Source organism: Ananas comosus, linkage group 1 (assembly GCF_001540865.1).
Source record: "Ananas comosus cultivar F153 linkage group 1, ASM154086v1, whole genome shotgun sequence".
Classification (NCBI taxonomy): Eukaryota; Viridiplantae; Streptophyta; class Magnoliopsida; order Poales; family Bromeliaceae; genus Ananas; species Ananas comosus.
The window spans coordinates 14,046,847-14,118,935 of record NC_033621.1 but is presented as its reverse complement, the minus strand read 5'-3'; the positions used below and the strand labels follow the sequence as shown (position 1 = coordinate 14,118,935).

Sequence of the window (72,089 nt, the reverse complement as noted above, 5' to 3'; positions counted from 1 at the left end):
ATATCTAATATATCCTTGATTGACCAAAATACCATTATTAATTTTTAAAATTCCTTTCAATACTCCCAAATCCCTAGGGTTACTAATAGGAATTGGGATCTACAAGGATATTTTGATAATTTTATGATATATTTGAAAATTTTGACTAGTAGTAGGAGATAAATAGGTAAAAGTATTTTTTAATTATTATATCGCTGTATGTGGCTACAATGGTGGTTGTATATTTTTTAGAATAATAAATATATATTTTTAACTATTATAAATTTTGTAATTTTGTTTTTAACTTATTATGTAATAAATATTGTGCTTTATGCCATTGATATGCATACGAATATCCATATTCGATTTAAACCCGATCCGCATTTGATCTGTATCTGATCTTAAGTGAATAGCATACGCAGTCACTATCTTGACCTGATAAGTACATTAATAATCTGAACCTGCCCAAGTTGAACAGGTAGGATTTTTTTTTTTCCTACCTATTTTTTTTTAGGGTATGAATATAATAAATTAACTATCCAGATCCGACTTGGCCCATGAATATTTTTAGGGAATGAATATTTTTAGGGAAAAAAATGCATGGTGTGTACGAAATTTTAAAAAGCTTACACCGTTTTTGTTAGCATGCAAATTTTATAAGGAATAATTGCCTAGATAATTTTCAAAACTTCAAAAATATCTCATTTATTCTTTTTCTTTTTTCTTTCGAATGTATCCCTCATATGTTCCTCCGTTATTCCAAAATACTCTTACAGTTACTATCCGTTAAATTAATTTGGGTTAAACGTAAGTTAAATATCTACTAGAGTTTTAAAAAAAAATCAAAATATTTTTTTTGCCCTTAACTTAAAGGCAAATAAGAAATATTGGTGATGATAGAAAGATATATTTGAAAAAATCAAAAATTAAAATACTTTTTGTATCCTTAACTTAAGAACAAATAAGAAAAGTCGGTGATGGTGAAAGAGTATTTGAAAGGATAAAATAGTAATTTTATACAGATAACAGCTAACAGTTCATTAACAAAATTTAACTCTATGAGTATATTTGAAATAAGTTGGAACGTAATATCCGATATTTTCAATATTAGCCTTCTAAGAGGGGTAAATCAAAAAATCGAAAACTTTCAGAGATATATAAGCAATTGCCCAAATTTTATATATATATATATAGTAATTCTTAGTTATCTGCATAGTATCAAACATTTATTGACTTTATATACATAGTAATTCTTAGTTATCTGCATAGTATCAAACATTATTTGATATATATTGTTGGTGCCGAAATTCTCCGACCCTGGACCTAGTCAACGATCCTCCTCTGGGAGCGCGTCGGGATGTGAAACGGCTGCAAATAGTGACCCTCGAAGTTTGCGCCCTTCGACAGATCAAGTGATTCGGCTGACGAGGGATCGGGTCAACCGGGTTCGAAAACTCTTTTTACTCTCCGGTTCGGCTGGATGAGCCGAATATGCGAGGAAAGTCGGAAGTTAAGCTGGGAGATGAGCCGAATGGCTAGCACAACACGAAATCTGGTCGGCCTGAATAGCCGAACGTGACTTTCTATTGAATGAAAAATGAAAAAAAATACAATAATAGAGGAGTGATGCCCGTGGGGCAGACAGACTCCAAGTGTATTCTACAAAGGAGTGATGCCCAGAGGGCAGACAGACTCCAAATATCTAAGTTATAAGAACTACTCCTACGAAAAAGCGGTAAATGCGAGGAAGAAAGATTGCAGGAAAATAAATATGGTCTTTTGTGCGCAGGGGCGAAGACCTTTTTTTCAAAGTATCATTGATCTATTTATAGAATCGCCCCTGATTCAGTTATTACATGATCGGCCACTACCTCCTAAAATCTCGGACCACCTTCAGCCGATCGAACCGCTCGCAACTGCTTGCGGTTGCTGTAACTTCCTATTGGCGCGACGGTTTTCTTCTTTACTTTTTTGGTGCTCCTAGTGCACGGTCAGATTAATGCCTTTGAAAGCGATTCCGGTCTACCACATGTCTGCGCCTAATTGGCTCAACATATATAAAGTCCTTGGATTTTAATGAGTGGTGATTACTATGTGACGTGAATCACATGATCAAATAATGTGTATGTACATACATATATATGTTTCACGTTTCGCTTTCGATTCAAAAGCTTGGTCTTTTTGGCTTTATTGTTATTTTTTAATTGACTAAATAAAATTCATCCATATAAAAATAAATTATAATATCCCTTCTTGCCAACTTAGCACCACAGCAGTCAACACTACAGAAGACGGTACTAAGTTTTAAAAATTCCTTCAAATATAGTCCTAATCCTAGATTTTACCAATAAAATTTAAAATTTAGAAGGACATTTTGAAGATGGAGGTGTAAATTTAAAAATTTTGAATAGTAGCGAGGGGTATTTAAGCAAAAGCCCTCTAAAAATAAGTGCTAAATAAAATGAAAGTGTTCTCAAAAGGCATTCTCTCAAATCCATCCACATAACAACAAAATGAAATTACCGACTGTCCCTAGAGCAAGTGGCAAAGGGCTTAGAGGTTTGTACCCGAGACCCAAGTTCGAATCCTAGTTGATTCACATTTCCAGCTAAGTTTATTTCTAAATGAAATAAACGAAGCGGGTAGCGTGCTACCTATTTCTCTCAAAAAAAAAAAAAAAAAAAAAAAAACAACAACAACAACAACAAAATGAAATTGGTATTCTCATAGGGCATCCTCTCAAATTAATGATTAATTACTAAGCAATTCATAAAAAAAGCTATATGTTAATTGGAAAAAAAATGATGGACTTTTTTAAAATTATAATTTGTTAAATAATTCTATCACGATTTTAATTGGCAAATTAATCCTATTTTATCAAACTCAGTACTAAAACAGAGAGAAGTGAAAAACCGTGTTCATTGAAAACCGTGAATCATTTACTATTTTATCCGTTTTTAGAAAACAATGAATTTTTCCTATTATTTGTGGACCTTTTTATGGATTATTAGGATTTTTATAGAGTTGTTAAAATTGTATATAGGTTGCAGAGATTTTTGTATAATTGTTAGGATTGTATGTACGGGATAATTATTATAGAAAATTCTTACTAAGAAAGAAGCTGTGAATGATTCACCGTTTTCTTTCTAAACGGTGAATCATTCATAGCTTGACGCCGAGTTAGACAAATAGAATTATTTTGCCAAATAAATTTTTAACAGAATTATTTGACAAATTATAATATTTTCGAAAAAAGTAATAACGAAAAAAAAAAACCCAAATTGATTGATGGCCAACATTAATTTCTGCACTGAGGGCCAACCAACTCTCTCTTTGAACTTCTTCTTAGCTTGATTAGGGTGGCATCATTGTCATTTATTTGATGCAAGATTAAAACGTTCTAAATTGAGCAAAGAGCAAAAGAATCAAGATCCCAATTAATCACCTTCTCAAATGAGCTTCTTCTCCTTCTTCTTCACAAAACAATATCCACCTAGCTAGCTAGCTAGGACATCAATTGTGACGCCCCGACTTCCCAGGAGATCATCCATTCTAGAACTACTTCCGTCCTAACACGCTTAACTCTTTTAATCTCTTGGGTCTAGCCACCACCCAAAATACTTAAGTCGGGTTAAGAGTTTAGCCCTATTATATCTTATATATAGGACTATCTGGGGTCTCACATCAATTATATCTTACTTTGAGTCTTTAGTACATGTTAGAGAACTCTTTAAATTAAATTAATTCGGCTATTTGCCATAGATAGACAATGTGTTGCCATTATATGACGCCTCAGGCTTGAGCGGAAGCACTCTCACTCTCAGTAGGGTGTCCAGATTCGTTGTGTACATAAAGCTTTTTCACACACGAAACAACAATCATCTGTGAAGGATGAGAAAAACTCTGAAAGAGAAAGCAACGTATATATTAAATGCTAATCTCTCCTGAGTATAGCTTGATACACCAATTTTCCAATGAAATTGTCAAGGAAATTGTTCATTCCCATTGATCGATCGATGACTCTACTTTTTCCGAATGATTTCCTGAATAAGAAGATGGTAAAATTAGATGTAACATTTACGAAGATATTTGCAGGGAACTATTAGATTAGCTAGCATTTTTATATATCTCAAAAACATATAGTAATGAAACAAGCTAACAAAAAAAAAAAAAAAAATCCACCAAAATTGGCTTGAAGACACAGAAAAGATTGGCTCTTTCATTTAAAAAAATGAACAAAAAGCTTCTCGTAATGCCTATTTTGTGATACCATTGTAATTCTATTTGGACATTAGTGATACGAACAACACTACCCAATGCATCATTAGTTAATTTTGTACTTAAAAGGAGAAACTTTTTTATTTTTAATTTCACACTACAACAGAATTAGGTTATAGAGACACATGTTTAGGACACTTTTGTCTAAGTATCTCATTTATGTCAAAATTTAAAAAAGTATCTACTAATGTCTAAATATAAAGCCGAATCCAACAAAAAATAAAAGATTTCTATACTCAACCCACCGAACCCAGCCTATTTGGCTCGATTCCAAACAAAAAGGAAAAAAAAAAAAGAAAAATCGATTAGCATCTCCCCTTCTCCCCTTACACAATCCACTAAAATCCTAGACGAAGGGCCCTTCCCTCTCGTCCTCCTTCGCCACCGCAGCCAACGAGATAGAGTTTCGGTGGTTACTAGATGCTTAAATAAGTGTTGCTAAATTAGCACCACGTTTTTAGGTTATAGCGACACTCTTTAACTGTCGCTATATACCTAGCAACCCCACATATAACAATATTTTTTAAAAGTGTCAGTAATTTAGCCAGCAACACTTTTTTTGATCTATACCAACATTTAAAAGTGTTGCTATAGACCGTTTTTGTTGTAGTGGATCATATATGTATATATATTTATTATTTGATTTTTAGCAAAAAAAAAAAAGCCGAGCTCAATTATAAAAAGACACATTTATATGTAAAGCTTCAACGATTAGATCAAAGTTTAATAGGTAAGATTTTATACATTTATTTTTTATATATATCCAATCTAATCTATTTAACTTATTGTTTGTTGTCCAGCTCGTGACCTAATTCGTGTTTAGGGATGCCAACAGGTCTAATTCGGGGCGGATTTTTCGAAACCCAAATTCGAACCCGACGCCAAACCCGAAACCTGAATCCGAACCTGAACCTGACGAATTTTAAAAATCTATATCCAAACCCGAACCCGAATCCGAAAATCCGAACCCGAAACAATTATTTCTCTTTTCAATATTTCAAAAAATATTACATTAAATTTAAATTTTTAAAATACATATTCAAATATAACATCAAATTTTTATATACATATTATATATAATGTAAAATAAATTCGGGTTTGCGTCGGGTTCGGATTCGGGTCGAGTGCAGTCAAAATCTATATCCGAATCCATATCCATCAAATTTTTATTTTTGATATCCATATCCGAAACCATATCTGTTTAGCATCGGATAAATCTGCTCCGTTCGGATTCGGGTTCGGATAAAATTTCGAATATCCGTATCCATTGACATCCCTACTTGTGTTCGGCTCATTTATTAACGTGTCGAACGCGAGCTGAATTTTTCGATTCAATACTTAACTAACCGGCTCATGTTTGATTTGTTTATTAAACGAGGCGAACACGAGCCGGCCCTAACTCGCTCGTGTTAAGCTCATTGACACCTCTAAGTAGTACGACATGGCAATTTGTCACATACTTTTTCATTTTGTGACATATATGAAAGGAGAAAGAAATAGAATCTTCTCCTATTTTTGCTTTTCTTTTTCTTATAGTGGCCAAACAGCTACATGCATGCCTAGACCAAGTATCTTATCTTCTTCATAATTTCTTCTTTGCTGCATGTCATCCTAAAGTATAAGGGATGATAAAGAGGGATCAAACACTGGCCACTGAAAAAGCATAATGAAGGATTCAAGAAAGGTGCATTATTTAAGGCTCTTTTTGGTTTTTGAAATAAACCAAAGACAACAAAAATTATTCTTGTTATTCCCCCAAATAGTGTAAAAAAAATAACAATAGCTATTCTGGTCAAACTGAATAATTCTAGACAATTCAAAAATAATTTAGAAACAACTATTCCATCTTCTAAGAGGAATAAAACTATTCTCATACTATACTATCTTAGTAATTGTTGTACAGTGATAAAAAAAATTATGTTTATACTATATATATTATTTTTAGATATATTAAAATATCTTATAATAACAATATAATAAGAATATAACATTAAAATATCTTCTTCTTCTTATTATTATTATGAGTACTGCAACAACTACTAGTGTTACTATTATGTTATATTATATTATATTATATTTATCTTTATTATTTTTATAAATTTATATTATATGTTATTCTATAATATATCATATTATATAAAATAAAATACTATATAATGTAATAAATAAATTATATATATAATGTTGTAAAATATATCATCTTTAATTATTTATTTATATTATTTTGAAGTATTTTTTATACATTACTATTGAAGTATTTTATAAAATAATACGATTATAATATTATTTTATATAATATTTTAATTTTTTATATTTTATAAATATATTATTTTTTATATACGTTATTGTATATATATTAAATATTCAAAAATCATAAAAGTGATTTTTTTTTTCTTCAAGTGATATTGTACAAATTTTACGTTGTAACGACCCAGCCCACTAGCAACAATAACTCGTTGGGCCCAACCACCGGCCCAAAATGCTTAAACACAGTTATTATTACTAGTGTCTAAGTCTCTTATAAACTCAATGACAACCACATTCCCATCCGATGTGAGACTATTGGGGTGTGACAGACTCCCCCCATTAAGGTCCTGACGTCCTCGTCAGTCCAATCACACACACAGCCCAAGATCACCAGGCGATGTAAGACTCGTCTCGCTAGCCCGTCATCCAGGCCCTGGCTCAGCCGAGACTCGTCCCACATGTCTAGCTAGTGAACCGGCTCTAATAGCAAATGTAACGACTCAGCCCACTAGCAACAATAACTCGTTGAGCCCAACCACCGGCCCAAAATGCTTAAGCTCAATTATTATTATTAGTGTCTAAGTCTCTTATAAACCCAATGACAACCCCATTCCCATCCGATGTGAGACTATTGGGGTGTCACATACGTTAACTTTTTTTTTTTGGACAATAAAATTGAGTATAAATTAAGAAGATTAAAGATTAAAGTATTAGAGTTTAAAGTTGTGCAGCTACCCAAACAAAAGTTTGTTAATAAGAACATACATTCAATTAGATTTCGTGTCAAAAATTCAGAGAATTTTAAGATAGTTGCTATATTTGTTATATTATGGTCTAATTTTTCTTCTTTCCATTCAATTTTATTAAACATTTGTCAACAATTTTCACTTTATATGGAAAGAAGTTTATTTCTAAATGAAATAAATAAAGCGGGTAGCATGCTACCTATCTCTCAAAAAAAAAAATAAAAAAATAGAAATGTATGAAAGATTCTTTTAGTTGTAGGTCACTTTGAAATGGCCCTCAACTTCATTTTTCTTATAAATGTTTTCTAAATTTATATTTACAATGCAATTTTAGTTAAAAAAATTTTAAAAAAATTACCGTAAATTTTATAAGTAAAATCCAATAGTTATGTCCTTAAATTTAATAACATTAATCAGTTATAGCCAATGAACTGAATTATCAAACTAATAAAAATAATTAATTAAAAAATAGAAATTTATGCAATCTTAATAATAATAAAAAAAAAAGTTACTTTAAAATGACCAAAAATTGAGCGATTGCCATCATATTTTTATCAAACCAAAAGGATCAAAATCATTTAGTTCCATATTACATTAAGCAATTTTAATCCCATAACAACGCGCAGGTATATCACTAGTATTTATATACATGAGTGATATCTATGTCGATCATTACTTTCGTTTGCTCAGAATCTCACTTTAACTTTCCATGGTAAAGAAATAGTTTTGATTTCTTAGTTTGCTTAATGCTATACTAGAAATTATAATAGTTATTAAAGTGAGTGACTTAAAGTGATCTTGTAACTACAATTTAAAATGTGTCAATCCATATTTTTCAATGTGACAATCTTTTATGGTGCACATGGTGCCTTAAAATTCTCTTTAGCTGAAACAAAAAAAAAAGCATCTTTAAACAAATGAAAATAACCCTTTGCCTACCACTCTTTCACCAAAAACATTCAAAAAAAAACAAAAGGCTTAAAATTACTTTTATAAATTTGTACTCACAAAACATCTAACCAAAAAAAAAAAAAAAAAATTGACGCTAAAAATTTGAAAAAGACTTTTACTTTCATGTGCTCAGAATCTCATTTTAACTTTCCATTATTAAAAAGAAGAGTTGTGAATTCTTAGTTTATTTAATTAATGCTATACTAAACATTAACAATAATTATTAAAAGAGATATTTGGCTATATACTCCTCATACGTTTGAAAATATCCGATTTACTCCTACTTTTTTTTTTCTTTCTAAAATACCCCTCATATGTTCTACCGTTATTCCAAAATAACCCCGCAGTTATCCCCTGTTAAACTAACTCGCATTAAACATGGGTTAAATGTATACCAGAGTTAAAACCTAATTAAAATACCTATTTTGCCCGTACCTTATTAAACTATTTTCTAAAGTTATCCTTTCTTTCTCTCCCAACTTGGCCTCATTACCCTCAAGCCCGGCACCGCCACCTCCGGCATCCAATTCTGGCAGCCCCAGCCATAGCTCCCTAGCGGACCCGCCGCCGCCATCTCCTACATGAGGAAGCCCGTCCCAATGTTCGACGCACCGGGCATCCTCAGCGGCACGAGGCTCGGGCTGGCGGGGTCGTCATCGTCGTCGTCGACTGCTCGATCCACGTGAAGAGCACGTGGGTCCCCGTCGCCCGCCGCCATAGCCCGCTGCCCGCCGCAATTCGCGAATGATTCGCCCAAAGAAAACGGCCCGCGAGTCACCACTCTCGTCGTTGTCCTCCTCCTCCTCCTCCTCCGCCACCTTGGCCGGTGCTGGGAGCAAGAAGGTCGCAGTGACGATCCCGTCTCGCCCGAGGCCGTCCGCGTGCCGTCCACCCGAGGCCGTCCGCTTGCCGGGAGCAAGAGGCGCGGAGGGGAGCAGCGGGTGTGCGCGGTCCACGATGCCAGTTTGGCCTCGTGGACCGGATGAGAGGGAGGTCCACGCTCTCATTATATATATAAAATATATATTCATATAGTATTTTATTTTTAATAAATTTGTAATATATATTCATATAGTATTTTATTTTTAATATATTCATATATTCATATATATATTCCCTCTCATTATATAATATTTTATTTATAAATTTGTAATTATTTATTAATATTTTTAAATATATAACTCTTATATATTATTAATATATGTTTATTATAATTTTAAATATATTTAATCTATATATAAAAATTATAATAATAATATATATAGTATATTAATTATTATATATTTATTAAATAGCCGAATTTTTGATCTCGAATTTTTAATTGGTGAACGTATAATATTTGTATAAATCATATATCCGAATAATTGCCGAATCCGTTTTTTAGCCGTATTTTTCAACGAATTTAAAAATTAAAAGATGAATTTTATTCGAATTATATCCGTACGGAATTTTTGCCGAATCCGAATTAACTAACTATACCTCCGGCCATCAAGGTTGGTTTAGCTACGATCGATCTCATCCATTCATCTGCTCGCTCCCGACTTGCTTAATTAATTAATTGATATTTGAAGGGCAAATAAGAAAAGTATTTGCTATATGAAGGGTATATAAGAAAAGCTAGTTACGGTACAAGGGTATATTGGAATGGGCAAAATGATAATTTTTCAGAGATAACGGCAACTGTTTACACCTCACTAACGAAATTTAACTCTAGGAATATATTAGAAAGAACAAGAAGGATATTTTCAATATTACCCTTCTAAGAGGGGTAAATAAGAAAATCGAAAACTTTTTAGGGGTATATAAGCAATTGCCCCTTATTAAAATGTGGGTGATTTAAGTGATCTTGTAACTACAATTTACAACCCATATTTTGGCAATTAATGTGACAATCCCTACCAACTTTTCACCAAAAACATTCCAAAAAAAAGCAAAAAACTCAAAATTGTTTTTATAAATTTGCACTCGCAAAATTCTAACAACAAAAAAACTGAGGCTAAAAATATCAAATAGATTTTTTTACTTTTATGTGCTCAAAATCTCATTTTAACTTTTCATTATTAAAAGAAAAGAGTTATAAATTCTTAGTTTACTTAATGCTATACTGAAAAATAAAAACAATAACTAAAATGTGAGTGACTTAAGTGATCTTGTAACTACGCTTATTTAAAAATGTGTTTGAGCCATATTTTTGCAATGTGACAATCTTTTATATTGCATATGGTACCTTAAAATCCTCCTTAATTAGCTACCAAAAAAAAGCACCTTTAAAGAAAATAAAAATAATACTTTACCTAACACTTTTTCACCACAAAAAAAACAAACAAAGACTCAAAATTGTTTATATATAAATTTGTACTTGCAAAGTATCTAACAACAGGAAAAAAAAGTGGCTAAAAATTTGACAATCTTTTATGGTGCACATGGTGCCTTAAAACTAAAAAGCACCTTTAAACAAATGAAAATAATGCATTGCCTACCACTTTTCATCCAAAAAATAAAAACAAAAACTCAAAAGGTGTAATATTATTTTGGGTTAATTTCATATAGCTCTCTACAAATATAGTAAATTATAAATATATCCCTATAAAGTACTTCAACTTTCATATGTTGTCTCCGCAAAAGTTCTGATATTTTCAAATATGTTACTGTCGTTAGAATTCGTTAGAAAAAATTAGTTACGTATAGATAAAATACTTAACCCTAGTTAGTTAATGAGATGAATTGACATTTTTATCTTTCTTTAATTAATAGTTGCAATTTTTGGAGGGAAATATTTGTGATATCAAAAAAGTTATTTCATTTATAAAATAAATAGTATTCTAACGGTAACAAATTAAAGGGACATATTTGAAAATATTAAAATTTTTATAGAAACAACATACGAAAGTTGAACTCGTAGAAAAAAATTTACAATTCACTATATTTATAGCAACCTGTATAAAATTAATCCTATTATTTTCTATTTCACATACTAAGATAAATGACCAACTTGTTTTCGTACAAATTTAAGCACCCACTTTTGTTCAAAAAAAAAAAAAAAAAGAAAAAATTAAAAAGGAAAAGGCCACTCAAATTGGGTCCATTCCCATGTTTTGCTGAATTGTAGATTGTTTCATGCACCCAGTCCATCGTGCACCACACCCCACCCAAATCTATGTTTATAAAGATCTCGAAGTTCTAATTTAATTTAGCTGTAAAAAAAACATGCAACTTAATTACCTCATTTTGGTCCAATACCTAACTTTTAAAATTGAATTTTTTGCTACCTAATCAATTTTTTTACTTAATTTAATTAACTCCTTTGATTTAATCTATTTAATGACTATTACACTTTAAATTTATTTATATGTCCTTCATTTTTACTAGCTTAATTAGCATATTTTACATAGTTTATACAATAGATAGTTTGAAAAGTAATGAGTCCAAATTTTATTTCAAAAAAAATATTAAATTGTTTAAATCAAATAAATAAAAAGAATAGTGCCAAAGTCAAAATTGTAGAAGGTTGGATATGTAAATTAAACAGTAAATTGCACGTTTGGTATTCAAACTATGAGACGGGTGACGCTTTGTTGCTCAAATTTTAATTTATTATAATATTTTTACTCGATTTTAAATTGCAATCAAGTTCCACCTTTAAATAATTTATTTATTTGCAAGCTCTGTGACATTGAAGAACTTTAATACGTATAAAAATTCTAAATTTTGGACATCTTAGTTTTATAAGAAAAAATAATAATATCTTATTGCATAGTGTTGATTTATATGACTACTTAATGTTGGCTGTTTATTATTGGGTTAAAATAGGTTTAACATCCTGCTCCATTATAATAAGCTCTCAGGAGACTAATAAGATGAGTTGGGTAAGCCTAGTAAGGCTTCATTTGGGATTGCGGGGGATTGCATTACGTGCGGTGAGAAAGCACGTTAGAAAAATATATATCATGTTTGTTTTCGTATGTAATATTGCGTTCCGCATATCGCGATGAGTCGGTTACGATATATTTTCTACGGTCCCAGAGGAGAACGCAGAAATATATCCCTATATGCTTTTTCCTCAACTCCATTTTATCTAATAGCATTTGATAGGCCTCAATACCAAACTAAGCCTAAGTTGAATAGAGGTGCGGTCTATAAAAGACCTAACGATAAGAGACCAAACAATAGACTCAACATTCAGATGAGTTGAGTCAGGTCGAAGCCCGCGAGCGCTGTAGCTAAGCCCTTAAGTGCGATGAGTACACCTTTTCTATCAGCAATTGCTTTTAAAATAGTTAGTTAGCTATTACGATCCACAAGAAACTTTCGCACAATAAACTTTCAATGATTTAAACTTTCGCACAATTTTAATATTTATTTTTACACACATTCGAGATTAAAATTATCATCTTAATTTTTATTTTCTAATATATATTTTATCATTAAATTTTGAATGTGGTTCATGAGACAAGATGTGTACACACGGTGCAGGAAATAAAACCTCCGAACCCTTTTCCGCAACGGGGCCAACCACGTGTACCCCGAAGCTCCGTGGAATCGCAACAGGTGACGCAGTGGAGCCGCCACGTGTCATCCATTCAACGCGTGCGTACGCCGCAGAAGCAGCCCCCCTCGTGAGCCGTGACCACCACCCCCAACAACAGGACAAGTTACTTCGTGCACCTGGTGTATCCTTACGTTCCATACACTTCAACTAAGCTTTTAAATTAGTATCTCAAAATCAAACTTAAAATATATATGATGTACAATTTCTAAAGAGTATATATATATATTGAGAATTAATTATCTGGTGTTAGTTTGCTTCAAAAATTAATAATACAAAAAGATCAACAATCAATTTATTAGAAAATTAGTATTAAATAGTTAGAATTTTTGTGATGTGCGAATCGTTTGTGTCGTAGCATTATTACCATTGCGTTTTACATATTTTCAATGTGTCATCTTTATAATGGCAAGTTTAATTAGTTTTCAAAAGAGATTCTCTTACAGGCGAATAACTTAAACAAAGCTAAAAAAAATGATCCCTCTTTTTTATAAAATGAGGATATATTCGATACCGATGTTAAATCTATTTTTCAAATATATACTTACATAATAATTTATAACTTCGTTATTTTCTAATGATCTCTATGGTAATTAAGGGGTTATCTGGTTCAACATAATTATAAATACAGTATAAATAGAAGTACGTACATACAGTTGAAAATATAGCAATTATAATTATATGCATTTTGTTTAGTTGAATGTAGTAGAAACCTTTATATTGTATGCAATTGAAAGTACAATTACAAATTTATACCATTTTATATAGGATGTGGTGAGATTACTCTTACGTTGGAAAGAAAAATTAATTATTTAACAAATTATGAGGAAGGTAAATTTATTTTTGTTTAAAGTTATCTTTTTCGGATGCTACAGTTAGAACTGTGCCCAATTTGAGCGTAGTTTTAATTTCTGCAGTTGAGACTCGTGCAGTTGCAAGTGTAGCAGTTAAATTCAAATGTATTAAAACAAACGTCGAATTTAGATATACATGCAGGTATAAATACGTGCAACCAAACAGACCCTAAAATATTATAAGAAAGGTGCACCTACACATACACCAAGTGCACGCAATAATTTTAACGAAAAAAACAAAACACTTGTTGCACCCCCTCGCCGCTTGTATTGCGCCAAGAAGAAGCTTCTCTCTTGTTTCTCTCTCTCTCTCTCTCTCTCTACCCATCTTTCTCTCTCTTGTTTCCCTCTCTACCCTTCTCTCTCTTTTTTTTTCTCTCTCTAAGGACTACACTGTCCCTTTCAAAACCCACCATGCAAGCGACTCGCTCCCCTCTCTCTCTCTCTCTCTCTCTCTCTCTCTCTCTCTCTCTCTCTCTAGCCCCCCTTGGTCTCCTATAAATAAGGCCCCTTGTTAATGCCTTAAGATTAACCGATCACGAGCTAAGTGAGGACACAAAACAATACAACCCCAAAACAGAGAAAACGAAACCAAAAAGAAAAACCCAAATTAAAGGGTTCTCTTGCTTCTCCTCCCTCCCTCTCTCCCTCTCTCTCTCACACACACATGCACACACACTAGATATTATTATTGCTTCTTGTTAATTTTTCCATTACCATTATCATTATTATTTGAGTACGTAGTAGAGATTAGAGATGTGGGGGGAGCATGAGGGGATGTGTGGGGTGGTGGAGGGGATGAAACCTGCGAGTGGGATGGTTGTGGTGCAGGTGGTGTTTGCGGGGGTGAATGTGTTCTACAAGCTGGCCATAAACGATGGCATGGATCTGAGGGTGCTTGTTGCCTTCAGATATCTCTTTGCTACTGCCTTTTTGGCCCCTCTTGCCTTCTTCTTCGAAAGGTATATATATATATATATATACTTTATATACTTTGTATACATATTTCTTTATCATTATTATTATTATTATTATTATTATGTTACTTAAAGATGTTGTTTCTTGTTTGTGTGTATATGTATATATATATATATATATGTAATACATAATAAGTGGTAATTGATATAATGAGAGAAGATTTTATGGGTTAAAATGCTTTGAGGGGTTTTCTCTCTCTCAGAAAATTTTTTTTAAAAAAAAGGAAGAAACAAAAAGAAGGTTTTGATATGATTGATATGATGAGAGAAGTCTTATGGGTTAAATTAATGTTTTGATGGGCTCTCTCTCTCTCTTTCTCTCTCTCAACAAAAAGAGATCGAAGGTTTTGATATAATGAGTAGTTTTGATATCATGAGAACTTTTAATTGATATAATTCGTATGATGAGAGAAGTTTAATGGGTTAATGCTTTTGTGGGTTCTCTTCCTCCCTCTCTCTCTCTCTTTCAAGAGGTTTTGACGGGCAGTGAATTTTTGTGAAAGAGTGAGATTCATGGGTGCCTCATATACAAAAAAAACAAAAAAATCTATAATGCTGGCGTCACCGGTCAATTAGATTATTTTTCTTAGATTTATCTGTTTTATCATTGTTATTAAAAAAATATTTTTATTATAATTTTATCTAAAACAGANAATGCTTTTGTGGGTTCTCTTCCTCCCTCTCTCTCAAAAAAACTATAATGCTGGCGTCACCAATCATTTTTGTGAAAGAGTGAGATTCATGGGTGTCTCATGTACAAAAGAAACAAAAAAATCTATAATGCTGGCGTCACCGGTCAATTAGATTATTTTTCTTAGATTTATCTGTTTTATCATTGTTATTAAAAAAATATTTTTATTATAATTTTATCTAAAACAGAAAAATATGTTTGGCTGGTTTTGTATGATGTGTTGTGATTACTATAAAGCGTAGAATAGAGAATGAGATATATGGCCCATGCATGTCCTAAATCTTTTGGTTTCCTTTAATTTTCGCTTCATGTAACATTTTTTTTTCTTTTTTATAAATCATCATCAACTTTTTGTATTGCTTTTCCTCCTTTTTTTTTTCCCTTTTTTCTTTTCTACATTTGTGTGTACTTGGTTTTCATTTTCTTTCACTCTCCACCTCATATATATATATATAGCTTTCACAAAAGAGTTGGAGGTGTTTCCTTTTAATTTCCTGTGTATAAGCTTTTTTCCTTTCTTTCTTTGTTTCTTCTTCTTTTTGCCTTTTGTTATGCTTAATTGGTGGAGCTAAAATGGCCTTAAAAAGGGTTCTTATCATTTTGAAGAAAAGTACCCATTTGTTATTTCGATCTTGTAGTTACTATTAAATGCTTTTCTTTTTTCAAAAGAGTAACTCTATATTATATATATAAGCATGTTTTATTTTGCATGCATGAAGGGGCTCTAATTAATATTTGCATGTATTAAAACTCCACACTTATTAACAACTTTGCCATTAATTAATATTATTATTATAATAATTGCAGGAAGAGCCGACCAAAGTTGACATGGAGGGTTTTGGTGCTATCTTTTCTATGCGGCCTATTTGGGTATGTTCTTTATTTAATACTATAAAGATCATCTTATAATTGTATAATTATTCTTATATATTTATTTTTTTTCTTTATAAATTAATATCTAGCACAATTGCTTATATACTCCTAAAACTTTTTTGACTTTTCTATTTACCTCTCTTAAAAGGCTAATATTAAAAATACATTTTTAATGTTTCAAATTATTTCAAATATGCTCTTAGACTTAAATTTTGTTAGTGAACTATTAGCAATAATTGTTATCTCTCTGAAATTACTATTTCGACCTTTCAAATATATATCCTTCTACCGTAACTAATTTTTCTCATTTGTCCTTAATTAATAAAAAAAAAGTATTTTGATTTTTTTTCAAATATAACCTTTTACCGTCACTAATTTTTCTTATTTATTTTTAAGTTAGGGACAAAAAAAGCATATTAACTTGGGTTTAACTCGAGATAACTTAACAGATACTAACAGTAAAATTATATTTGAAACAAAAAAAAAGTGAAGATATATAAGATATTTTAGAAATTTTGAAGAGTATAGTAGATATTATCTCTAATATCCAAGAATCTTATCTTGGAGAAATTGATGAGAGATAAAGAGTTTCACGAGAAACGAGCCAAAATAATTAATACTAGTTCCTTGCTCTACCAGAAACTAGTAGTAATAAATAATAACCATTGACCATAATATAGAGTCCTTTTCATCTTTAATTCATGTGTTGAAATTTGAACTGTTCCCTGTACGTAGTTGGTGTTTGGTTTTCTGAATTTTTTTTGTTGGAAAATAAATATTGTAAAAGAACATTTTTCATAAAAAAATAAATTAATTTTTTTCTTTTTTCTTTTTTGAGAAATTAAACAGCTCCTTTGAAGCCAAAAAGAACCTTTCAAATTCTCAACTGTTCAACTACAATTCCCCGTGATCATTGCCTATTCCCCAGGGTGGTAGAACTAATGCCATGTGTAGCCTTATTAGAAAAAAAAATTCCCAATCTAGCCTCCTTTTAAAAAAAATTCCTAACCTAGCCTTCTTTTGATAATTAGAAAATAAAAGATAAATTTAATAGTATTTATATGCTAATTAGGAGAGAGAAATTTTTTTCTCTCTCTCCTCCCACCCTACTAATATTTAAAAATAATTAATTTTTGTTATAATAATATTAATTAAAAATTAATATTTAATAATAATAAATATTATTGACTAGAATTTTTTCTCAGAAAGATAGCATGGTGCTACCTCTTCATTTATTTTTTTTAGAAATAAACTTAGCTGGGAATATGAATCAAAGAAAATGTGAATACAACTATGATTCAAACTCAAAACTTCAAGTACCAACCACCAAGCCCTTTACCACATATACTAAATACTAGTAATAATAATAATAAAATAATAAAATTATCATTCAGTAATAATAATATCATTGTTATTAAATATTAATTTTTAATTATTGTTTATATTATAAGAATTAATTGAGAGGAAAGAGAGAGAAAATTTTCTCTCTACAAATTTAACATATAAATGCTCTTAAGTCTTTTTTATTTTCTAATCCATCAAAAAAAGGCTAGGTGGGAATTTTTTTAAGAAGAAGGCGTAGATTGGAAAAATTTTTTCTCAAAAGGCTAGATGTGGCATTAGTTCAGGGTGTAGCTAATATATAGCTTTTTAGTTTGTTGCATCTTTTAATTTATATAGATGTGGTCCTCTCACTATTAATATATATATATATATATATATATATAATATAATATATATATATATATATATTAATATATATATATATATATAGTCCGGCTACTGTGCTATTAATAGCACGAAGCACTTGGTGCTACCAAGTTTTCTGCCGTTAGATCTATCCTTTAGATCATTTTCACCCGTTAGATCATACTATTCAACTAACCACCCACTCAACTCTAGGGGGCCCACATCATCCTAACCGCACATTTCCAAATCCAATGGCCAAAAACTTGGTAGCACCAATGACTTGGTGCTATAAATAGTATATTAGCCTAGTTCTATATATATATATATATATATATATATGGTATTAGAAACACTTTATTTGTCTTTTTTTAACTTAAATATTAACTCCAATTAATCGTAGTAATAATGTTTACTGAACATATTCAAGAACTATATCATTCTCTGAACTGGGATTATTTTATTTTTTTTTGGTTCCACGTAAATATTTCAAACACAAGAATGTTTTTTTTTTCTTTCCTCAGAATATTAGTTTTGATTAGGTGAAACCTAGTCGAATATTGTTATGTTATTTAATATTATTTTTATTGCAGGGGTACATTGGCGCAAAATTTGTACATCACAAGCTTAAAACTCACATCAGCAACCTTTGCCTCAGCTATGACCAATCTTATCCCAGCAATTACTTTTACCTTGGCTGTTTTATTCAGGTATACTTTATTCTAAACATTTTGTACATAAAATTTTTCACCGTTAGATCTATCCCTTTAATCATCTCCACTCGTTAGATCATACTATTCAACCAACCACCTACTCAACCCTAAGAGATCACTATCATCCTAACCGCACATCCCTTAATCCAAGCACCGAAAACTTACAAGTATCAATGACTTTAGATTTTTAAAAGCATACAAGCTAAATATATATATATATAGAATGAGATTACTATACTATCTTTAGTACCAGAGCTTTGGTGTTATAGTCTCATTTTTAATTTTAGAGTGTTCAAATCAACGATACACACTATTAAATATAGTCTAGAGTATATGAAGTTCTTAGAAATAAAATTTAAATTTTTTTCGACATCATTTACCTAGTAAGTAAATTGTGCCAAAATAAACGGTGAAAATTGAACAATTTTAAAAATTTGAGATAAAATTTTAAAATTCAAGATCAAAGATGCTAATCTTGATCCGGATAGTTTAAAGTATTTTCCATCAAAATTTGAATGAATTTAGATTCTTCTATACCGTTAAACTACAAAATCACTATAGTAGCCATTGAAATTTGACAAGTTTGAAATGGTTTGGTCATAAAGTAAATTATGTCCAAAAATATAAAGTTTTATTTCTAAAAATTTTAAATACCCTAAATCAGTTTTAACAACGTGAATTGTTGATTTGAACAAACTAAGATCGAAAACGAAATTATAGTACCAGAGATCCGGTACTATAGATAGTAGTAGGAGAGTCTTTCATATTTCCCAATAGAAGTTGATAGCATTTTGATTTTTTTTGACAGAATAATGTTTTTGTAAATTGAGAATATTTTGTCATTCAATTGAATATTTTATAAGCCTTCTAATGAAAATCATTAACACTAAATAGAATGCACTAACAATTCCCAGCATAAGCGGCAAAGGGTTTAGCTAAGTTCATTTCTGAAAATAATGGACGAAACGTAAAATATCCATCTAATGTTTTTCATCAAATATTTCTAGTAAACTTTTTTTTTTTGGTTTTTTACTCATAGATTGGAGAGTTTGGCTTTGCGGACATTGTCGGGGCAAGCGAAGGTTTTGGGGACACTTGTTGGGGTTGGTGGTGCAATGCTACTAACATTCTACAAAGGAGTAGCTATCAACTTGTGGTCTACACATCTCAACCTTGTAAAATCTCACCATGGAGGAGCTTCTAACCAAGAAGCCGGGAATCGCGGCATGGGCTCATTGTTGGCTGTTGCCAGTTGCTTCAGCTATGCATTATGGCTCATTATTCAGGTGATCATCAATGCATGGCCACAAACTTAATTTTTGCGTAACGATCTGACCCGCTAGCGGTAATAACTCGTGGGGCTTAAACCACGGACTATTAACGTTTATGCGCAGTTATTATTACTATGGTTCATGATCTCCTATATTCTCAATCATAATTCTATTCTCATCCGATATAGGACTTTTTACACCGTTTTATTTTACAAACAATATGAAGCTTCACTCTAACAAATAAACAATGCATCTATTAGTAGCTACTATTCTGATCATCATCAGATTCACAGTTTATTTATTTAATTTTCCAGGCGAAGATGAGCAAAGAGTATCCATGCCACTACTCGAGCACGGCGCTGATGTGCATAATGGCTACGATCCAAGCCGTGGTGTTCGCGATCGTGGTCGAAAGAGATTGGGCTCAGTGGAGAATGGGATTTGATATTAGACTCCTCTCTGCAGCTTACTCAGTATGGTTCTAATTAACATTCTTGATTATGCTCATGTATACCAGATATCTATATATATACTAAATATTATATTCTACTAATTAATGATCGATTAAGTAATGTTACATGCATGCATGCATGGATTAATTAATTGTTTTGTGTGTGTTTTGTGTGTGTGTAGGGCATTGTGGCATCAGGGTTAATACTAACAGTGTTGGCTTGGTGCATAAAGAGGAAGGGGCCCTTGTATGCTTCTATTTTCAACCCTCTCATGCTTGTGATTGTGGCTCTCCTGAGCTCCCTCCTGCTGAATGAGAAGCTGCATTTAGGAAGGTAATTATAATTAAATTAATGGTGAATTATCTACATCTATGCTATGTTTTTTCCTTCCTTGTCTTGTGCTCGTAGAATCTCTCTCTCTCTCTCTCTACACAAAAGCTATTAAATCTTTTTGCTAATATCCATATTTTTTAATTTTTTCTTCGCTGTCTTTCAAAGACCTATATTTTAGCTTTTTAAATTTTTAGAAATATTTTCAAAAGCTATGGTGTTAATGGGGAGGACAAATTGAACAAATTATCTTTACTTATTTTTATAAAAAAAATAATTTTTTAATATATTTTTATTATTTTTTTGGGGATAAATGACGAAACTCTGACTGAGGGGGGGAATAAATGCATCAATTTGAAAATTCTGAGGGGTTAAAAATAAATATTTATAGAAGAATTTTTTATATTTTAGATTATAAATATGGAAAGAGAAACTATGTATTGTGTGCTTTTGCTATAGTGAGCTGCCAAAATGTGTTTCCGTCAAATAAAATTCACCGTAGAGCTTCTATTTCTTGCTTTAAAGCCGTAAGAATTCTATATCGATGCTTTTTCGAGTAGTAGCACTTCTGCAGAAGCTCCTTCCGGATCAAATTAACACACTCGGGCTATAATCCTTTTACTTTTTACATTAAAGTTGATAACGATAGAAAGATTTACTGAACATGAGTCAAACTCAGCAGCAGCAGCGACTAGTGTGATCTGATCAAATAATTCTCTTCTACTTTGTCGACACCACCACCACCACCACCACAGCTGTTCTATTTTATATCGAAATTTGAATATCTTTTTGTATCCAAATTTGAATTTTTTTAATTAAAAGAAAATTTTGGTGGGTTGCTTAAACAGTGTTCTTGGAGCTGTACTCATAGTGGTGGGACTGTACATGGTGCTGTGGGGGAAAGGGAGAGAAGCAGCAAAAGTGGGGGAGCTGCCGCAAGAGGAAGCAACTGTGCAGGTCGTAATCGATTCCCCAAACATTAATGCTGTTGCCCAACACCAACAAGATGAGAAAGTTTAAGCCCCTGATCGATCACACATATATATCACGAGTGCGCCACCACCGCAACAAAAGCACACGTACAAAGCAAGCTCTCTAGTATTTACTAGTTACTACTACTACTACTACTACTACACCTCAAAAGTTAAAAAGTTTTATTAGGGTAAAAGAAAAAAAAAAAAGAAAAAAAGAAAGGATAGGACTTTTTTATAAAACAACCCTATAAAAGTTTAAAATTTGCGAAATAACCCACTCAAAATTTTATTTATAAAACTAATCCTCTTTTCGCCACGTCGGCGCCACGTCAGAATTTTTTTTAAAGGCAGTGAATCGTTCACCGCGTTCTCCCATTTCTTTTAAAGACGGTGAATCGTTCACCGTGTTCTCCCATTTTTTTTAAAGGCGGTGAATCATTCACCGTTTTCTCCCATAAATTATTTACTGTTATTTTCTATATTCCATATAAAGGCAGGTAAGATTATATGAAATTATATAGATAAATTATTAGGATTTAAAAGTTGTTAAGATTATATGGGATATAGAAAGAAACAGTAAATAAGTGAAAGGCGGTGAATGATTTACCGTTTTTAAAAGAAATGGGAGAAAGCGGTGAACGATTTACCGCCTTTAAAAGAAATGGGTAAAAGCGGAAAACGATTCACNACAACTTCTGAACTATAGAATAGTAAAATATGATAATATAATCTATACCAAATAAAAAGTTTATGTATAAAATATTACATATATAATTTAATTTTTTAATAAAGTTTTAGAAATGTAGTATATAAGATATATTAATTACACGGACAATAAAATGTATGAAAAAACTTCTCCTCCAATTTCTATTATTTATTTAAATTATTTTAGTAGCATATTCTTTCTTATTCTTTTTCATATATATTTACCTTGCAAAGTAGTTTAATTATTAATAGTTTTTATATTTCTCTTAAACTTTTTGCCTTCTTCTATTATTTCGGCCAACTTTATTTAATTAATTTTAGTTAATTATATTATTTTTTATAATTTGTTATATTTATAGTCTAATAAAACTATCTACGTATTTATAAGTCCCTAAAATTATTTTCGTCATAAATATATTGTAAGTTTTGTTCTAATTATCTTAACCATTTAATATCTATATTATTAGCAATTTATTTACACAATATTATTATTAATTAATTAATTATAATTAATAGGTTCTTATAAAAATTTCTGTTGCACATATACATATATATATAAATCCTTTTTATTTTAATTAATTTAACTATCAAATTAGTTTTATTTAGATTACTTTAAATAAGAACTATGCAAATAAAATTCTATAAAATATATTAAAAAAAAAACAACTACTAAATTATATATTATTACCTGGATCAGTTTTATAATTATTACTTGTATATATACTGAACCTATCATAAAGTCTCAAAATTAAAATATACTTTGTTAAATGTACTCCTTATATTTAAATATTATCTATCAAAAACTATAAATTATTTTATATTAATTTCGAACGAATTAAATAATAATTTTTTATGATTGATTTTTAAGCCATTTGATGCATAAATAATTTTTCAAAAAACACATAACTTTTTATATAGTATTTTTAGATGATGTAAATCATAATTAAAATGGTTACATGTTAATTTTAAATCTTCACATATTAATATTAAATGTGGCACATAAAGTGTCTCCTTAGAACTCGCTAGCTTCGCACTTTCAATTAGCTAATATAAGGGAGAAATAAGTCCTTGTTCCCTCCTTTATTTTCAAACGTCGTGTTTGGTGCCTAAAAATAATAGTTTTTAAATTTCTGGAATAAACTGATATAAGGCTGGAACTGTTGTTCCACTCTTTTTCTAGAACAAGCTTGTTCCCGAATGAGAATAAGGTTAATTAAAATCTAAATTAAATTTTAATAACAGTAAATTATTAATTAAGTTAATTAATATATTTAAATTATTATTCAGTGCTTAAATAATAAAATAATTATTTAATTTATTACTTATAATTAATTATTAATAATTATTATTCTTAATAATTAAATAATCGATATTATTATTAATCTGTTATTTACAATTAATTATTAATAATTTGATAATTAATATTATTAATTTATTATTTCTAATTAATTATTAATAATTTTTATAATTATTATTATTTATTAATAAATATTATTATTAATAATTAGATAATCGATATTATTATTAATTAATAATTATTACTAATAAGTAGATAATCGATATTATTATTAATTAATAATTATTAATAATTATTATTTAATAATAATTAGATAATTGATATTATTATTGTATTATTTATAATTAATTATTAATAACTATTAATAATAATTATTATTTATAATTAATTATCAATAATTTATTTATTATTTATTTTTAAGTAATATTTTGATGTTAATTAATTAGATAATAAAATTTTAATTTCAAATTATAACTCTTATTCCTCTTGTTTCAATCTAACCATACAAACACTATTTATCTTATTCCTAAAAACAATTCAATTTTTATCCAAACGCAAAATAGGTTTAGTTCCTGTTTATATCTGAATTTGTATCTATTCCTGAAATAACGTAGCTTATGATTACTATTTAGAGCAATTGGTTGATACCCTTTGAGCATATTTTGTTAGGTTGGCCTATGTCAACCCTTACTTTAATGCGTGATCTACAGGCGACATCAAAAAGAACGAAGGTGCGTGATCTACGAGCAACATCGAAAAGAAAGAAAGCAAGAAAGATAGGAGGAAAAGAAAGCACTCAATAATGCACGTACGTTTACGTTATCCCCGCTAGCTTATCCCCGAACCAAACGGGGCCTAAAAGTACAAGCAATGCTAACTGTAGCAACCCATGATAAATTGTAATCTTACAAAACCGTTATTAAGATACTACTTTTCTTCAACTCGATCGTTATTAAAAGAGAGAAAACTCTAAAAAAACAAAAAAAAATGGAACAAATGACTATACTAAAAACTTTTAAAGCTATTTCAAGCTATTGTTTCAATATTTTATGTTCAATGCTTGTAGAGTGTGTTCAATAACATGATCGACGTAACGCTCCAATCAAATTCCAATTTTAGTTTTGTTTATTAGGGTTTAGGCCCAAGCCCAGTTCCACCCCTATTAATAGCATCGAGTCGTTAATACTATCAGATTTTGGGCCCTTGGATAAAGAAATGTGCGATTAGAATAATAGTGATTCTCTAGGGTTGAGTAGATGGTTGGTTGAATAGTATAATTTAATGGACAGAAATGGTCAAAGAGTTAGATCTAACAGCGGAAAACTTGATAGCACCAAATACTAGGTGCTATTGATAGCATAGTAGCCGGACTCATGCTAATATTAAACTAAACCATTAATATGTGTTAATTATTAAAATAAATATCTAAAAAGTTATATTATTTACATATTAGGTTCTTATACAGATTTGGTTTCAGGTTTCGGTTCAGGGTCAGGTTCTATTCAAGTACAGACGAAACCATAATCAAACTCGAGTTCACTGAATTTTCGTTTTTTATCCATATAACTGAAACCATACCCATTTAGCACCACCGGTTAAATCTATCTTGTTCAGCTTCGAATTCGGGTTCGGATTCAGGTTCGGGTTTGGATTTAGATAGAATTTCGAGTATCCGCACCTATTGACATACCTAAAATACACCATTTAATTTTGTCATCGCCAACATGTTGGGATTAGTTTTGTTGGGCCTCAAAAGGCCCAAATTTGGTCCAATATTTTTAGCCCATTTTTTTTCCACAAGGCTCAAATTAATTTGGCCCATCCATGCTTTTAATTATCAACATGTTGCGTGTTTAAACGTTTGGAAATAATAATAAATTGAAATTATACATTTTTTTTTTACTTTAATTTAATTAACATTTATTTTACTTCAAGAATTGTTTACACTAGTTAAAACCACGGCCTTAAATTTGAATCCCAATTTATATATTTTTTTCGAGTCTCAAAACATATAGCTTTTTAAATCTATTTTAACATAATAGTATAGCACAACAATACATTTTTTAACAATTCATCAATAAGTAGAATATGAGTAAATATTTGTATCTAATACGAGACTAATGTTTTTTTCGTTAGGTTACAAAGACAATGTTATAATTTGTCCAAATATGGGATTAATATTTGAGTAATATATAATACAATGCAATTCGAAAAATTAATTTGACATGTAAATTTAATTATTCCATTTAATTAGGCGGTGTTTGGTTTTGAAAAAAATAATTCTAGGCATTTTTTATCGTCCCACTTTGAAAAAGTCTTCTTTAATTTTTTATCATAAAAATAAAAATCTATAGAAAAAAATTTGTTAAACATAAAAATATTTAAATACCATTCTTTACTAGCTTAACCTTTTAAAAAATAATAGATATTTCGTATTATTTAACATGGAATCAGAACGCGCAATAAGTGAGATGGAGTATTTAGAGAAATAACAATTGTTTCGCATTATTTAAAAATATATATATATATTTTTTTTAAGAATTTTTTTTTTGAAAATTGATTTTTCATGGTTTTTTAAAGGTTTGAGAAGAGTCCACACGCTTCCCATGCATGCATGATCTCATTGAACAGTGCGTACAGGTTTATGTTGTGCGTTTCTTTTTCAAAACAACCTACGTATACATCCTTTACCAAACATACTCGGAATTCTCATCTAAGTTATCTTCTACAAATAAATAAGTACACAGATATTTGATGAATGTTTTAATATGACACTTCACCACGAAAATTAAAGCAGCAAAATATTGGTTATATAATAATAATAATAATAAATAGTAAGAGTGGTTATAGAGATGATGGCATGGATTAAGTTGGCAGTAGTTCGACCGTCCTTGTACAATGTGATGAAGATCAAAGGGAGATTAATACATATATATATATATATATATATATATATATATATATATATATATATATATATATATATATAATGGCTACTGTGCTATTAGAGGTACAGCAGCCCTTGTACTCCTAACTTTCTAACCACCTATCAAGTTTGATGGGTGGTTAGAATGAGAGAGGGAGAAAATATTCGAGAAAAATTTAAGGAGAAGAGAAATTGAGACACCCAATTTCTCCCCTATATCTCCTCCCTCTCTCATTCTAACCATCCATCAAACTTTATGGTGGTTAGAAAGTTAGGAGCACAAAGGCTACTGTGCTCCTAATAGCACAGTAGTCCTGTTCTCTCTCTCTCTCTCTCTCTCTCTCTATATATATATATATAAAACTAGGCTGCAATACTATTAATAGCATCAATGACTTGATGCTATTAAGTTTTCTGCTCTTAGATTAAAAAATATGCGGTTAGGATGATGTGGGCCCCTAGGGTTGAGTGGATGGTTGGTTGAATAGTATAATCGAACGGATGAAAATGATAAAAGAGGTAAATCTAACGACAGAAAACTTCGTGCTATCGATAGTATCCCAGCCGGACTATATATATATATATATATATAGAGTCCGACTATGGTGCTTGTAAAAGTACCAAGCACTTGGTGCTTGTAAGTTTTTTACCGTTAGATCTACGTCTTTGATCATTTTCAACCATTAGATTATACTATTAAACCAACCACCTACTCAACNTATATATATATATATATATATATATATATATATATATATATATATATGAGTCCGGCTATTATACTTTTATGAGTATAAAGCCTATTGTACTCATAAGTTTTTGGCAATTAGATCTATCCTTTAATCATTTTCACCCGTTAGATTATAGTATTCAACAAACCACTCACTCAACCCTAGGGGGTCCACTATCAACCTAACCGTAACCACTTTCATCCTAACCGCATATTTTTTTTTCTGAACGGTCGAAAACTTATGAATACAAAGGGCTCTATACTCATATGAGTATAGCAGCCCCAGCCTATATATATATATATAATTGAGCTTCTATATTTTTCAAAATACCAAGTTATTAGTACTTATAAATTGTGATCTCTTTTCATTTTTATTTTTTTTTTTCTTTTTCTTGGTTATTATGTTTGTAGTGATCTTATAGCTCATCCCACCATAATTTTATGATAATTAATAATAATAATGCATTTAATATATTATGTTGAAACTTGTACCTAATTTGAATTATTTTTGTGTAATATAATCTTGGGTTTTGTCGATGTATATATAGGCTTCATATGTAGGTTTAAAGATGTTAAGAGTCTCTTTCAAGTTGGAATGTGAAAAATTCTCACTTACTAATGATTTTACATATAGACTGGGCCGGGCTGGTATGCTTTTAGAAGCACGGCACCTTCCGTGCTTTCAAGTCGTTTTCAATGTTGGAACTTTTGAATCGACGATCGGCTATATTAAATTTAATCTAGAGTATTCGAAATACTTAGAATAAATATTATGATTTTTTGATATTATTTGCCTAATGATCGAATAACTCAAAATTAATAATTTTAATGACCATGCTGAGGCGTTTGCAAGTTTAACGGTGTAGAAATATCCAAATCAAGTGAAATTTTGATAGAAAATTCTTTATACTATATACAATAAGATCAATATCTTTGATATAAAATTTTAATGTTATATCATCACATTTTGTAAGATTTTTATTTTCAGCGGTTGATTTTGAGCCCTTTCGATCACTAGGCAAATGATATCAAAAAATTACAAAATTTATTTATAAATATTTCAAATACTTTAGTTCAAGTCTAAAGAAGCCGATCATCGATCCAAAATTTTCAACATCGAAAACGACTTGGAAGCAGCTTCCAGAAGCATACTAGCCTCATCCTTTACATATATATATCTACTTGATGGGATTCAAATTTACAAGTTTCAGTTTCAATCCAGGCCCATACGGGTTCAAAATATGTGACAAATTTAATATAATTTATTCAACCTAATTAATAACTTAAAGCTCATTAGCTCTAAATCCATTAGTATATGGACCATTTAATTTGTCTCTTTTTATACATTTGACCGGAAAATATTCACATGTAAACTCTGCAGATTTTCAGCAACATAAGATTTTAGAAAAAAAAATTTATTATTTCACATAATAATTTTTAGATAAAATCAGTTGTTTCACATGATATCAGAGCTAATTAAAGAGTACGAGTTCAAATTCTACATGATATCAAAGTTCAAAGAGTCCAAGTTAAAATCGAATGGTCGTTGCTTTAACAAAGACTAAATTATATATATGGATAATGCAAGAGGAGAAAAGGCTAGAATCATGCTTTTTTGGTTCGTTAGGTCAAAACATGTAGAATATATTAATTAACTTGATTAAATATGTAACACTTAAGATAAGTATATACTTATTAAATTATAAAGTAGTTGATACCTGGATATATAATATATATTATATATTACATAGGCTCTTAGTTGTCCCCATTGTACTAGAACTATTATCTTTGTCCATCTAAGCTAAAACCTTATTTCCTAAATTTGCCTTAAAATTAAAGGTGTAATAGAGTAAAAAAAAGGGTCAAAACAATAAACAAGTCTAGTTAATTAGTAGCTAATCCTATTAATGCAAAACATGAATATTTTTGTTCTTAGGAAAAGTTTGTCCAATATAATTAACAGCTAATTTTAGAATCTTAGAACTAATTTTTACAGTACTCGAAGTATAAGTATATGTATATACTGGATCTTTAAATCGACAACTAATTAGGGTCTTTTTAGATATTACTTTTGATTTTACTTTTAGCTGCAGTTATTTTTAATATATTTCATGCAAGCTGAATAAAATATATATAGATCGTTATCTTAGAGGAAAGTTGAAGTGTAATAATAAAATCAAAAGTGAGGATTCAATTTAAAGTACTGCTCGAACAGCACTTCATCTATCGCGTCTCGATCTAGGTCTAAACTATAGCCCCTAATAACTAGCTAGCTAGTTTGGTAGCTAGGCTTATTTGGTCAAGATATGTACATAGATTAAAAGCCATTTAACTTAACTAACTTTGCATAGATTTGTAACATATTGCTCAAATTTAGCATTTGGTATATAACTTTGTCACCCAAAAGAAAAAGAAAAACGTGTTGGGTGATGAGCACTACATGGGACAATGCTGATGAGGCCATTTTCTTTTCTTTTTAATTCTTTTTTATTCTTTTTTGGTACGTGCAACTTTATGCTAGTTGTACATTGTTCTATGCCAAGGATATGCTACCAAGGAATTGCCCTAATTTTAAAAATAATAATTATAATAATAATCTATCTAACTATATTAAAGGAGGGTTTGGAGACCACATGGTGACACGTGTCCCCCCAAACTCCCCTTCTCTCTCCCTCTATATATATATATATATATATATATATATATATATATATATATATATATTATACGAGTCCGGCTACTATGTGTTGGTAGTATGGAGCGCTCCGTGCTGCTACAAGTTGTTTTCAATGATGCGGTTCCAAATCGACGATCGGCTCCGTTAGACTTGTCTACACTATTGAAAGTATTTAGAAACTAAATTTTAATTTTTTTTCGACATCATTTGACTAGTGATCAAAAGATCTCAAAATTGAAAATTTAATGGCCGATGTGGTGTGTTTGGAGTTTAACGGTGTAAAACAATCCAAATGCGATGAAAAATTTTATAGAAAATTCTTTTCACTATTTAGAGTAGAATTAGTATATCTGGATCTTGATTTAAATCTTTTATCATCATTTTTCATGAGATTTTTATTTTGCAGCCATTTCAATTTTAGACTACTTGTTTGATAGATAAAATGATATCGAAAAATTATGAATTTTAGTTCTAAATACTATCAATAGTGTAGATCAAGTCTAACGGAGCTGATCGTCGATTTGGAAGCCGCATCATCAAAAGCAACTCGTAGCACGGAGCGCTCCGTGCTACCAATAGTATAGTAGCGCTAATTATATATATATATATATATATATATATATATATATTTATATAATATATATATATATATATATATATGATGTTTGACTGGGCTACTATCCGTAGTAAACTGCTGCGATACCTACCGGATTTGTTTTTGATGATAGCGCTTCAAATCGACATCGGCACCGTTGAACATGATTGACCATTTAATTATCTAAAATCAAATTTTATAATTTTTTAGCATCATTAACTGAACGATCAAGGGTCACAAAATCTATAATTTTAATGCCGATATGGTGCATTTCGTCTGTTTAACGGTATAGAAAAGTTCAAATTAACTAAATTTTTGTTAAAAATTCTTTAAACTATTTAAAATAAGATCTAGACTCTAGATCTCAAATATAAAAATTGTATCATCACTTTTTGAAGACTTTATTTCAGCCATTCATTTTTTTGTTCACTTGATGGACAAAAGAACAATATCGAAAATATGTAATTTGAATTTTCATATAGTTATATAGTTTAGATCATGTTTAACGTGGCCGATGATCATTGGAAGGCTCTATCATCGAAAACGAAATCGTAGTAAACCGAGCCGTTTACTACTCCGATAATATTCTAGCAAACTCTATAATATATATATATATTATATAATATATATATATATATATATATATATATATATATTATATATATATATATATATCGAGTAGGGCTAGAATACTTTTACAAGTTCACCAAGTGATACTGTGTGTTTTAGCCCTGGAATGAGAGATGTGAGGTTGAGATGATGGTGGTAGTGGGTAGGTAGTGTAGGTGGAATAGTGTTGATCCAAGGGCTATTTGTAATCAAAAAGTAGATTCAACTGGGCTAAAAAATATGATAGCAACATGGGGATGATACTTGTAAAAGTATCCAATCAACTCTATATATATATTATATATATATATATAATATATATAATATATATATATATATTATACTAATATAATAAAGTTTTAAATTTTTATATCAAATTTAAAATTTTGATACTTCCAATTTTCAAGTTTTAAATTTTAAAAATTTATATTTATATTTAAATTTTTAATTCAATTTTAAAATTCTAAATTTTAAGCTTCAAAGTTTAAAATTTTAAATCTCTAAACTCTATGAAATTAATTAATTAATTAAATTTATTAATAATTAGTTTTATACAATATAATTAATTAATTTTATTAAAAATACACATAGTAAATCGCATAATAAAATCTAATTTGATAGATGAAATTTAAATCACATAAAATTTCATTGTATAAAAAAAATACGGAATTTAAGTTTCAGGAGTAAAATTTTAAAAATATAGTGTATGTGTGTATATATTATTAATTTTATTAAACAATATCTTCTACAATTTTATTTTCCTTCTATTTATTGATTTTTTTTTAATTATTTTGATAGATTTATCTCAAATCCTTTTCATATAAATTTTTATAAAATAAATTATTGTATAAATTTACTTTGTGCATATACTAATTTTAATGGCTTTTATTTAAATAGATTTAACTATTAAATTATTTTTATATAACTTTTATTTAATTAATAATTAGATTTATAAACCTATATAAAAATATTAAAAAAATAAAATTTATTATAAAAATATTTTTATATCCGCAGCTTCGTGCGGGTATTTCACCGGTAACAACACTAAAGCAAGCTATTTATAGATAAGAGTAAGAAAAGAATCCTAGCTTAGAATTGGCATGAATATTATCCTTAGTACAAAAAAGAGCAAAAAAATGTGAGGAACGAATTTACCTTTCTAAGTAACCCTTGCTTCTCGATACTTGTGGTTTATGGATCCAAAATGATGAATAACCCTTTACTCTAAAAGTTTTTTTTTTTTTAAGAGTAAGGTAGCATGCTATACGCTTCATTTATTTTTTTGAAATACACTTAGCTGAAAATGTAAAACAGCTAGGTTTCGAATTTGAGACCTTAAATGCTAACCACGAAACGCTTTGCCACTTGCGCTAGGAACGGTCGATGTTTACTCTAAACGTTGTCAAAAGAAGATTGATACCAAGTTCCACAAAAACTTTAACAGTTTTCACCGAAAACTTTACGGAATACTCTATCAAATTGCAAAATATTTTCTCAAATCTTCTAAATTCATGTGAAAAAAAGAACGAATATGAAGATACTAGAATATAGCGTCGTCTAAGAAGCGTAGTTTAAAACATATTTTGTTGTAGTATGTAAAATATCAAATCTTTGACATCTTTATTGGTTTCTCAGGTGACAATAACTAGACTAGCCCGGCGAATATTATCACCTATATGTCACAAAACTGATGCAAAAATCCTTTGTTAAACTCGTGCGACGCTCGATTTCAGTCACGAAATTAGCAAGCATGTCTCTCCGCTTGCTAGCCCGAATCTACTTGTCCTAACAACTAAATACAAGAGAGAGAGTGTTTGAAAGAATATAATATTCTATTGTTTGAGAGTGAAAAAGTACAACTAAGTTATCTTGAGGGCTTGGAGGCCGCTAGTGTATATAGGTCACTCGTTGTTCAAAAGAGCAACTAGAAAAGGCCAAGTGGCGCGCGCGTACAAAACTACAAGTCAAAACGGAAGGTTATGAGCTCCTAAGAGTCGATATTTATTATATCTTCTCGAAACTTTAGGAGACATTTAACTCTTTGATTTCTGCATCCGCAATCTCGATACCCGTAGATGCTTCTAGAAGATTCTGGTAAAACCTTAGCTAAATTACAGAAAACCCCCCTGTAATAACCCACTTTTTCACTTTCCCCCCCTGACATTTAAAAACCTACACTTTGCCCCCTTGTAAAATAAAAAATGTTCACAGGGGGGTCACGGTGTGTAAAATGACCATTTTGCCCCTCGCCATTGTTGTCTTCTTCCTGAGCTTCCTCAGCCGCCCCTTCGATCCGCCGCTATTTGCATCTCAATTGGCCACGATTCCTCTCCAATTTCTTCTCCACCTACTCCCCTTCTCCTCCTACACCGTCGCCGCCCATCGATTTCGGCGACAGTAGGGAGGATACTAAGATAGGTGTTAATGGAGAGGTAAGCAGGGACAACGAGGGCGAAGGCGAGGTGGCGGAGGAGGACGAAAGGGATGTGGGCGAGGGCGAAGCAGTGGAGGACGGCGAGGCGGCGAGGCGGCGAGCCGGAGGGAGCGAAGCATCAGAGAAGAGGCAGAGGGGTATTTTCGGTATAAAAAAATATTTTTTAACAGAACCCCTAACGGAACCCTAACGGTAGGGGTGAAGTGCACATTTTTTATTTTACAAGGGGGCAAAGTGTAGGTTTTTAAATGTCAGGGGGCAAAAGTGAAAAAACGGGTTATTACAGGGGGGTTTTCTGTAATTTAGCCTAAAACCTTTGATAATAATCTCTTTTAGAGTTTAATTAGTTTGAGTCCAAAGGAGTTAACTTGAAGAAAATTCTACATATATATAGTTTTAGGTATCAATATTGCAACACATGAGAGGTGACAAGTAGCGTTTTCATGATCCCATCCACTAGTTCGAATAATTGCTTCAAGAATTGTGCTACTTAATTAAAAGTGCATTGTGTGGCATGTTTCAAAGATGACAATAATCTATTAATGTATTGATCTATTAACAATTAATGCAAGTATATACGGACATTTATGCTTTCTCCTAAATAATTAGGCACTCTTTGCTTGCGCATGGTTGTAACTGTACTATATATAATTTTAGGAGCCATTTGTTTGGATATATATAATTATAAATGCAGTATATTTGAAGATGCGTACAGTTAAAAATATATGGAGTAACTAGAACTATATATATCTTTTTTATTTAGATGTAGTAGAAATTAAGTATTGTAGCTAAGCTATAAATAATTTATTTGATTGTATGGAATTAAGAACTTGTATCGATAAAAGCTCATGTTTTATATACTGAACGGTGAGATTACCTCTAATATTAAAGAAAAAATATTTTTTTTCTTTTAAAAGATCATTAAGATAAAATTATTATTTTATTTAAAATTACTCTTTCTAACTGCGGCAGCTGGAATCATGGCCAGTTGGGACATAGTTCCCGCGTGTAGTTCCAACTATAACACTTGAATTCAAATGCATCAACACAACTACTATATATATATATTGGAATCAGCATGCATAAGTTTATTATCTCTGGCTTGTAAATTATAGTATTTTGTTTACTCTACTAAACATTAATTCCTTATAATGGTACATAGAGAAAACCACATAGTAGCAAAACAAAACAATTTTACGACCGTGTAAAACCTACACTTTACTTTTTTTGTGACCTATATTTACTTATTTGTTTTATCAGATTTTTGTTTTAATAATTTATATTCAGCAAGAACACTTTCAAAATAAAAAATAAAATAAAAAAAATTAGACTTAATGGCTAGGTCAATTAGCCTGAAATTTGGCCTAATCCTCTTGTTGGGCACTTTCCGAAAGTTGAGTCAAATTGGATTAAAATCCATTTTAATAAAAAAAAATCACACATGCACCAAATTATATATATATAACAACCATAAGATAAAAATTCCCAATTAATTATTCTTCAAAAAAGGGTTTCTTTTTTGATAAGTGTATACATATATATAGTGGGGAACAAAGCAAATGTCTCTTTTGAAAGGGAACTAATTAATGGACAACACAAAGTTTGATGGGCATCTTTTTTTTTCTTTTTAACCACTCAAAAATGGCATCACCAAAATTGATATGCACTACCCAAAATTAATTTTGATTTAATCTCTTCACTCACTATGGGGATGCATGTTTGGATTAATGAGGTAATTACAATATTTGGCCCTAAATCAACTTTATAAAACATCAGAAATGTTAGTTAATTATGCTAAGAAAATATTTCTACTGCAAGCCAAAAGATCTGTCGGATCGTTGGCGCTAACCATTAATCCCAAAAATTTGAGCTATTAGAAATACACAACAAATTCACTTAGAGCGTACAAATACATCGCCCACGTGTCTTGATTGTGACTCGGCCCATCCATCCTCATGCCACTTCGAACATGACTCGGTCTACCCAGTCTCACGCCACTTCGAACATAACTCGGTCCAACATGGCCTCCCGCCACAGGATAAGATGCTGGCTCATTTAAGTCAACATGATCAGCTCAATATCTTGAAAACAACTTTTATCGAGAGATCGTTTGAAGTCGTCTTCATAAAAAATACTCAAAATTTAGTCTTTCATCATGGTCGGCGGTAGGATAAATACTTCTACCTAAACCTGAGTTATGACCAAATTATGCTTGCGTCAATTAAAAGACCCTCTGAGAAATTTTAAAAACTAATGGATTTTTTAGTAACTAAAATTGTTGATCAGCGATCTTCGAAACAAAAAATTAATTTTATGGAGATTATTTCCACTTTGAAACTGTTAAATTCATCGTTCATCGAGTATTCGAATCTCAAAAAAGTGATAGTTGCTAGGAATGATGATGCTCATAAATTTGTTCCTTATTATGTGCTATGATAACTTTAGAGAAAGTGAGGAGAGAGAGAAAAAAACAAAACAAAATAAAAAAACCAAAAAAAAATACAAAAGAGAAAGCAGAAGAAGGAAAGGAAAGTTTAAGTATTGGAATGCAGTGGTGTAAGAATGTGTCGTAGTGTTTCTTACCAGTGCATTATTCATTAGATCAGGTTAATATTGTATATTAACTCATTTGGGTTGAGAGTACGTACATACGATGGGTTGGAATATTATTTTAATGCATTGGTCTTTGTATATAGATGACAGTGTATATTTCATTGCACAAAAATCTATATACATATATATATTATATATATATATATATATATATTATATTATAGTATATTCTTATATATTATTATTATATAGAGTTGAGGCTTATATGCTGTAGAAAGCACGGAGCTTTGTGCTTCAGCTCGTTTTCGATGTTGCGATTGAATCGTCGATCGAGTTGCCGTTTAAATTGATTGTAGAGTATTTGGAAATACCTAGAACAAATTTTATTATTTTGATTATATTTGCTTATGTGAACGATTAAGGGGATCTCAAATCACAGGCTGAATAATAAAAATCTTACAAAATATATATATGAATTGGAAATTTTAATCAAAGTATTGATCTTATTTCTATAGTCTAAAGATTTTCCATATCCACATTCACGTGATTTGAATATTTCTACACGTTATTTGAAACGGTCACTACGGCATTTGATAATTATTATTTTTGAGCCCATTCGATCACGAAGCAAATCGAGAGCGAATATAAAATTTATTTTTAGGTTACTCCAATCTGATCATGTTTAACGGGCGATCGACGATTCGAAAGTCGCAACTCGAAAACTGCTTGGAGCCGGAAGTCGTTTCCAGGATAGCATGTGTTCACTTTATTATATTATTTATATATATATTATATATATTATATATATATATATATAAAGGAGAGGGAGGAGGAGAGAGAGGAAGAAGAAGATAAGAAGAAGCATTATCAGGTTCCATTTGTTTTTATGTTGTTTTATTTAGTGACCACTACCACGTTTTAGTATATTTAGCTTCTGAGTATATTGTATCCTTTTTTTTCCTTTGTATGTATAGTCCCTGATGTATTATTTATAATTTCAGTTCGCATTTGCAGCTCTTATGCATTATTAATTTTTTATTATTTTCAATTTAGGTGAATGGGATATTATATAAAATCAAGTTGACCAAGGATTTATTTACCCTTGATTTTGTCTCTACTACTCATGTGTGATTTTGTATTATGTGGTTGTCTCTTGCACGGTTAGTGTTGATGAATAGAGCCAATTCAATTTAATTTATGACACATCTTATGCTGATCACTAATATCCTGGTTTGGTTAATTATACAATAATGTATTATTGTGATTTATTCAAATTTGACCAACCATGCATCTATGCTTATATTTGTCCTAGGTGTTTAGGGGTAAACACTTTTTGAGTTTGATATGATATAACTAGTATATATCATCCTTTCTTTTTAGATATAAATTAATAAATAAGTACATCATGAATAATAAGTGGTACTACTATTTTTTTTTTTCAAAATAAGTGTAATACTCATTTATATTTTTAACATAAAATATTTTATGTGTGGCATAAGCTTACTAGCTCCTTCTATGATTACTCATTTCCATCTTGATCGTGATTCGAAAATTTCGCACTTATCTCCGTGCTTTTTTGTTATTGGTAATTTATCATTAAATAGGATAATAGTACGTCAAATATGATATCTAGCATTTATTATATATAAGTTTACATATTCTCTGTGAATCTTGACTTATGGTACTTTGATTTATTTTAGTTCGAGTTTTTTAAGATTATTAAAATAAAATAATTACCAAGATAATAGAGTAAAAAGCTTTAGAAATCAATTGTTTCATTCTTGATTCAGATTCTTGAGTGTTAGGAGAAGGCTTTTTTAATGTGCATATTGATCAAGTAAAAAAAACACTTATCATGTTTATATCATAATCATTTATTTCATTAAAAATCAAATTAACATTTATTGTTTAATCAATTGCCTAATAAGCGTTTTCAAATATTTTCACATATCAGGGATTAACATCCAACGCAGTTAGGTGTTATTATTCTGTCGGAAAAAAAGAAAAAAAAAAAAAAAAAAAAAAAAAAAAAACCACATTGGTCCGACTGTCCCCAAGACTTCCAACTGGGATTTGTCCTGTTCACCTTTGGTTCCATGACTACAAATATTCAAGGCTACCGTATATTCTAGTTTTAATTGCGGAAAAACTATGTAGAAATGATTATTTTAATTTTTACAATCTTAATATTTTAATATAATTAAGTGGCACTACCTTGATAGGTGACCATGGCCTGAATGTGACGGCGTAAGATTTAGAATAAAAAATGGTACATAAATCGCTCGTTGAAATAATTATTTTCTCGATAATAATAGCTAAATCAAATCAATAATTTAGGGACAAGTTAACATGTTTCGTCAGACCGACGAAGCCAAACTAGCATTGGGTATCCACTTTATTTGAGTACTGTTTGCTAAGCTTTTAAATATTCAATCAAATTCTAATTAGTTGACTGAATATGATGTGTTTGCTAATCCTTAGTAAATGGATATAAATTTATATTGATAATCAAGATAAGCTAGATGAATATATGACTATATCGATATAATTAATATTTAATAATAAATTGGATTTATAGAGTTATTACTATAATTAAATAATCGAGTCAAATATTTTACATTAATTTAAGATAAAATATTGCCATTCATAAGTGAGAACAAATTATATAGATATTGAAATTGAACATGACAACAATTAAAGTTTGAAAACCAAGTGCAAGTCGCCAAAGACAAAAAGGAGAAAAAGCTTCAAAGACCGGTGGTTTCGTAGTTTTGTCACTTTGGCCCGATGTGGGTGTTTTTACTTTTCGTACTTTTTTTTGTAAATATTCATTATTTATACAAAAAATTTCAGATACTATCTAGTATTAATCAAATATTCAACTTTGTCCCTTATTTCGATCACTTTTAGAAATATATAATGATGATAAGACAAAAGAAAAAGAATCAGGGAAGGCAAATTATACATTTAAACCAGGGAGCCAAAGGAATTATACGAAACAACATAGGGGGGTTTTTGAAGTTTTTCCCCAAAAAGAAGAGTGTTCTTAGTGGAGTGGTGAGACGGTCACGAGTATTCGATTTCGAGTTGAAGTACCCGTGGTAACTAGTAAAAAGCTTCCCGTATCGGAGAACCCCGTCACGTGGGCGCCGAGAAAGGGAGACGGAGGTACACGAATTACTGTCCTCGGAGGGCGAGCGCTACCAAACAAAAAAAAACCCCGTGATTCCGCAGAATAAACTACTCTGCGGGAACCCGTCGCATGCGGAACCCGTACGGAAATTCCTTAATGGCAAAATTGCACACAACGCCCTGAATATATCGTACTTCGCAATTTAGTTCTCTTCCTAATTGCATAGGGAAAATGTACTCTGCATTTTATTTTATTTTTGTAAAGCAGGCTTTATATTTTCTGAACTTTTATAAATATATGAAATAGATGCATTTTGTCATCTGGTGTTACTTTAACTGTAAAAAATAAATTAAATGCCAAAAAAGTAAATTTTGAATCTAGTAGAATTTTACAAAAGATATAAATTAAAGCTTAGTATTAGTTAAAGCTTTTATAAGAAAGCTCATTTTAATAGCTATTATCGTTTTCAAATGGAAAAAAACTTTTTGACATTAAACTTTTGGGTAAACTTCAAATACCATCCATGTGGTTTCGCACGTTCTCATTTCAGTATCATGTCACTACAACAAAAACGGTCTATAGTGACACTTTTAAATATAGGTACATGTCAAAAAAGTGATGTTAACTAAAATTACCGACACTTTTAAAAAGTGTTGCTATATGTGGAGTCGCTAGGTATATAGTGACAGTTAAAGAGTGTCACTATAACCTAAAAGAGTGCTGCTAATTTACCAACACTTATTTAAGCATTTAGCAACCACCGAAACTCTATCTCGTTGGCTGCGGTGGCGGAGGAGGACGATAGGAAAGGCTTTTCGTCTAGAATTTCAGTGGATTGAGTGAAGAGAGAAGAAAAGATGACAATTGATTTTTCTTTTTTTTTTTCTTTTCTGTTTGTAATCGGGCCAAATGGACTGGGTGTGGTGGGTTGAGTAGAGTAATCTTTTATTTTTGGTTGGATTGGACTTTATATTTAGGCATTAGCAGATATTTTTTTAAGTTTTAGCATAAATTGGACACTTACTCAAAAGTGTCCCAAACATGTGTCCCTATAACCTAATTCTGTTGTAGTGTGTGGTTTAAAGCGTATCAAGTTAGTGTCCTGTGATTTTATTTTTTATTTTTTCGTCAGTTTTTCTGTTAATATTTTATTAAATTATATATAAAAAACTTCAGATACCCCACCTAGATTTATCGAATATTAATTCACTTTAGTACCCTTTAGTTTTAACTTTGTCATTGATTTAACGAAAAAAATTAGTGAAATCTATATAAAAAAGATAAAAATCAAACCACAGGATATTAAATTGATACACTTTAAATCACAGAGTACTGAAGTGAGAAAGTGTAAAATCACAGAAATAGTATTTAAAGTTTTTTCTAAATTTTTTATAAAAAATAATAATATATTTTAGATATTATTTTTTTATTGATAAACTCGATGATAGAATAAGTCAATTTGACTTTATAATAAAAGTAAAAACATAACAGAACTTTGGCTATTCAATTTTTCAAAATTTTAATTTTACTAATCAATCCTTCAATTTATTTAATTTGAGTTAGTCAGCAATATTTTTTAGCTTCAAAAATTTGAATGTATCATTTATTTTTGTACATTTAGTTACTATACTCTATATAATTCTCGTCATTATAAATTTATTAAAATAAGTAAATTAACCTAAATTTTAAAGTAAAAGTATTATTGATTGACCGAAATCAAATAATTGAAAGGCTAGGCAGTACAATCAAAATTTTTAAAGATTGAGTAGCTAAATCAAAATAATTCATAATTTAAGTAAATTATATATTTTTTTTACCTATAATAATGGGGACAATATTAAGTTTACTCTCAAAGAATAGAGATTAAAATTAAATTTTGAAAAAAAAAAAAAAAATCGGAGGCCACTCCTTAACACATAAAAATGCACAAAAAATACATAAGAATACACATTTTCTCGCTCTATTATTTCTACAATTTTATTATCTACGCAATATTAGAATAATCACAAATAAAAAAATAACTAACTAGTATCCAACCATCCTACTATTATCTTCTGTTTTAAATAATTTATTATATTTTTTTATTTTTTATATTAGAAAAATTGATATTACGAAAAAAATTTTATGTAGGTTAACATGGCGAAAAAATGTGGGCATTACTGTCCTACCATATAAGATATATAATTCATATTTAAAATTAAATTTAAGAATTTTTATATTTTATAAAAAAAAAATTGTGTAAAAGAGTTAGGCAACAAATCACTAAAATAAAGAAATTTTTTCTAAATTTTATTGAGTGGATTAAATTTCAAAATATTATACATATAGGGGTTTTTCTGCAATTTGGCGGAAATTCCCAAATATCTAAACCCACCATTCAGGCAGTGAACGGTGGAAATTGAGTATGGGGATTTTGAACGGTGGATCGAATGCGTCCGCATGCGGGCATGGCCCGTACCGTAGCGGCTTCCAGATTCTGCGATTCTTACCCACCGCGGGTATTGCGTATTCGCTGTACCGCATTTTGTCGCGTCCACGTGGACAGTTTACAATGGACGGTGTGGATCACTCATTTTCTGGGGACCCACTTCATAATATTCTCATTTGCTTCGAAAAAGTCCTAAACTATTTTTTATTCCAAATTTGACCCATCAAAATCAAAATCTATATTAAAAGTATATAGAAATTTCTAGAATCACCGACAAAAACAAACAAAATGAATATCCTACATAAATAGTTATGATCAGTTTATTAAAAAATGTTTCAAATAAAAACGAATAGTCATAATCAATTTATTAAAAAATAACATTTCGATCCATCTATAGATCTAATCCCATGACCAATTCGGTAATAAATATTTTAAATAAAAACAAACGGTTATGATCAATCTATTAATAACAGCATTCACATCCATTTAGTTTATATTAAACTAAATTTGAGTTTAAATCATAATTAAATTTAATTTTAGATATCAAATTTTAATTACCGATTAAAAAATTAATTACAGTGAATCAAAATTTAAATTTAAATTTTAAAGTAAATATGAAATAAATTTCGATGCTTTCAGTTTAAAACACATATTTAAATTTAGCTTCATCAAAAATGAAAAAATATATAAAAATATTTAATGTGTATAAAAAATAATATTACAAATATTTTCTAATAAAATACAACATATGAATTTATAAAATATAATTTTTATTGTAAATTTTTTAACAAATACGATATACAAATTTATATTAATTTGAAATAAATTAAAATAATTATATGTGCATTTGTACATACAATCAATTAGTTATATATAAAACTGTATAAGAATTCTTACGATAACAGACAAAATTAAAATATTTTCTATTAACGGTTATGATTAATTTATTAAAAATTATCTTAAAAAATGAACAGTTATGATCAATCTGTTTAAAAATAATATCTCTATCTATTTATAAATCTAATCCTACAAACAGTTAGATCAATTTATTAAAAAATATCTAAAATAAAAATGAACGGTTATGATCAATCTGTTAAAAATAGCATTAATATGCATCTATTTTATATTAGAATTAAAATTTGAGTCTAAATTATGAATTAAATTTAATTTTTGATATCAAATTTGAATAAATAATTAAAAAATTTTAGTTACAATGGATCAAAATTAAATTTTAAAATTTTAAAATAAATGTGAATTAAATTTTGATACTTTTAGATTAAAACATATACTTAAATTTTAGATTAATGAGAAATTAAAAAATATAAAAATAATATAGAATATTGAAATTGAAAATAGAACTTAAAGTTGAAAAACCAAAGTGCAATGTGCCAAAGAAAAAAAAGGGAAAAACTTCAAGAACCCGTGGTTTCGTAGTTTCTCACTTTGCCCCCATGTGGTTTCGTTTTTATCTTTTCGGTAGCTTTTTCGTTAATATTTCATTAAATTATATACAAAAAATTTCAGATACCTATCTAGATTTATCAAATATTCACTTTAGTACCCATTAATTTTAACTTTATCACTGATTTAAGAAAAAATAATAATGAAATTGATAAGAAAAAAAGAAAAAAGAAATCACGGGAAGGCAAATTGATACATTTTAAACCACAGGGAGGCAAAGTGAGAAAATACGAAACCACATAGGGGGTTTTTGAAGTTTTCCCAAAAAAAGAGTGTTCTTAGCTGGCGTGGTGGACCCGGTCCACGGAGTAATTCCGATTTCGAAGTTGCAAAGTACACGTGGCTCCACCTAGTAAAAAAGCTCCGTTCGGACGAAAATACCCCTGTCACGTGGCGCACGAGAAAGGGACACGGAGGTACACGAATTAAATTCCTCGGAGCGAGCGCATAACCAAAAAAAAAAAAAAAAAACACCCCGTGATTCCGCAGAATAAACTACTCTGCGGGAACCCGTCGCATGCGGAACCCGTACGGAAATTCCTTAATGGCAAAATTGCACACAACGCCCTGAATATATCGTACTTCGCAATTTAGTTCTCTTCCTAATTGCATAGGGAAAATGTACTCTGCATTTTATTTTATTTTTGTAAAGCAGGCTTTATATTTTCTGAACTTTTATAAATATATGAAATAGATGCATTTTGTCATCTGGTGTTACTTTAACTGTAAAAAATAAATTAAATGCCAAAAAAGTAAATTTTGAATCTAGTAGAATTTTACAAAAGATATAAATTAAAGCTTAGTATTAGTTAAAGCTTTTATAAGAAAGCTCATTTTAATAGCTATTATCGTTTTCAAATGGAAAAAAACTTTTTGACATTAAACTTTTGGGTNATTATAATTATTTTCTAATAAAATATAACATAGAAATTTAAAAAATATAATTTTTATTGTAAATTTGGGTGAATATGATATACAAATTTATATCAATTTCAAATAAATTAAAATAATTATTACGTACATTTGCACATATACTCAACTAGTATATATAATAATAATAATAATAATAATAATAATAATAATGGATAAAAATTTAAGATAAAATAACAAATAATTTTATACACATTAAAAAAATAATAATGAACTAATAAAAAATAAATTCGGTTTGAAAAATAAAATACTTTTAAAATGCAATATCATGACTATGAATTAAATTTAAAATTTGAGCTTGATTCATAAATTTGAATCTAAAATTTTAAATTTTAGTTATTTATTAAAAAATTATGTTATGCAACACATATAAAAAAATATTTATGGTGTAACTAAACTAAATTGGAAATAAATTAATTGAAAATTAGATCTGGTCATCAATAACCATTTAAATTCAAAATACAAGTTAGAATTCAATTTAACTTAATATTTAAATTTTAATTTAATTTAATCTGTAAATGTTACGAGCATCCCATGTTCACTATAATTGGTTTAAATAAATAAACATTAGTAGTTATAAAATATTATTAAGTTGATAGATATTATTAACTTTCTATCATGAAAAAAATTATCAGCAATCGACAAGAGTAGAACTACCCTAATACAGTTCACGGATGACACCTTCTTCTTCTCTGTGGTTAGAAAAAGTTATATGAGAAATCTAAGGCTGATGTAGTACATGTTCCAGTGAACCTCAGGGTTGAAAATAAACAGAGAAAAGTCAGAACTATTTTACCTTGGACAGGTTGAGGGCAAAGCGGCAAAACTGGCAAAATTGCTCGAGTGCCGAGTTGGGACCCTTCCTACCACTTATCTTGGGTTTCCCCTTTCCCATAAACCCCCAACAAAGGAGGTTTGAAGAGGGATCATTTAGAAAATCCAAAATAGAATCAACGGATGGCAAGCTAAACTCTTATCTAGAGGGGATAGACTTATCCTGACTAACGATGTCCTTACAAATCTACCGCTTTACTTCTTGTCAGTGTTCAAAGCACCTAAATGGGTGATCAATCGTATTGAAGCCTTACGCAGAGACTTCTTCTGGAGCGACGAGCGTAACTCTGCAGGTAAGGAATGTTTGGTGGCATGGAGAAACGTCTACGCGAGCAAAATGGAAGGTGGGCTGGATATTTTGAATGTAGCAATAATGAATCAGGCACTACTAGTCAAATGGTGGTGGCGATTTTATATAGCACCCCACCTTCAGTGGACCAAGATTATCCGCGCTCTATATTACAATAGAAGGCGACCCATGAGGGAGGGAAAATTCTTCAGACCACACTCATACTGGTGGAAGGGAGTTATTCTTACTAAAGATATTTTCAAATGGGGAATTTAGTATAAGTTGGGTGATGGGAGCTCTATTGACTTTTGGTTGGACCGATGGTGTGGGGAAATGACCTTACTTTCATCATTTCCGGGAATCCACGTGATGACGGATTGCAAGCTACTAACGGTCAAGGATTGCTTCGGAAGTGATGATTGGAATTGGAATAGAATTCTAGTTGGTGTAAGCGACGTGGCGAACATTAATACTGGACCGGGTTCCAACCTATTTGCACTAAGGGAAAGGGTTGGCAACTATAGAGTAGTGCAAAGTCCTGACACGATTGGGTGGAGATGGAGTAACAACGGAGTATTCTCGGTCAAATCGGTGTACAGAGCGTTGAGTGATGGGGGTACAAGAGATGGGCACGCTTCCAAGATCTGGAAGCTCCAAATTCCCCTCAAGGTTAAAGTATTTTGTTGGCTGGTCCTTAAGAAGAAGCCTCTTACAGCTGATAACCTTGTGAAGAAAGGCTAGACCGGAGATTCTGGTTGTGTGCTGTATAGGGTATATGAGGAGACAGTGGACCACCTATTCTCTCAATGCGTTGTTACCAACTCTGCATGGTGATGATTCGAGAGAGAGTTCAGGCTGGGGAGATAGGAGAAGATGTACGTTACATCTGGGATAGGTGGTCGGCCAAGAAAGGGATGCATATTAAACAGAATAGCTTACCTGAATTGGTCGCTTGCTGGTGGACCATTTGGAAGGCCAGGAACGATTTGATCTTTCGAAATGTCCATTTTGACCCTGTTGTGGGTGTTCATAGGATTAAGCAGCTACTGAAGTCTTGGGAACCCCTCTTACGACCAGTCCATTATTTTTTTTTTATTTTTTATTTTTTTTTTTTCTAAAGGCCCGAGTTGCCTCACTTCTGTAGTCTAGTTCATACTTTTAATGAATAAAGCAGGTAGCTTGCTACTTTTTCTAAAAAAAAAATTTAAGCTGCTCATAAAACTTTATATTTGAGAGTTAATATTTTTGAAGATAAATAATTGTTTCAAATTATTTTATATGACATCTAAATTTAAATTCCATCAGGCTCATAGAATAATTATTATTTTATGTTATTTTATGCATATATATATATATATATATATATATTAAATTAAGCAATATTTAATTCAGATTTAAGTTTATTAAATCATTCAAATCAAGTTGATCGAAATGTTGGATAGTAGAATTAAAATTTTTAAAAATTGGATATCGGGACCCAAACAGTTTATAATTTAGATAAATTTTATATTGTTTTAAAAAATTATTTTTAAATTTTTGTCCTTCACAATGTTAATAATAATAATCATAATAATCAACTAATTAAAGGGGTAGATTAGTCATTAGGATTGGCACTAACATTGATAACGCGAGCGTGGGGGCTGTTATCATCACACCTTTTTTCTCCAAACCACACGCTCTGCATTTCTCACCTTTTCACAGCATTTATTAACATTAAAAACGAGGTGGGGGTGAGATTATCGAAAACACCCCAACCTATTACCAGGAAAAAAAAAAAAAGTGTTAATTGCATATGTGTCCCTACAAAACTACAAAATTGTACATTGTAATTATATCCCTTCAAAATTATATAATTTGTTTTAACGTTCTAAATTATTATAATAAAGTCCTGCAACCTAATTTAGTTTACTAAATATAGCATGTCACTTTAATAAAAATAATGTAAAATTATAATTATTACTATGTCATTAATTATAATATTATTATATTATTTTTGTATTAAAAATATATCAGTATTTAGTCCTCTAAATTAGATTATGAAACTTGATTACAGTAATTTAAAAAATTAAAGAATGGAGATATAAATTATAATAGATTAAAGTTTAAAAACTCAAGCGTCATGTGCCTCGTAATTTGTGGACCAAAAATATAATTTAAAGCCATTTGTAAATATATCTCTGTCCACCGGTTAACTGATAAATTATGCACTATAAGTTTTTTTTTCTAACAATCACACTGTTCTAGATGAATTTTAAATTATAAATTCTTAAAAATCTAAAAAATCTATTCTTTATTAATGTATGTATACCAATCAAATGATAAAAATTTAATAGTTAAATGATATTAACCATTATATAGAGATAAATCTATACATTTAAAACTTAATAGAGAAACATTTGTAATTTCAAAAAATTTATAAAAATAGACATTATTACTTCATAATTTTTTTTGTTAACTTTTCTTTAACTTTTAATTATTATTGTTATGATTTAAATTTCATGGTTAGTTAAATTAAACGCCTTGCCTAATTTTATATCTCATCTAGATTTTTTAACGGTTAATTATTCTGATTTTACTCTCCTCAAAGTAGTTTAAATTATTTAATTTCATATAATCATTAAATAATTTAATAAAATTTTTGATTTATTTTGCTGAGATTATTTAATTTAAAAAGGGTTAATTGCATACAACTCTCTGTAAACATATCAAATAGCAGATATATCCTTACAAAGTTTAACTTTTTATATTTATCTTTATAAAAGTTCTAACTTTTTCAAATATACTCCTACTGTTAGGATCCGTTAGAAAAATATAGTTACCCATAGATAAAATACGTAACCCTGTTTAGTAAATGAGGTAAATTGACTTTTTTACCCTTCTTATATTATTTGTTATGGTAGAAAAAAAAGAAGATGATCATCGTAGATATTTTGAAGGATATTTCTGCGTAATTTTAATAGTTGGGACTTTTTAAAGCACATATTTGTGATGACAAAAATATCATTTCATTTATTTTCTGTTAAAAAATAAATAGTGCTCTAACAGTAATAAACCTGAGAGGCAAATATAAATATCATCGGACTTTTGCGGAGATAAATATAAAAATTTAAACTTTGTAGGGATATATTTGCTATTCGATATGTTTACGGGGAGCTCTATGAAATTAACCCCATTGTAAAAAAAAAAAAATCAAAAGTTGATACAGGCGTCTACTTCAGAATTTACTATAGTACAGGGGTCTCGATATAATTTAACACCAAAAACTGTGTATGTTAACGTGCTCCGCGGGAACAATTTCAATGTAGAATCCGACCAATGGGTGAGTTATCTATTGCCACGTGGAAAGGTCGCGTGCCACGTCAGCATGAGAACGATGAGTTTGAGGGAACATTTTACCGCGGTTCACACACACGAATTGTTGCTCAGAGATGTGAAGCTTCGATGCCACGCGAGGGGACAAACGGAGAGCCGTTACGGAGGCCACGATCGTAACGGAGTCCACCCTGTTACCGTTACTAATTTAACGGCTCCAGCGGAAAGAGCGGCCTACGGCCTATTACTAAGGGTTTTTTTTTTTGTTAAGTCGCGCTGATTCGAGTTCATAATACTCTGTAAATATAATAAATTACAAATATATTTTTATAAAGTTTAATTTTTTTATATTATTTATGTAAAAATTTAGTGATATTCATATTTTTTTTCTCTGATTTGTTACCGTTGGAAATTTATTTATTTTTTCACTCCAAAAATCCTAACTGCTATAATCGTACAAAAATGTCTACAAAAAATTTTTAATGATTATCCTCTTCTTCATCTTCTTGCTCATTAAAATCCAACCGATTCCACCGCAGCCTCTTGTTAGCAACATAAGAAAACATTATAAAGTAAATTGAATAAGGAAGCAACACGCGTTCTGGATGAATGGGGACGAAAAAATTCTAGTTACGGATTCAAAACTAACATGAAAGAAAGAAAGAGAAAAAGAAAGAAGAAGAACAAGAAGAAGAAGAGTTTACATCGCTAGGATTTTAATTGAGAAAAGAGGGTACAATCAGAGCGGTAAAAATATTAATTTACCTAATCGACTAATCATAATTAAGTATTTTATTAATGGTTAACTAAATTTTTTTAACGGATCCCGCAGATGCATATTTGAAAACATTAGGATTTTTATTAGAATAACATAAGAGAGTAGAACATTATAGGGTTGAATTTGTAATTCGTTATATTTAGTGAAAACTGTATGCAATTAACCTTTTTATTAAATACGATGAATGCCAAACCAATTAATTAGGAGAGAGAATAACGCTAATGGAAGGCCGGAGCCCAAGATAAAAAAAGGAGCGTAAGAAGTAAAATAAGTTAAAAGGAGATATACGGCAGTTTTCAGAGTAATTAATATAAAGGTACTGTGGAACTCTCTCTCCCAGCAAAATATGGAGAGCACTCTAAATTCGTTCAAGATTCATAATTCATAAGTTATATAAATAGTCTTAAAAATTTAAAAGTTTAGAGACAAATAAAATATAGCTAAAAGAATAATGGCGAGTGGTGCAATTTACGAAGTGTTTTTCTTAAGAGAGAGAATGATAGCATGCTACTACTTCGCTTTTTTTTTTTAAATAAATTTAATTATAATTATGAAGCAATAAGACTTCGAACTTGAAATCTTCAATACCAACCATTAAATCATTTGCCGCTTGTAATTTATGATGTGCCAAAAGTAGAGTAGGATGAAGTAATTTTCACCTTTTCAACCCTAACTGTTTACTTCTATTATTTAATTCACCATAATTTCACTTTTGATTCAAACTTAAACTTTTCAAAATACTATAATTGATTTGGAGGCATTCTAGATTGAAATTAATTAAGAAAAAAAACAAAAAATTAACCATCTCCTACCCCTTTTAATTTTTTTCATCATTCACTTTCTGTGAAACAAATAACGAAATTAGAAAAAACTTCAGCTCCATAGCATTACAAACAAAACTGTGAAAAAAAAAATATTTATTTAAATTCTAATATATAAAAATATTTTACTTTCGGTGAAATAAACATACCCTCGTCCAGAATGCAATCGAAGCATCTCCAGAAATCTACCTCACAGTGAGGGTCCACGGTGGACCACGGTCCATGCAACAGATTCTCCAAAGTTGCCTGGCTTTTAACGGCCGTTTACTCCCGGGGCGGTGCTTCGACGCCGTCGCCGTTAGAGCGCCGTCAAATGCAACGGAACGGAAAGTCAACTCGCCGCCATGGGCGTGGGGCGGGGATAAGCGTTAGCAGCCTCAGCATCTCTTTTTCCTTCCCCAACCCATTTTATTATTTTATTATTTTTATTTTTCATTTATTTAAATTAATTAATTAAATTATTTATTTTTTCCCTTTTTTTTCTCTTGTCCCCCACCTTTTCACTCCCAACCCCATTCTCTCTCTCAACTCCATTTAATCGCCCCCGTGAGATCCGTCCCCTTCACAGAGAGAGAGAGAGAGAGAGAGAGAGAGAGTATTAGGGTTTGGCTCCGCGAGTTTCTTGCGATCGAGGGAGAGCGATCGAATAGGGTTCTGGATTCGATTTGGATCGCGGTGATTCGTTCCCCATGATGGGTTTTGGGGGCGGGGAGGTCGTCTAGGGTTTCTGATTCGTGTGCCGACGGGGGGCTCAGAGGTGAGATCGCGGTTTCTCGTCATGTTTTGTGGGGATTGTTGTGGTCGATGTGTGATCTGTTGGTCGAGTGGTTTCTTGAGAGATTTGGATTTTTGAAGTGTTTTTAGTCCCGCAAAATTTGATCTCGGCGCATTCGGTAGTGGATATTCGTAATGATTGATCGATTTGCTGCTCCGTTGCGGGTTTTTGTTTTTTTTTCTTTTTTTGTGTTTGCTTAAAATCATTGTTCCGGAGTTATCTGGATGTTTCAGTGTTCTTCTCCTTTTGGAAGACCCTCAAATCACAGAACTTTTGTTGGTGGTTCAGAGGAATTTTGATGCGTATATCATTTAATCCTCGAGTCCATTTCGTTAAAAATCTCTCCTTTGTTTTGTTACGCCCTGTATATGCAACTTTGCCGCCTTGGATTTGCTAAAATATGCCTGATGTTCCTATACACGAGCAAGCACAAGTTTTTTTTTTTTTTTATTGTATAAATTACCCCGCTATATTCACATATATCATTTACCAAATTTGTTGTGTGTATTCCTGATTTCCTTTTATNTTCGTAATGATTGATCGATTTGCTGCTCCGTTGCGGGTTTTTGTTTTTTTTTCTTTTTTTGTGTTTGCTTAAAATCATTGTTCCGGAGTTATCTGTTTTTTTTATTGTATAAATTACCCCGCTAAGATCACATATATCATTTACCAAATTTGTTGTGTGTATTCCTGATTTCCTTTTATTTTTGTTAAAAATCAGATTTTTTTTTTTTCCTTTTTTTTCCTTCTGTAAAGGTGTTCAAATTAAGGATTTTGTTGTTTCAATCTGTAGATGCTTGTAGGTGCTGCAGAATATGTGATCTAAATCCTTGTTTTGTTGACGAAACCGCATCTGATGCCGTCATAGTTTCATTGTTACGTTTTATCTTCTTCCTTTTCGCATTAGGGGTTACTATCAGTGGAAATACGTATTGGACTAGTCAACTTTTTTCCAAATAATCCATTTACTGCATTGACTTAGATGAAACTTATGAAGTAGATTATAAGCTTGGAGTGGTTATAGGTTTCTCCAGTATAATATGGTAATCATAGTAAACATTTCAAGAAATAGTCATATGTTTTGTTATATTTTAATCTTGTCATTGCCCTTTTGTATCCACGTTCATATTTATTTTTGATGAAGCTGGGTCAAACTTTGGACCATTATTTGCTAATTGCTTCTATGACTTTAGTTTTGTAGGGGACTTATTTTTAGTTTCTACATCTCTCTTTGGTTTTTTCATTATCATTTTCTGTTTCGCAGGGATGTGTTTTCCCCACATTTGACATAGTATGTAAACATTTTCTAGCTGCAAAGCATCTTAAGTCCTTAACAAGGTATTTATCTACCTATTGGTATGTTATTCTATGAAACTTGTTTTACTTTATTAAATATGTATTTTACTTTCTGTGTTGTAATACAGCCTTATTGAAGACATTTCGGCATAAATGTCGTTCCGAAGTGTAGTTCGGGATGTTAGAGATGGCTTTGGGAGTATATCAAGGCGGAGCTTTGAGGTCACCATTGCGGGGCTTGCTAGCCTAACGGGTCATCATAGAGGAAAGGCTCAGAGTAGTGTGCATGAGCTGCATGACCCAACTCCAGTTGTTCAGCATAGTCGGTGGGCTAGCCTTCCTCCCGAATTGCTTCGTGACGTGATTAAGAGATTGGAGGCGAGTGAGAGTAATTGGCCTTCTCGCAAGAATGTTGTTGCCTGTGCGGCTGTTTGTAGGTCCTGGAGAGAAATGTGTAAAGAGATTGTTAAGAACCCGGAGTTTTGCGGGAAGCTCACTTTTCCTATCTCCCTTAAACAGGTAAAGTTATTCATTCTCTGTTTGAAAAAGTAGCCCTGAATCAATCCCAGTCGGATTTTGAATGACCCAAATTTCTCGAAGATCTGAGCCATCTGTCAAGCTCTGCTGTTTCTGCCCAAATCTGATCCTCCCGGATAATCTGTGTCCGGACGTGCCTGTTCGGGATGGCTTTGGAAACAGCTTTTGTTGTCTTGACTCTAAAAAGCAACAATTATTGCATACGACAAATAGGCAATAGGTCTGGAGCTTTTTCTGTCGCTGCAAGCGAAAGGAGATTCTCAGTCCAAAATGGTGAAGCTTTAGTTTAAGGCTTCTGCTTTTGCTCTGTGGTAAATGAAAGGGGTACTACTGCCTTTCCTAACGACTTTCTGTCGCTATTAAGCTCCAGGTGGCCAAATAGGCCAACAGTTTATATCTATTTTATGGCTTTTTATGTGCAAGATGGGCAGAGTATATACTTGATCGTTTTGTTGTTATATGGGAATGTTATTAACCTACATACTGCTTTTACAGCCTGGGTCTCGAGATGCGCCTATTCAATGTTTCATTAAGAGGGACAAATCAAAATGGACTTACCGTCTCTACTTGTGTCTTAGCTCTGGTAAGTTTTGCATTTATCTCAGCTGCCTTGTGATGGCAATGATTTTTCTTTAATTCCCTGTGATCTTTGTTGAAATCTTTCCTGTTTGATTTATATTTCATGCGTGGGTCATGTCTAATTTCTGCTTGTCTTATTATTACTTTCAGACAACTATGCTTCCCTTGTAAGAGGAAGATATCCGACTATAAACTATCATCTTAGAATTCTGGTTATGAAATAAAACCATTTTACGGCATCATGTATACATATATGCTAGGGCATTATTGAATATCTTTACTTCATTAGGAAAGATTGTGCGCATTTTAATCCCAGATGTTGACTTTGTCTGTTGTGGCATTTTTTTCTGAAAGATGTAGATTTCTTATTTAATGCTCGTCTTCTATGGACCAAGTAGAGACATAAATAAATATGCAAATGAAGAAATAGTCTTATTTGCAGACTGCAAACCTGAACTGAGATCCCTCAATCTACATATTTATAAAATTTGTGAACAAAGTATACCTAATTTGAGGTTTCCTAAACTGGGAAGTTGAACATACTCCTTGTACTGACCAATTAAAAGTCAATTTCTGGGTAGTTTGTTCTTGAGGTAGGAGATCTGTAGAACCAATATTAAACTGTTTTTGGACATTTTTAATAGCTAAGATAATATTTGTTGGGGTGGATCATCAGTATAAAGAAAACGCAATGTTGACTTTGAATACAAAGCATTGGAATCTACAAGTATTGTAGCTTCTCTCTCTAGTGATGTAGATTTGAACAGGAAGCATTAGAACCCAATACGTGTACAGCAAGTCTAGCTTGTCTGTCTACCGATATGCAGATAAAGTTTGTTTTTTGTCTTTTAAGTATGCATCTAATTCCATAAAGGAAACTTGGTGTTACTTTTCTTTATCTATGCTTGCCGTTGCAAAATTAATGAATGCATAAAACATTACTTTTCCTGCCTGCCAACTTTCTTTTTCCTGGGATATACTTTCTCTATCATCTTTTTGAAGAACTAATTGCCAGTATGAGCTTGCAGATCCATGTTTGTATAATTGACTAACTACATGTTCCCTTTGCCGTGTAGCTGTGCTAGATGAAAATGGGAAGTTCCTCCTATCGGCTAAAAGATATCGCAAGGCAACTCGCACCGAGTACGTAATTTCCATGGATTCAGGCAATGTATCGAGATCAAGCAACAAGTACATTGGAAAACTGAGGTAATATATAATAAGGGGTTTTCGCATATATATTCCAGCGAAATCATCTAATTACATATATATCTTTTGAAAGAGTAGTCTCTAACAAAACAAACCTTCAAGTTGGGGAGCCATCCAATTGTTTGCCGCCTCTTTTTTTTCCTCTCAAATCAAAGTTGCTCGTAGTCCCCCAACTCTAGACAATAGTTGTTGGGAATATCCAATTAATGTGGAGTCGATTTATTACGAAACNTAGTTGTTGGGAATATCCAATTGATGTGGAGTCGATTTATTACGAAACGAATTCAAAAATCTCAATATGTGTGAGCATATCTTTTCTTTCTTCTTGTATGCGGCAGGTCAAATTTCATTGGAACGAAGTTCATAATTTATGATACTCAGCCCCCATACAATGGTGGGGCCGCCGCCCTTTGCCCGCCGGCCGGCCGCACGAGCCGCCGCTTCACCTCCAAGAAAGTGTCCCCCAAAGTCCCTACTGGCAGCTACAACATTGCCCAGGTGACCTACGAGCTGAACGTGCTTGGCACGCGGGGCCCGAGGCGGATGCACTGCATCATGTACTCCATCCCGGCCTCCGCCCTAGACCCAGGGGGCTCGGTCCCCGGACCCCCCGCCGACGATCTCGGCCCGCGCCTCCTCGAGGAGTCCTTCCGCTCCACCGTCTCCTTCTCCAGGTCCTCCCTCGGCGACCATTCCGGCGACTATTTTACAAGCGCGCGGTTCTCCGACATTGCCGGAGGGGAGAGAGACGACGACGGATTAGACGGACTGGTAAAGGAGCGGCCGCTCATCCTCCGCAACAAGGCCCCGCGGTGGCACGAGCAGTTGCAGTGCTGGTGCCTCAACTTCCGAGGCCGCGTAACCGTCGCGTCAGTGAAGAACTTCCAGCTGATCGCGGCCGCCCAGCCGACGCCAGGGGGCCCCGCGCCGTCGAACGACCACGACAAGATCATCTTGCAGTTCGGCAAGGTCGGGAAGGACATGTTCACGATGGATTACCGGTACCCGTTGTCAGCGTTCCAGGCTTTTGCGATCTGCCTGAGCAGTTTCGACACCAAGTTGGCTTGTGAGTAGAACAATGGATTTGCAAAAAAAAAAAAAAGATAAAATAAAAAAAAAGTGATTTTTAAGAAATAGGGTAAATGTCTTCGCCCGAGATCGATGTATGTTTGCCGTATGTTGTTGTACATTTCGAAATCAATCTTAGTCGTCGGTGTGCGTGATCTTGTTGTAAGCTGGAACTGGGAATTGTGGGGCATTTTATTTTAATCTCTCTCTCTCTCTCTCTTTCTCTCTCTCTCTATTGTTTTGCTCGATCTGGTGGTAATGTTCCATCTTTCTGTCGTTTTCTGTCTTGCATTGATCTTCTGCTCTCAGTCCATTTTTCTGAATCTTTCCAATCCAGTTTTGTTTGTGTGCTGGTGTTCTCTAGCATTCCCTTCCAGAGAGGGATGCTGCAGTACAATTTTGGCATCCATTGGTACATGATCATGATCGGAGTCTGTTTTGGTCTGTGGACTGCCCCGATGCGTTGGCAATATTTATTTTAAGGAATCCAAAATATTTCTCATGTCTTTATGCGGCCAATTTGTATAAAAAAGTTACTAGTTTTGAGCTTTTACGCTTTTATGAAAGTAGGTCGTCTTTTTGAATTTTACAGATTCGGATCGAATTTAAAAAAAAATGATCAAAATGCTTTCGTTTTTTTTTTTTTTTTTTTTTTTTTTTTCTCTCTCCGAAGAGGGCGGCTGAGGAGGCGACAGCGTGCCTCGTCTTTGTCTCGCGTGTCCTCGTCCACGCATGCCCTGCCTTTCTCGCCTCCGGCTCTGTCGAGGCAGCACTGCGATTTTTTTTTTTTTTCCTCTGACCTTTCTCCACCGCTACTTTACGATAGTTAAGAGGGTAACGCTGCGTACTCTTCCTCTTTTCTTTTCTTTTTTTTTCGACCCCTCTCCACCGCCTCCGCAACTCTCCACAATGATAACGAGCGCTACGTCCTCTTCCTCCGTCTTCGTCGGCGCAAGCACCGATGTCGGCGCCGGAGGAGGATTTGGAGCGAGCGCAAGTGAGAATATAAGTTTTCTCTAAAACAGTTCAACGTTTTTTTTGACACAGTGCAACTCTTCTTCTATCCTATCTGATTCTTTATTTTTTCTTATAAAAAAAATATTTTTTATTATATTTTATATTTTATATTCTTTTTATTTTTTTATTTTTTGTATTTCTTTTTTTCGCTCTCATGTCGATCTGGAGGCTATATTATTGAAAATAAATGGGTGGCAATTAAGCCTGTTTGCTACCGATTGCATTCCAGCTCAATTCTTTTTATCTAATAGTTCAACCGACTCTTCTCTTCGAGATAAGTTACTAATTCAATTTTCATCGGTTATTTCTACATATAATTTTGTGTTACTTCAAACATAGAGTTTTTTTTTTTTTTTTTCCTGGTAGTTTTGATAAAAGCATCAGGATTGACAAATACAGTAAACATACTTTTAATTCTTTTTTTTTTCTATATTAGAATATAAATAATTCTTTATACTTCAAAATTTTACAAAATTGTATATATTATATGCGACCAAAATAGTTGTGTAAATAATAAGCCGATAAGAAAATTGACCAATCAAACTATTTGATAACATTTAAAAATATCTGATCATCAAAATTAAAAGTTATAGATGCCCTTTCGATCTACCTCCTCAAAAAACAACAAAATAAAGTTGGGTATATTTTTTCCCCTATTTAAAATCTTGCTATTTTCAATGATTTAAAAATCGGGTGGAACTAACCGATTCGATCGATCTGACCGTGACTCGGTCGATAAAGCAGTTCCGTTCAATCCTATGAATCGAATAATTCAAAAAACAGTTTTAAACTATTCGAATCAGTGATTCAACTATTGGACCAATAATCCTGTCTAATTTCAATCAAACCGGTTGAATCTTTTTATAAAGTCGTATTAAAATTTAATAGTCTAAAATCAATTAACCTGATTTTTTTTATCAGCACATTAGTTTTATAAAAAGTAAAATTTAAAAATTTATATATATTTAATTTGATCTAAAATTTAATAGTTTATAATTAAATATAATACTAAAATAATATATCTATATATATATATATATATATATATACTAATATTAAATAATTAAATATTATATTTATAACGTCCCACTCAGTCACTATTAATCCAATAATATTTTTGAGTTACTATTTAACCGAATTTTAAAGCATGGGCTAATTTTCACGCACGATGGCATTTTAGATATTTCATGAAAAGATGAGGTTCTTTTTTTAAGAAGCTTAACATCTTTAAATGGAGCACCTTTTTTGCCCTAACCCTAAACCCGCCGCATGCTTAATCAATCAATCGTTCTCCACCCTCCCACATTCGATTATACGATGAATCCGATCTCTAATTTTTATATTTTTTTTTGAATTTTCTCTTTTTAACTTTTGCATCTAATTTGCCATTTTATATTTCTTTTTTTCTTTGGGGGGGGATGATTATGAATATTTTGGACTTAGATCGGTGGTGTTGTTGATTACAATTTGTTGTTCTTGAGCAATTTAATCCTATTAATCTCATTTCTTTTCTTTTCTTTTTCTTCAATTTGTTGTTACAATTTCTCTGAAACTGTTTTCCTCTCTCATGTTTGTGATCTATTCGTAGAATATATTTAGGTCGTAAAAAATTGCCCAATGATGGAAACTCTAACTATTTGGAGTGGCTTTTGTGGTATTTTTCTTGTTGAGCATTGAAGCATTGTGTGAAATTTTCACCATCTCTCTCTTTTCCCTCCTCACTATCATCATCATCATCATCATCTTCATCATCATCTTCTTTAGCAGCAGCAGCAGCAACAGCAGCAGAAGCAGAATCAATTTTATAAAAATTGATTATTAATGGCATAATTCAGTGCTCAATTAGAAAATCTATTGCTCGAGCCATCAATGAAATTCAAATAGCTATGAGATCTGAGGGTTCCATTGATGTTCAGATGAATAAAATTTAGTCCATATTGTAGCCTTTCTGCAATTTTAACAATAAGTTTTCTTTTTTTGTGACCTGTTTGTTTGCCCGTAATTAATTTTCATGTTGGAAATCTTTTTTCTGCTTCTGTTTGTTTGATGGAAAGTCAATCGCTTTAGAATTGTAGTTATCCTAGTATTTTTGTTTCTATTATCAAAATTTCCGCACTCAGAAAAAAAAAAGTTGTAGTTGGTAATCTATTTTTTTTTTATCTCACTGAACTCACTTCGTCACTATCTCTGCAAAATTGAAGTTATGGGCGAATTTATTTTACGTCGATAGCTTTCCGTAGTAAGGAGCGCTAACTTTCCGTAGTAAGTAGCGCAGGAAAACACTGAATTTTTTGTGAACCACAATGTATAGGATGTGACACTCTATCATTTATGATTTTGCACTTCATTAAACATGCTTCGCGTTGTTTTCCTTTGTTTATTGTATGCATATGTTATTGCTCGATGTTATAGACTATTTTTTGATCCATCAACGAATATATATTGCTATGAGATCTAAATGCATGTATCATATCTCTTAATGCCATTACGTATAGAAGAAATTGCCTTTTCCCTCTGCCTTTTTTGAGTGTTTTTATGAGTTTATAGCCATTAATGAGTGTTTTTATGAGTTTATAGCCATTAATTTCGATGTTAGGGTTGGTTATCAGGATTGTGTGGATTATGTTTCTTTAGAATTTTATTCCGCTCAATGTGCACGCTCTGCCGAAGCCTTCGCAATGCCCAATGATGGAAAACCCATGATATAGAGTGACTGCATAGTTTTTCTCTATGAGCATTGAAGCACAACAATATCCCCACCATTCATCCATTCTCCTCTTCTTCCTCCTCCTTTTTCACCACCTTCTCCTCCACCTCCGCCGTCGCCGTCGCCGCCGCCGCCACTGCCGCTCACAAATGTGCCGATGCTCATTTTGAAAAAGTTATTGCCCAAGTCTCGATGAATGTTTAAAAGCTATGAGATCTGAGGGCTTTTATTTCTGAGACTTACTATGTTGAATTGTTTACGCAAGCTTGTAGTGGTTTGGTAATGCTTTTTCTGCGCAATTTCATCCTCCCGCTTCACTGTAATCCGTTAACTACACTTACAAAGTTAAAACATCAATGCTTATGTGTTTCTGCTTTTGCTTTGGTCGAAGAAGTGATCTCTATAACATTGTTAGTTTATGCATTCTGTTCTTGTTACTTAGTCTAAATGCTACTTATATTTATGTTTGTTACTCTTTTTTTTGCTATTTCTTTTGTTTTGGCATATTTTACTCTCTTTGTTTCTATGTCTGCTCATCCTTTGATGCCAAAGAAGCGAATGAATTTGTACCTAGCTGCCTGTCTCTATATTCTTTCTTTTGTCCCTCTTGTTCCTTCATGACTGCTACCAACTTAAATAGTTTGATTTATATGATAAGCGAAAAGCTGTCATTGCTTTGGATATTCGGGGTTTGATATCATAAATTTTTGCTGGATTATGATTTCTATATAGGTTTATTCAGTTCAATTTTCACAAGCATGTGCAGCGCCCAATGATGGAAAACTATATACTCTGGAGTGGCCGCATGGTTTTTCTCTTTGAGCATTTATGCATCCACTCCTACACTTTATGCCACCAATTTCTTCCTCCTCAACCTCCACCACCACCACTACCGCCACCACCACCTTCTCCTCCTCTTCATATATGTATTGATGCTCATTTTGAAAAACTACTGCTTAAGCCACGGTGAATATCTGAAAGCTATGAGATCTGAGGGCTTTTTCTTTTTTCTTGAGACTTCATATGGTTACGTCCATGGGCTTGTTTGTTTGCCCGTAAATGATTTTCGGGTTGAAAATGGTTGTCAATTCATGTGAAATATTTTTTCCGCCATTGTTTATTTTGATAGGTTGGAAGTTAATGGCTTTGGAACTGTAATTTTCCCACTGTTTATTTACTTTACTGAAAATTTTCACACTAACACAAAAGAGGATGAAAAAAGTTATAGCAGTTAAGTTTTTATTCTTGTTTTTCCTATCCCTTTCTCTATCGTAATTGACTTCGGCACCATCCGGGGCGAAGTCTGTTATAGCGTTTTGGGAAAGTGGAGTTACAGGTTGTGATTTAATTTACGGTGAACCAAACAATATAAGTGGGGATTTACGGCCATAAATAACTTTACCTCTCTCAAATTCCGGTGAAAACAATCGTGGCCCATATGACTGCTTTTTACGGTTCAGCTACACATTTACTTCACGGATACTTCTGAGCGTCAATATTATTTCTCGTCATTTGTGTCTACGGGAATGGTTAAAAGCTGTCGTATGATCCTTTTACCTCATTTGTGTTGCAAGTATGGGGAATTTGCTTATGCATTAGTTTCCAGCTTTTTTACTTCATGTTGAAATTGTATACACGGTGAGATTGGTTGGTCTTATTAATTCTCCTGTTTTATCAGTAGTGGAAACATATTTATCAAGCATGATTGGGACGACTATGATTCTTATCATTATAATGCTTCCATATTTCTTTTTACCTGCTTGGTGATATTTCTTATGCTTGCATATTGCTAAACTTGCGAGGAATCACTCATCATAATTTCTTCTACGGATCTTCGCATAGACAAGAGTTTATTGCTGTCACAATCTTAAAGATTGTAATTGGCTCCTTTGTGTCGACATGTGCATTTTAATTAGGTAAGTATAATTTTGTGGATGTGCATCGACGGTGATAATCTGAGTGAGCAGTAAAACTAACTAGCAAATTATTTTTTGCTTTTAAGGTTTTGGAGTGGAGAACACTTGACTTCCAAATTAGATGCCTCATCAAATGAATAAGAATTCTAACTGTTATTTGTGACAGCTTAACTCGCGGAAGTAACTTTCTTAGATCAAAACTAACAGAACGGATCTTTGATTTAGGCGATATAGCAATGATTTTGGACCAGTAATTGGAACATAATTGGCATTTATTACACGGTGAAACTTTATTTGTATTTGCGGACTATTTGGAACATTTCTGAGAACTGCTTTTTCTGAGACTTGATCATAAACTTCTTGTAATCTGAAGACGTAGGGACAGTAGTTGCATGTTGCCATTTTTGTTTAATTTATTGCCGCAATTTCTAGAACTGTAGCTCAAGATCAATTTGTTCATGATTCTTGCTAGAGTTGGTATATAGTTGGTTATCTTGTTATTCAAACAAATGTAAAATCTGACACTTCTTATGGTTTCTTTGTGTTGTCGACGAAATCGGTGCAGTGCGGTGCGCGAGAGTAATGTGGTTAGCATCTGCGGTGGTTCTGCTACCGCAAACTCGACCCTTTCGACCACAATGCAAACCCAAATGGTGCCTTTGTTTGGTTGGGGGTTAAGGGGTGGAATAACCCCTTAACCCCCATATTATCCCCAAACACCTACAAAAAACAAAAATGAGTGGGGTTAGCTAATCCCACCTCAAATGGGCTATCCCGGGTTAGCTAATCCCACCAAACCCCACAAAATTCCAACCAAACATTATTTTCTATTCATAATAATTCACTATCCTTCTTATCCCATCTACTCTAACAAACACTATTTTTTACTATTCTGGACTAACTCTAACCCCCAACCAAACACAAAAATATTCTAATCCTACCTTAACTCTGAACTTAATCCTATCCCCTATTCCTGGAATAACTAGTTTTTTTTTAACCCCGAACCAAACGGTAGAATGATTGTGAATTGAGAATGATAATCTGTGTGCTTTTGTTTCTGTTTCTTCTCAATGTCTTTTCTATCATGTTATCTTTTGTGTTATCAAGTGCTTTAAGCTGCTGTTGTAAGAAGTAGATTTTGTTTGTTGGTTTGGCATCAGATCATCAAGTATCACACATTGAGCTTCTGTGATTACTATTTCTGTTTCGGATTTGGATGTATCAACATCTTGTTTATTTATTTAGTTATTTATTTTTGTTTACGCGTTCCTCCATTTGTTTTCGGGCAATGATATTAACCAGTTTGTATTTAGAAATCTTTTTAAAGTTGTGTAAATTTTACATCTTAGTTGTCGAAAGCTTCATGTTTACTTACTCGCTTTATGAATTTAGTTTTTTGAACATTAAAATCTCAAAAAAGAAATTTAAATTCTCAGATGGGGGTGGAAGATTTACATTTACTAACATGGCAAATTAATAACATTTTTTTCCAGGATTTCTTTTTTTAATTCTAATGGAAAGAAATATAACAATTTTATACTTAGATGGGGTTAAAGGAAGAAATAATATATATTGTTTTCATACTTTATATCTGCAGTATAATTTACGGCTAATTTGCGTAAAAGAATCCATCTATTTTATATTTTTACAATATTAGACCATTTTTTGTAGATTTGTTAAATTAGATAAAATATCTTCTTTTTTTTTTTCTCTCTCTCTTTTTTTTTTTTTTTTTNCATTATCTATTTTGCCAATAAATTCTAGAAAATTTTCTTATAAATACTTATTTTTTCATCTTTTCTTTCTATTTTTAAAAATTTATATTTTAATATTACTGTATTTAATCTCCCTTCATAAGAGTTCTCTCTTCATAAGAGTTCTATTACTATTTCGTTTATTTTTTATAGTTTATACGAAAATTTTTTTTCAAAATGAAAGAAATATATTAAAAAGTTATTTTTTCTTTATAAAAGAAGTAAGATTAATTTGGTTATTTTACTCGTTTCATTAATGCCTTTTTATTTTGAAATATTTTTGAAATTCTTAAGGGGCAAACTATAGATTCTTAGGTATCGTTTGGTTCGGGGATAAGCAAAAAGTGGGTATTCCAGGGATAGGTATAAATTGAAGTATAAACGAGGATTAGATTGATTTTGCGTTTGGATGAAAATTGGGTTATTTCTGGGAATAAGAAAAATAACGTTTGGTTAGGTAAGATAGAATAAGATTTAAAGTGGGTAGTTATAAATAAAAATTAATAATATTATCACTTTTTTATTTATATTAGAATTTAAATTTTTATATTTTATATTTATATTTTAAAATTTAAAATTTTAACTTTTAAATTTCAAATTTTGAAATTAAAATTTAAAATTTAAAATCTCAAATTTTAAATTCAAAATTTAAATTTTAAATTTCTAACTTTAAATTTAAGATCAAATTTAAATTTGAAAAAAAATAAAATTCAAATTTAAAATTTCAAAAATTTAAAATTTCAAAATTTAAATTTAAAATTTAAAATGTGGAATTTAAAATTATAAACTTTAATTTTGAGATTACAAATTTTAAATTTTAAATATAATTTATTATAATATTTTAAATTTTAAATTTATTTAAATTTTAAATTTTAATTTATTTTAATATTTAAATATAATTTATTATAAAATTTATTATAATATTTAAATATAAATAATATGTATTAATATAGCACAATTAATAATTTTATAATAAAAATAATGTATTATAATATATAATATATTATATTTATATAATTTAGTTTTAATTTATTTTATAATTTTAATTAAGTTTGAAATTAAGCATGGGAATAGCACTATTCTACCAAAATGGTGGAATAGTAAAAAGCTTGCTATTCCGGGATAACCGGGAATAGCAAGTTTTTACCGGAATAAAATATCCCAGTAAAAAATGATCCCATTTGGCGGAATAGTAGGGATAACTTTCGTTATCCCCCTTAAAGATTAGAAAGAAAAAAATAAATAAAAAAGATATTTATAAGAGGGGGACAAATTCAATCTCTCAATAATAGTCTCGCTGAGCGAGAGCCAAAGAGTTTTTTCCTATATATTTTAACGAAGAGTTAAAATATAAAATAAAATTACAGAATTTGAAAGTTATATATTTTAAAGGCTAAATTACATAAAATCCTTCATCAAAATTTGATTTTTTTACTTTTCTTTCTTGTTATTTAAAAATCTACACTTTGTTTTTTTATAAAATAAAAATTATTTATAGAAGGGTACAGTATGAAATGTAATGACAAAATGATTATTTTTTTTCTCACTAATTTCGTCTCCTTTCTCATCTTGCTTATGGTATTTTTGGCATAAAAAATATTTTATAACGAAACTCTAACGAATCATTAACGGTAGGGAGATAAAGTGAATATTTTTTATTTTACAAGGGCTAAAGTATAAGTTTTTAAATGACAGGAAAAAAAAATAAAAAAATAAGATTTCCACGGATATTTTTTTATAATTTAGTCTATTTTAAATTATATAGTACTAAAAATGAGAAAGCGCTAAACTACGGGAGAGTATATGAAATTTTTCAAAAAAAAAAAAAAGAAAAAAAAAAGAGAGAGTGAGAACGTGCCTAAAAAATCCCATCGAGCTCGTGTGTCATCATCATCATCATCATCATCATCTCTTTCCCGCTCAGCGAGAGAGGGAGAGAGAGAGAGAGAGAGAGAGAGAGAGAGAGAGAGATGGCGCGGATGTTGGAAGCGAAGAGCCTTCGCAAGGCGCTCATTCCCCCTTCCCTCCTCCCCGACCCTTCTCCCGCGCACCTCCAACCCACTCGCCTCGCCCTCCACGTACCATCATCTCTAACCCTAACCCTAGATTCCTCCTCCTCCTCCTCCTCCTCTTCCCCCTCTCTCATGGTCTCTCTTCCTCCTCCTCCTCCTCCTCCTCCTCCTCCCCACTTCAGGTCAACGATGGCGCCTCTTCCTGCTCCGCCTACGTCGCCTCCGGGTGCCGCGTCTACAAGATCGAGGTAAGCGTCTTCCTCGGCCTCTTCGCGGTCGACCCATTTCGCTTGTTTGCCGTTGATCTTATTTTTGCGCCGGAGCAATGTTTTGATGATTCAATCACTGGTCTGAAATGTCGAAACAGCACTAATGATTATCCCAGTGAGCGTCTCTTAATATTGTTTTTACTATTTCACTTTGTAGTTGAGAGGTGCGAAATGGTGATCGCATCGTGTTTAGGGATTTTATTATCTGCATTTGTTACTCTCTTTCGTCGTCAACTGTTAAGTTTTAGATGTGGATTAGTTCGTTGGGCAATTCATTGATAGAGTAATGGGAACGTGACTAATGCAATCGACCCAATTTATTGGGGTTTATCGCCGTAGATAGGCCTTTTCTGATTCAGCAAGTATACTAATGAGCTTTTGCATCTTCTTGGATGCTGTAGTGTTGAGTGCTCCATGTTTAGAAGTTGAATTTTTCTCGTTAGAGATATTATTGGGTGTTGGTTTAAAATTAGAAAAGGAAAAAAGGATCGGAAAATATATATTACTCTGAGACACCTATGAAGGCCTTGTTTGGCCCGGCTATTTGTCCAAATCAGAGGTTTCTCAAAAATTCAGTTTTTTGCTGCTGCATCTGGAACCGCAAACGCAACTGCAAAATCCAAACAGGCGGATTGCGCAGCCAAACACCTACTGAGATTGGAAGGAAGCTCTCTGCAGCTTTACTTGTCGATTGTTGCACGACTACTTTGTGTCTTAAAAGAGTCATTAGGATGGTTATCATGGGGAGAAAAATTCTGATTACTGTACAAAAAGTTGATTGCTCCTTAGGTGTTATATGTAGAAGCAGGATTTGATCTGATACTAGACATTTTGTAGTGTGCTACTGAAGGAATGTATGTACTTAGTGAACTGATGATGCTTAACTAAGAGTAATCTTCCTTTGCATGCATCATAGATCTCTATGGAAGATTCGACTGTTTCTAAAGGAAAGGAGAGTCTCTTGATTCCTGTTCATGCACAGGTATGTGTTCCGTATCTTTCTTTACCAAATACAGATGTTGGAGGGAAAACTTTTTTTTTTTGTCTGTTAAAGAAAAACCTGGGTTGTTATTTCTTTGTTTCATTGTTGTTATTTACTTTCTTGAGTCATTCACTTTATGAAGGTCATAAACTCATCAGTTGTAGATCGATGTCCCCATCGATCTGAGATTCAAAGTGTAGTTATTGCAGAAGGGGATGGTAAGTTCTTGTCGCTCCTCGTGATATGTCATTATTATTATCATTTTTTTTAACTAGGTTTATCAAGTTTGTTTCCGGCTCCTTCTTACGTTCATTCTCTAGATGCTATCACCAATAATATAAACATAATAATTTGTATGCACGGATACTGCATCATTTCCTGTCTTACTTTTGTCTTAGGCCCATCCTACTGACATCTCCACTTTAACTTTTTTCATATCTCTCTCTCTCTCTCTCTCTCTCTCTCTCTCTCTCTCTCTATTTTTGTGTCGCACTCATTTGTGGTTAATTGTATTTGTTATTGTATTGACAAATTAATGTGATCCTTTTTTGGCATTAGGCTTCATGACGTGTGAACTTCTGTTGTTCAATTAATTCTTTAATAAGGGATCTCAATATGCTTACTTATTTTGTTTTCTTATGTCAAAGTCATATACACCTTTAGAATATATTAAACAAAAGGAAAAAAAAGACGAAATGACAAAGTAAAAGGGACTGATCCAGAATCTCTCTTTGCTCGTATAGAAGATTATACTCATTTGAGTTTTTTTGGTGGAATCACGATTTCCCATGAACAGCATTGCACTGGACTCATAATTATTTCAGCCATATGCTTTCTTTTCAACATTGTATACTATTGGGACTTATGCTTAAGATCCTTTGCTCTTATAATTTAAGTACCCGTATTTCATGTATTTTTACTTTGCGGTTTCCACTTCACTCTAAATTATAAAACAATAACCTGAATGGTTTCTTGTTCCTGGTATTCTCGGTTCATAGTTTTGCTTATTTGTTTAACGAGCCGTGTTTCATCTGTCATGACATTACAGATTATAACTTCTTGATTTTGGGTACAGTCGACTCGTATGGCCACCTTATCATATCGCGATTGGATACAACTGCTGCTGGTACCATTTAATTTTTTTTTCTTTTTTAAATGCAAAGTATCTTAGGCGCAAATTTTGTTAAGTGAGCTGCTCTATTTCTATATCTTCTATTAAAAGGGCTCACAAAATACAATTTCATACCACTTGCATATAATATACAAAGTCAATGCTTGCTTGTTTCAGTATTGATTCTAGAGCACTAGTTGCATTGATCAACAGGGGATTGTCATAGGTGATTGGGAAAGATATGCCACAATTTGTAGTGAAGACATAGCTCACAATAGTGTTGATAGGTGAAAGAGCATTAATGTTGATTCCAAATAATGATTTTAGAATTCAAACAGCTGACCCCTCCCTCCTACTATGGAATGAAGAATGAATTAAGCTGAGTTGAGGTGTTTTATCTTCTAGTGCTCTTTCATAGAATTTGTTATCCATTTGTAGTGTAGGTCCAATCAAATCCTGCAATCTGATTATGGCGTAAAAGGCTTATAATATGTATGAATATTTAAGTTCTGGTGTAAGCTAATATGCTGTTGCATGGAGATCAATAATTATCAAATTAAGCTCTAAGAAATAAAATTTTGTCTAAATTTTCTTTCCCTCAAAGTATGCCGATGCTGAATTCTCTCAGACATTGACAGGCTTTCATATTCAGTACTGCCTCGGGATTGTGGTATAGGAGAAGGGAGTTGGGCAGGTATTTGCTTCAGCCTGATCCATTGGTCGACGGTATAACTACTCCAGCCTTCACCTTTATTAATGGAACTGCTGGCTTCTTGTGTTGCCTTTCCTGTAGAACGGCATACTTTCCTTTTTCGACAATCATCATATCCACCTTAATATTTCTAGGAACTAGTAGTATAATAACAACTTCATTCTATTCCCATAACCACAGCAATGCTGGTTCTTAATAAGGAAGGAGTTTAGTAGAATTTTTTGTAGTTTGCGCACTTAGGATTGGCCTATTGGATATTGTAGCTTTTCATGCTGTTGGGTGGTATGGGTGACAGGGATCTCTAGTCCTCGTTTTCTCAATGTGACTCTTCTGACATAACCTGTCGTCTTAACTCTTGGATGCTGTTGAAATCATGTAAAATATACTTCCCAAAGTATAAGGAATACGTATTTTGTTAAGCTGATTAGTTATTATTTTTAACAATAGCATTAACATAAGTTTGTGATCTGTTAAATTGATTCTAAATAGTTTTTTTTTTTTAGGTCGCAGTTGCCAGATCCTTCTGCAAAAGTATCGATGTTTATGATCAAGATATTCACCTCCGCAACTTACGCACGTAAGTTTCCGTTCTAACTTTAAAAATATATTCCATAAATTCTTTTGCATTTTTTGGATGCTTGGATAATTTATTTTTTCTATGCATATCTTCTAGGTTGTGGTATCCGTCCTCTTTAAGTTTTATTCAGAGTTCAATGTATTGTAATGGGGATTCTTCTGTACTAGCTGTTGCTGAAGGTTCTCAGGTAAAAGCTTTTATCCATCTCACTTCATATACTTTACAGGAAGGCACTATCCAATGGAGATTGTTAAATTACTTTTTTATGGACAGCTGAGTGTATGGGATTTGAGAACAAACCATAATGGTGGCTGCATACAACGTGTCTGTGGATCCATAGGCGATCTAATCTATTCTGTTTGTAGTTCACCATCTGGGGAAATTGCCGTCGGTGGGACTGATCGGACTGTAACAGTCTATGACCATCGCAGGTAGGTAATAGTTGTTATACTAGATTTTGGCCTGGTTTGGAACAGCTTTTGCAGTGCGCACTGTGGAAGCAGTCTGTCCTGGTGTTTGCATTGCACTCTGGGCCACCACTGCATTTAACTGCATCCACAGTAGCTCCAGTGGTGGATCTCCTGCAGACCACAGTATGACGCTTCCCTGTGTGGAACGCACCACTGGGCTGAACAGGCCCTTAAACTCCTGATAAGAAGTTAACTTAGAAACCAAATTAATTCACCGGCTACTTTCAGTTTATATCTGTTTTGGGAGATCTCTATTACTCAAAAACTATTTTTATATCAGTTATAAGACGTCAGTGATTAGTTATATAACTCCTTTTTTTTTTTGGCTGGATGAATGATACATCCTGGGTCTTATTCTTTTCTCTCTCTTGTTTTTTTTTTTTTTTTTTTTTTTTTCTNTCACGATGGGTTAACTGCTCCAAGTATGAGGTTGTTTGAGTTTTTGTTTATTTATCTTCTTACTACATTTTGCATGCGTATTAGAGTTTTCCGGCTTGGGCTATAGAATGATTGGTCTTTTAATGAGTTTATGTAGAGTATGTTGGTTTTGGATGTTTAGAGATTGATTTCTCCCCCTCTTTTTTAATGCAGATAACAGGTCTTTCATTTTCATCAATTGACTCGGCTTACATTTATGTTCAAGGTGTTGATTATGAGGTAGGCTATCAACCCATGATATATACTCTTATTTATTTTCTTTTCTTTTGTCTTGTTAGTCATTTTAGTCTAAGCCCCATGTTAGACAAAGGCTAAGGCGCTTTGAGTTAAAATTCAACACTATTATGGTGAGAGCATATTTGGATGAAGGCCTATTTTCATCCTTCTTCTTTTCATCCATGTTTTATTTTGTTTCTCTCGAGCTGTTATTTTGGGTGACAAGCTCTTATTATTTGATTACATTGAGGAAATCTCATTAGCACAACAGCATATTTCCTGTCATTTGCCCAAACTTCCGTTCACATGTTTCATGTGTGGGTTACAAGTTACAACATCTAGCTGCTTATGCAACTAGGCCATCTTATACCATGGAGGGCGAAGCCTCCATTGAGTGGGGCCAGAGAACTATTCTAATACAGGGGTAAAATAAGTTCTTATAGAGAGATAACAAGCACCTCGCACCACCACGATCGGCTAATTATCATCTGGATTATTGCATCTCCTTTTAATCTTTTGATGATCCTGTGAATTAGAGAACGGTGCTTTAGTTTGAAACAATCACAATTTATGTAGCAATCCTTATCCTTTTTTTTTCCCCCTTTCAATGAACCTGTTTTTCAAACTTCGCTAACTTATTGTTATAAAATGCATTACTGTTTTGATTCTATTTTAATTCTCCTACCAATTTAACACATGATGACATTAATAATGTCACTTGTTGAGACTCCATTTTTCTCTTTTGGAGACATCAGAGATACCCTACAATGTACCTTTCTCTCCGTATTTTTCAGAGTATTTAGATGCAGTTTATTCAAAACATAAATGACAGATCTTTGCTTCCACTTTGTGGGTAGGAACCCTTCACACCTTAAAACTGAACATATTTTCATTCGTGAGATGTGGTAAGAGATTCTCCAGCATGTGGACTAATGTTGCTTTTGTTCTAGGTTATGTGCGGGCAATGGAGAGAAAGTGAAAAAGCTTTCTCATTCAGAGGAGACTCTAATTGGTTGGGATTCTGTAAGGTAATACTGTTTTTTCATGCTTGCGAAGCTTCTCAGATATAACTTTGAAAATTTCATCATGAGTGGCTTATCTTCTCTTAGTTGAGGCAGTTATGTAGACTGTAGAGTGTAGAGTAAATTTGGGTACACTTTAAAAAGGACCCTTCCGTGTGTAGGCATATAAAATATATTCACATCGATGCGCTATGGTTTTGTTTTTTTCAGTTAGGCACCGCAAGATTACTATAGTTTTCCGTTGTCCATAAATCTTGTTGGAAGTTTGAGATTTGATTGGGTTTTATTCTAAACTAGCAGGTTCCAACTGTGTAGGTTAGATTTTGATCTAAAACTCAAAACCATAACCTATTACAAGTTGGATTAGAATCCAGGCTCTGAATCAAGTTTAGATCAAAACATAATCCAAACACAACCAAGGCTTAGATTCAAACGACGGAAAGATCCTCGAAGAAAACTCAGAATAACAACCTTAAGATGCCTAAGTGATGTGCAATGAGACTATCAGATTCCAATGTGGAAACAGGCTACATTATGTATTCATATGGTCCTTTTTTCTCGAGTTTTCGAATTTAAACCTTATTATGTGGATTTAACCATCTTCCCACTGCAGTGTGCTAATCGAGACCTTCTGGCCGGGTGGTGCGACTCCGGTAGTATCTTCATTGCCGATTTTGTCCCGAAGCAGTATGAAAACTTGTGAAGGTTGCAATCTCCCCATTATTTGCTTTTAGCTATTTTCTGTCATAAATCTCTTCTTAAGAGAGAATTAGAGTTGCATTCATGAAAAACCCATCCTATATATTTCTGGTTACGCTTGCTCACTGTTTAGACTTTTTTCCCTCTCAACTTCTTGGTTGTCAACTTTATCTATCCAATCTTTTTTTAAAAATTACAATTTTTTTTTTTTAGAAAGACTCGAAGAAAAAAACCCTGTGGCTTATTGTAATGGCGGAAGTAAGGGTTGGAGGGGAAGATCAGGAAGGGGACAAGGTGAGTAGATAGATTCGGTCAAAGTAGCAGTAGATATTAGGCGGTGGGGGAGAAGCGGGTTACCGGATGCGGACCCGGAGGTTGCCTGATTCGGACCATCCTCTCCGAATCCGCCTGAGCACCTTCAAGAGTGGATCATGATAGTTAGGCTTAGTTTGGTACTGAGGTCTATCTAATATAAAATAGAATTGAGGAAAAAGCATATAGGGATATGCTTCTGCGTTTTTCGGTGAGACCGCAGAAAATATATCGTAACCAGCTCATCGCAATATACGGAACGCAATATTACGTACGGAAACAAACAGAATATTTTTTTCAACGTATTTTCAAACTGCGCGAAACGCCATCT

At 31.9% G+C, this 72,089-nt stretch overlaps 4 protein-coding genes across 4 annotated transcripts; all 4 read left to right on the top strand.

Moving 5' to 3' along the window:
- On the top strand, nt 14,147-21,766 carry LOC109709478 (WAT1-related protein At1g25270-like). The gene is made up of 7 exons (XM_020231737.1): nt 14,147-14,563; nt 16,077-16,139; nt 18,422-18,538; nt 19,581-19,827; nt 20,127-20,285; nt 20,446-20,597; nt 21,443-21,766. The coding sequence occupies exons 1-7, from the start codon at nt 14,358-14,360 to the stop codon at nt 21,612-21,614; spliced, it is 1,116 nt and encodes a 371-aa protein (XP_020087326.1). The 5' UTR covers nt 14,147-14,357; the 3' UTR covers nt 21,615-21,766.
- On the top strand, nt 45,503-45,910 carry LOC109716088. Its single transcript, XM_020241435.1, has one exon. It carries the CDS (start codon nt 45,503-45,505, stop codon nt 45,908-45,910), a length of 408 nt encoding a protein of 135 aa, XP_020097024.1.
- Nucleotides 50,540-55,820, top strand: LOC109715398 (tubby-like F-box protein 8). The gene is made up of 6 exons (XM_020240378.1): nt 50,540-50,837; nt 52,120-52,193; nt 52,280-52,670; nt 53,184-53,271; nt 54,344-54,476; nt 54,815-55,820. Exons 3-6 carry the CDS (start codon nt 52,305-52,307, stop codon nt 55,548-55,550), a joined length of 1,323 nt encoding a protein of 440 aa, XP_020095967.1. The 5' UTR covers nt 50,540-50,837; nt 52,120-52,193; nt 52,280-52,304; the 3' UTR covers nt 55,551-55,820.
- Nucleotides 64,731-71,596, top strand: LOC109719491. Its single transcript, XM_020246248.1, has 13 exons — nt 64,731-65,016; nt 65,133-65,198; nt 66,136-66,201; nt 66,344-66,419; nt 67,250-67,327; nt 67,941-68,038; nt 68,528-68,601; nt 68,698-68,788; nt 68,875-69,035; nt 69,461-69,500; nt 69,663-69,728; nt 70,676-70,753; nt 71,361-71,596. Exons 1-13 carry the CDS (start codon nt 64,909-64,911, stop codon nt 71,448-71,450), a joined length of 1,092 nt encoding a protein of 363 aa, XP_020101837.1. The 5' UTR covers nt 64,731-64,908; the 3' UTR covers nt 71,451-71,596.

What these genes read in the sequence shown, in the direction of transcription:
- LOC109709478 (XM_020231737.1), top strand. Translation starts at nt 14,358, where the DNA reads ATGTGGGGGGAGCATGAGGGGATGTGTGGGGTGGTGGAGGGGATGAAA. An exon ending in CTTGCCTTCTTCTTCGAAAG is followed by an intron (nt 14,564 to 16,076) that starts GTATATATATAT and finishes TAATAATTGCAG; the next exon opens with GAAGAGCCGACCAAAGTTGA. An exon ending in GAGAAGCTGCATTTAGGAAG is followed by an intron (nt 20,598 to 21,442) that starts GTAATTATAATT and finishes TTGCTTAAACAG; the next exon opens with TGTTCTTGGAGCTGTACTCA.
- LOC109716088 (XM_020241435.1), top strand. Translation starts at nt 45,503, where the DNA reads ATGACCTTACTTTCATCATTTCCGGGAATCCACGTGATGACGGATTGC.
- LOC109715398 (XM_020240378.1), top strand. Translation starts at nt 52,305, where the DNA reads ATGTCGTTCCGAAGTGTAGTTCGGGATGTTAGAGATGGCTTTGGGAGT. An exon ending in TTCCTATCTCCCTTAAACAG is followed by an intron (nt 52,671 to 53,183) that starts GTAAAGTTATTC and finishes CTGCTTTTACAG; the next exon opens with CCTGGGTCTCGAGATGCGCC. An exon ending in AAGTACATTGGAAAACTGAG is followed by an intron (nt 54,477 to 54,814) that starts GTAATATATAAT and finishes TGTATGCGGCAG; the next exon opens with GTCAAATTTCATTGGAACGA.